The following is a 71455-nucleotide window of genomic DNA, read 5'->3' as shown; positions in this document are numbered from 1 at the left end:
ATGGTTTCCTTAGAGCTGATTGATTTATATTCAAGAAGGTACCTCCATCATTAGTGCGTTCCATGGTTTCCTTCATTGAAAATCAGAATTCGACGAACTAGGTAAATTTGAGAGTGAAACCTAGAGGAATGAAATTCGTGGAGATATTCAAAGAAATAGATTCGTCGAAATCTGTTAATCAACTCCCTAAACATTGAAAGAGCGAAAATGGTGGGATTTGATGAAACTTTCCCAAATCTTACTCAACTAAAAAGATATTTATCTCCTTTTCGATCAGAATATTAATTTCCATATTGATACAAAATAAATTAAACCATTTAATTTCTTAAATCTAGTGCGTTGGATCAAATAGATTGAATGGTATAGATTTGTTCTTAATTCTTAATGTAAGGGGTTCTTTTCTATTGAATTGAATCCTATATATATATATATATATATATATATATATATATAAATCATATATATTTCTTCACACTAGAGAATATGCGATAGAAAAAAAGATAAGACCATTAAAATATACTCCATCGTTCACGAAAAGTATGATAGTTTTGCCATTCTGGGTGTTCACGAAAAGTATGACATTTTCCATTTTAAGACATGACCCCACCACTTTTCCTTATCTTTTATCATTACAAACACCTCTTATTGACAAAAAAAACAACCATTAATTCAATCTCAACTACTCATTTCAAATTTTGGTGGAATCATTTCTCCGCTACATAAAAATCACCACCAATTTTCTTAAAATTTGTGCCCACAAATGTCATACTTTTGGTGGACGGAGGGAGTAATAAAAAAATTTCACCTTTTCTTATTATAAATTTACAATAAAGAGAACGCATCTAAGATTATGTTATTAGCAACCATCCAACCAACTTCAAAATTTCATTCTCAATCCCAATTGCCAAAATCTCATTTCCCCAACGGCAACATTTTCTTTAGTTTTCTATTCTTTCCAAAATCCCAACCCACGTTTCTTCCCATAGCCCCCGCCCCCCCACACCATTTACTTTTACAATTTGGTGGGCCCAATACTACCCTTTAACACTAAAATCATATCTTCCAATTTTTTTATTAAAATTCGTGCCCTCCACTCCACTACACACTCTTTGTAGACGGAGGGAGTATATCAGTATATCTTATGTATATTTCTCAATTAATTTTATTTTCATTATTATTATATATTATTTACATATTTTAGTTATATATTTAATTTAAAATTCTATATTTTTATTATCTAATATACTCCCTCCGTCCCATTTTAACATGACATGTTAAAATGGGACGGAGGGAGTAATAAAATAAAACGACTTTATAATTATAAATAATTAAAATTAAATTATTAAAATAAAATTACATTGCTGAAACTAAAAATTACATTCATTAAAAGTACATAAACATACTAATTCAAATTAATACTCCCTCCGTCCCCAAAATAAGTTTCTCTTTGGGGACGGCACGGGTTTTAAGGAAAAGTGGTAAAGTGTATTGATGGTGGAGAAAAATATGTTATAATTAATATTGAGAGTGGTGAAAATGTGAAAAGGTATTATAATTGGTATTGTGAGTGGTGAAAAAGTGAAAAGTAAGAATAAATAAAATATTATTAGTGGTGGGTTGTTATCCATAAATAGAAAGAAAGAAAGAGAAATTTATTTTGGGGACGTCCAAAAAAAAAAAACTTATTTCAGGGACGGAGGGAGCATTACTTTATTATAAGTATAAGTGACATTGAACTGTGGTAAAAAAGAAGAGAAGAAGAAAGAAAGAAGATGAAAATATTGTAGACAAGTGTCAAAAAAATGTAAAATTAAGTGAATATACATAGAAAATTTTGAAATTAGCCGTTATGAATTAAAATTTAGCCGTTTATTACAAGCAATTGAATCAATTTCATGTACCCAATTGCATACCACAATCATACAAAAGATAAAGAAAAAAAACAATAAAGAAGACTTTTAAAAAAATAAAAAAAAACTCAGATCAACAAAAAAAAAAATAGCAATTGAGCCCCCACGCTCACGAACCGCACGTGCCAACGAGTGCACGTGTCGCACACGCGCCGTAATGAGACATGTGCCAAGCTGGAAGCTTGGGCCACTGCGTCAGGCTTGAAGCTGGGTGCAGCTTGGGAGCTGCTTCTCTCGGTTTCACGCATCGAAACTAGTTTTCAATATCTCCAATAGAGGTTCCAAAGTAATAAACTGCAAATAGTAACCATTGGAGGCACCCTTACAAAATAAATTTGATAAAAGACGAAGGATGAATTTAATTATCTCTTAAACTTGCATGTACACTTACATATAGATTTATTTGACTAAACTTATTTTAAAGAGTTTATAAAATCCAACAACTTATAAAATATGTTAAAAGTTTAAAAATTTATAATACCACAAGAATCTATAAGTTTTAAAAGTATTTGAATGATTGAGTTAGTGAGAAAATTTTGTATTAGCAACAAGAACCCGGCACACCCTACACTGTGAAGCAGTCTTTTAGCAAAATATTTGTTTCTCCCATCCAAAAAAACAAACTAACCCACCTGACTCTGTGATCTGTATTCTCTAGTAAGAGAGGCCTTAGCTTTATTCTAATCCCCCGTTTGGTTGGGTGTTTTTAGAGGTTGAAAAGAGATTCAATTAATTGAATCCATTCCCTTTTCATTCCTCTACTTGAACCAAACAAGCACTAAATATATACTCCCTCTGTCCCCAAAATAAGTTCATCTTTGGGGACGGCACATGTTTTGAGGAAAATTGGTAAAATATATTGATAGTGGAGAAAAATATATTATAATTAGTATTGAGAGTGGTGAAAAAGTGAAAAAGTGTTATTAGTATTGGAAGTGGTGAAAAAGTGAAAAGTAAGAATAAATAAAACATTATTAGTGGTGGAGTAATTGTTCAAAAATGGAAAGAAAGAAAGAGAAACTTATTTGAGGGACGTCTCAAAAAGGAAAAAGAAAAACTTATTTCAGGGACAGAGGAAGTATATACAGACGCCCTAAAATAGACAGGTGTACAGTGAAATAAAAGTGAATGCATCATAATGAGGAATAAGACGTATATATAATGATTCCACAGAAAAACCTTGAAAGACGAATGCAGTGACCAAATAGATTACAGAACATCCTTCAACATAATATGAAGAGATAGTCGAGGCCAACCTTACTTCAACCAAATATTTTGTGCATTTAGCTTCAACCAAATATTTTGTACTTTCTCAGAAACACCATTATAAGTTGAACAAGCTCAGTGATACCAATGGGTCTCTCAGAGTCTCTGGACAACCACCGAGCTCAACAACCCTGCTTCTTCAATTGTCTGGGTGAGATCAGAGAGGACCTTGGGAGGAAATCCAACTGTCTGCAACTGATACGACCTTGTACCCCCAGGCCGAGATGCATCAATGAAAGAACGGATGTCAGCTATTGTATGGTGGTGATTGAAGTGCGCAACCATTCGAGTTCCATCAGCAAGTCTAAGTTGAATCGTAGTGGATGGCAGTGATTTATCTACCACAAGGCCTTCTGAAGGGGTCGGCGCACTAAGGAGGGGAGCAGCAATGGTTGTCTCAGGAGCAGATACCGTTACAGAGCTACTTCCGAGCGTCCTACCAACTCCCTGAAACGGAACGCTACGTACTTCCGGTTCCTGCAAGTCACCCACAAGATACAAGTTAAAACATCTTCCTTGATGCATACCTCCACATGCACAACCATAAATGTTTCTGCACTTGGTATGTAGCAGATGGGAGGGTGTTATTCGACATTCATATGCTTCAACACGCCAAAAGAGGAGGACATGGGAATTATAAGATGAATTCAGAGTGCACTTACAGGGCAGTTTTCATCCCTTCTTATAAGATTGACGTGAACAGAGGATCTCCTGTCTGCTGGCTCCAGCTCTTTCGGGCACTCAGATTTCCTGATGCTCTGCAATAAGAATCATTACCGCAAAGCACATATGGCAAGGTCATTCAAAAATCATGAAATCCTATAACTCAATCATACAATTCTACTTCGAAAATTTGGAAATCAGTTCCAAAGTGGATTCATGTTGTGCATTCAATCTGACATAAGTATAATACCGCCATTTTCAGTGATTACAAGAAACATGTAATAACAGGAGTATTAGTGGATTCATGTTGTGCATTCAATCTGCCAGAAGTATAATAGCACGCCATTTTCAGTGATTACGAGAAACATGCAATAACAATTCCCAACATACACTTTCCAGAGAAGCTTCAGCAAAAAGACCACCCAATTCTAGATGAACCCATATCTTTAACCCTTTCTAATTTTCATATAAGTTGCACTCTTACCTCAAGAAAAGAAGCATTTTCAGGATCATCCAAGCTCCTCAAAGGGCCATCATTTACGGTGAAACCATTTCTCCAGAATACAATATTGTGCACCACTGACTCAGGCTGCTGCGGAGCAGTTGGTACAGTTTCACCTGAAAGCAGCCTTCCTGTCCCTGTGAAGCTTCTTGAGCTCGAAGATGGCTGAAGATTCTCCAAGGGCCCTTGTGTAGCCCCCAGTTGCCGAGCTTGGTCAAAAATTGCATCAACGTCATTACCCTTGGATGGGTCTTGGACAAGCATACCACTGAAAAATAACACATTGAGCGAGATAAAGAGTAACCAACTATACCAAACAGAAGGGTGAATTATTTTTTGTCAAAATCAGGCAAAGCATACAATGAAGAGGTATATTTGAATAGACAAGAACAAGTAGTACAAACTTGAACTTGATCACAAGCTACAAACTAGATCGTGCAACAGCTCACACAATTATACGCACTCCAACATCACATAAACATCAATGGCTAAGCTTCCTAAGGAATCCAACAATGGATCACTTGTTTATGCTTATGAAAAACTATGAGCCATAATTTTACTTGGAAAAAAGGATGGCGAAACACTTGAGATACAATCAATTGACATAGTCAAACGCAGCATAAAATCATAAACCTCAATACCAGATCCCACCACCACCAGAGCTACCAAACATTCTACACAAGAGGGAGAGAGAAACGTCCCTCAAATAAGTTCTTGAGGTGTAACTACCGAAATTCACAAACATTAAGGACTTGAATACAGCGCCCACAAATCCAAAATCAAATAATTTGTAATGAGAAAGCAAGCGTAAACTCGAAGCTAACGCTAATTACAACTCAAGTAGGGAGAATTTCAAATTAGGGCAAACATTGAAATAATAGGAATCACAAAAAGGGACCTTTTCTCCCCGCCGGTATAGTATTCCTGGGGGCCATCGGAGTCACTGTCGGAGTCGTGAGCCGACGGCCTATTCAGGTCGGAGAGAGTCCGGATACGACCGGTCCGACTGGTGGAGGGTTTTGAGGGTTTCTTGTCGCGCGAAGCCATGCTCTTGATTTCGATTGATTTTTCGTTTTAAGGTGTAGGAATTGAATGAGAGAGAGAGAGAGAGAGAGAGAATGACAACGGAAGAAGACGAAAAGAAAAGAAAGAGCCAGAACAATTTCTCTCCTTTATTTATTTATTTATATTTTTATTTTTTATTTATTTATAAGGAGAGTAAGAAAGTCTGGTTTCAAACTTCTCAAAGAAAAGTCCGATTCCAATTTTTTCCCGAAAAGGAAAAAGACAAATCCATAGCTACTTTTTCCCATCAAAATTTCTCTTTCTTCATTTTAGTTTTTTAATTTTAATTCTTTTATAAAAATTATCAACTTTGATTAATAAAAAAATATTCAACATAAATGTTAAATTAAAGATAACGAAAAGATCTTTAATTTGATATAAAAATTATAAAAAATAAATATAAAACGAATAAGTTATTATCAATTAAAGTTACAATTTTTTTTTCTCTCTCATCTTTTATCTCTCATTTCTCTTTTATAATTTCTTTTTATTATCAATGAAAATCAATTAATTGGTAATTGAAAATACAAAATTGAAAATTTATATACTTTTCAATTTGTATTTTTTTTTATTGAAATTATGTCTTGGATAATTTCAATTTTTTATTTAGATTTATATTTACCTTTATTTATATTTAAATTATATATATTTAATATACATATTTATTTATTTAAAATATCGTTTGATTTTCATACAGATCGTGCATCGCACGCAGTGGGCATGTGCTAGTCTTATTTTAATTTAGGCTTTGGTTTTTTATCCCGTGTTTAATTGATATTCTCTCTATCTATTAAGCCGACTTTTAGTTGATTTGGTTTTTTAGTTGCTTTGTTAATTGTCATCTAGCAGAACAATATTTATTCTAATATGATACACAAATTCATTATCTTTTTGGAATCTGTTTTATTTAACTATAATACGTTAAGCAACCACAGAGAATAAACAATAAACAAATACGGTAATACAGCAAATGTTTGTTTGTTGATGTGATAAAATTTAATGTCTAATCATATTATAACATAGAAGTATCGACATTAGACAAAAATAAACATTATGTTTAATTGTTTGTTTACAATATGATTACAAGTTTTGAACACTCTATTTCGCAGGATTAGAAATCAGAGTTGGAATCTTAATTTTTCCAATTTCAAAAATTGATTATAACTTGAAGTAGTAAATAAAATTACAAAAGTGGTATTATCACATGTTGGAGATGAAGTGAGATAATATTGATGGGAACATAAAGCAAGTCAATGATGTATACACCTGTGGCCTTGCAGCCGACCACAAATTTCCAAACTTCACCAAAAGAATAATGAGATTGAGTGCAACACAGCTACAAATGGTAATAATCCATTGTGTTACAATATAATTTATGGAGATGAAGTGAGATAATATTATGTAGCTCCAGCTGGGATACTTGTAGTTTTCCCAACAAAAACAAAATCCAACATGCGTCGATTTCTAGCAGTATTTCTTCGGTCTAGTATTATATTTATATACTTGTTGATTAGTTGGACAAGGAAAGAAGTTAGCTAGGCCATTTCATCCCTTAATTATCATTGATCACCTTCACCAAAGTCTTAAATTTAGTCGAAAATGGTCGAATTGGAATATTGGATTGCAAGTTGGCAAAGGGCATTTAGACGACCAAATGTTGGGTAACTTTTTCTCTTAAGGTGGGTTGGGTGGGCGTGGGCCTCTGCACCTCCCCTTTTAACGGCTTTTAAAGTAGTGCCTACAAAAATAAGCAAAATCCTCTTTTTCCATCTCTACCATGGACAATCCAACTCAAGCAACCAAAACTAGAAATCCCCTCAAATATACTTTCGACGCTCGCTTCTCGCCAGATACTCCTCAGGATGACTCATCGGAATTCTCAAACTCCAGCTTCCAAGTGATAGCCAACAGCATGGCCCGAATGGAGGCCGCCCAGCTCGAGATGATGAAGAAGAGGGAGATGGCCAGGCTGGACACTCAGAGGCGCCAGGCTGAGTTGGACCACGAGATGACTCGGATGATGTTGCAAACGCAAGCGCATATCGCTTCAACCATCTGTCACACCAGGAAGAGGAAGAACAACAGTGATCATCATTCAACCACTACTACTTCTGCACAAAACATGCACAGGTTAAACCCTTTCAATCTCACAGATGGATCCTTGGAAGAAGCAGCAGCTAATCAACTTTTGTCTTCTCTTGTTGAATGCAGTGATGGAGCTCTACTTCTCACTCTGCTCCTCTCCAACATGATTTGATACCCTTCAACTTTCTGCGCAGGTACTACTTTAACTGCTCTACAATGAAGAAATTCCACCGGAAAATGCAGTTGCTCGAATTTATATATATATTATAGATTCCCAAAAGAAGTGGGAGATTACTAGATGAACTTGTATGCATATGTACAAATTCGAATAAATATGGCTAACGGAAAATTGTCAACTGCAATATAGCCTAAATCCTTCATATAAAATCGAACTGAGGCTTTTTGGAAAGCGGGCTAGGATTTCGGATCTGATTAGCCACAGAGAGAATAGCAGTTCGCCGTTTTACAGCACTTTCCATATATTCTCCAAGAGGAGGAAGTGAGCTTTGTTCCACATTTTTCTGTGCTTGTCCCCGGATAATCTATTATCAAACAAACTCATCACTTATTACACAGGAAAGAAAGAGAGAGAATGAATAACAAATTTATCAATTTCATAGTATACCTTGGATGCCCATTGCCTCTCAGCTTGTTGGCATACATCTCTTATGTCACGACCAGACATTCTGCATATACCAATCAAGTAATGACCAGACCATAAAAGAACCACAGAATGAGTTCCTCGTTTCTAATGGAAACAAATCTACACAAATAGCATCATCATTAATGGCATCAAGGTTTATAGGATCTATCAAGCTTACTCTTCGGTGGCTCTGGCAAGCTCAGCAAGTTCAGTTTTTGTCAAGTGCTTAGCATACTGAGTCACAATAGCTTCACGAGTCTGCTGATCAGGTAGGGCAAAAGTGACCATGGAATCAAACCGACTGAAAGGAAATCAACAGGAGAGCATATAAGTCCCTGAATAATTGATAGAGGCTGCCGTTCCAGGTAGAAATGAACACGCAATTCTTTTACCTGAGCAACGCCGGATCAAGGTCTTGTTTTCTATTGGTTGCAGCAATAACCACTACTTTCTTTTCCTGCTCAAATCCATCAATCTGCAAGTGCATATCTTACAATGTTATGACAAACTGCTCCATTTGCAATTGTAAACTGCTACAATGTCAAACACTCTTCTGAAAGTTTACAATTCTAAATTTCTTTCCTGAACTGAGCCATCAGATAAACCAGCTTACCTGTCGCAACAATACAGACAAAAGCCTACGTGTGGCCTCATGTATGTCAGTATCACGAGTGGTAGCAAGTGAATCAACCTGCAATAACTCCATCAAATCAATGATTGATTTGCCAGCAGAAACCATGGCATAACCTCCTGCTATTCTACATTACCTCATCAAGGAAAATGATGGCGCCATCTTGTAGTTCATTAGCCAGTGAAAACACTTTCCCCAACAAACGCTCACTTTCACCATAATATTTAGACATTACAATTTCCAATGGGACATACAACAATGGAACTTGCTGCCAAGGTAGAAATAGAACTTAATTGAATTGACAAATACTGATCAAGATCAAACACACAAATCATGCAGACAGAAATATTACCTAAGGAAACAAAGTAAAAATAATATAATTCACCATTTAGTTGGCTTAGGAATTATATGAATAAGTGATCACGGTATAAGAGTACACAGTGCCATACAAATGAATTATGAAAATTTAGTAACTCAACAGTAAGCTTCAAGATGCAGAAAATGGCATACCGCTTGATTAGCAATCACACGAGCGCAAGATGTTTTCCCTGTACCTGTAATCATAGCCAATCAGTAAGCACTAGACTTGAATTTTTGGCGATTCGTCAAACGCCTACCAATATTCTACAGCAAATGTAACAAACTGGACTTTCATCAGAACCATACTAATTTTTCTACTTTAAACAACGCAAGATCTGGAAACTCATCAGGGTAGACCATAACAACCACCAGAAATGACAAATTCTGGAACATGTGTTTGGCTCAAACAAATTTGACAAGTGCACAAGAAAACTTGCTCCTACTCCCGATTGAAGAATGTTACAAACTTAATACTACTATATGCAGGAATTCGAGTGAGCTAGACACATTGAATATACCAACAAGATGGACCATCACTCTTGATACTCAACTGGTTTACCAGTTCACTTAAGTTGATGCTATGCTCACATTCATTCACCTTATTTCAGGAGAACTGGAGAAGTATCTTAAATAAGATGTGTTCTCAGGAAATACCGATGTGATGCATTGAATATATATGCATGTAGAAAAACTTCTTTTCTTGTAAATCCTAGTATATATATATCTTTCGTAACCTGGTGGGCCTTCAAAAAGCACTGCACGCGGTCTGTTTGTCTCAAACTTACACCGAGTACCACGGGCAATGTCATCATACACTTCTGGACTCTTTAGAGCCAGTAATATAGTATCTTCTATTTCCCTGCAAGATTGAAAACAGAAGTTCAAACACAAAACAACCTTTATGTCATATCACCAAGAAAATCAAATCAGGTAGAATTGAGAAACTCTCCCATGAATGAATGCATTCTGATGATAACAAAGTCTGATAAAGATATGGATCAACTTCTATTTTCTCATGCGAATTGGTGCAAGAAAGAAGTTAAAAAGACCATAATGTTTTTTCATAAAAAGGACTTGAGGATATAACCAATTCAAGTGCAACCACGCATCTCCCAAAACACCAAATGACATTTTTACTCTCTTCCTTTCATGAAAGAATTTGCCTTTGCTGAAGTAACAGACGTAATAAGATGTGCAAACATCTAAACATGTTAAAGGGAAAACCTTCTCTAAAAGTAAATATACCGACCAAAGCCAACTCCATCAGAATTTAAGCCGACAAAAATGTAAATGGAAATGTCTTTTCTTCAAGCAAGTAGAAACTTGTTTTGAGTTTAGAAATTTAAATTTATCCGCAAACCAATTAAAGCACCAAGAAGAATAGCGCTACGTCCCATTCTAGCTACCTCTTTTGATTATCATAGCCAGCAATGTTATCCCAAGATATATCCGCATTTGGGACTTCTAGGTTGGGAGGTTTAAGTCCATAAATTTTGACTCCCATTCCCTCCAGATTAGAGATTGTCTTGTCTACTGTTGGAACCCGTGCAGCACCTCCCCTTGGCCCTAATCCTAAGCTTCTTGGTTGTTCTGCTAACTGTAAGATGGATGCCAAAGCATCAAGTTCCTCAGAAGTAAAACTACCCTGCTTCATGAACTCAATTTCCTGCACATAGGCGACCGATCTGTTACTAAAAACTTTATGCCAATAGATGTGTGATTCATAAGATAATTGGAAGAAAAACATTGAGGCCACACTACAAAATGAAAGCTTCAAACAGATAATGAGTTCGTAGTACGGTTACACGAACTGACAGCTTTATCAGAGCTAATGAGTGGACGAAACACGACGATGCATAACTCTTCATTGTCCACACTTTTGTTGTTTGCATCACCTTGATCTCCAATTGCTTCTTTTGGAGTTGTTGGGCGACTGAGCACTAGTTGCCAGGCAACACCACTGATTAAAAGATTCAAAATATTATCAACAAGTAACATATACTAAATCCATAGGAATCGTAAAGAAGGTTTCAACAATAAACAGAACCATGTGATGGAGCATGGAAGTATTTAGTTTCACACAAACAGAAGGTTGCAGTGAAATCAGAAACTGTGCAACACTTAATAACCTGTCCCAAGCACGCAGTATCATATCTGATCCAGCACCATTGTCTTTGTCCTTGACTCCAAGACGTGAAACAAGGGTTGCAATTAGGAAAGGGATTTCAGCAGAGGGAGGAACTTGGAACTTGATTGCCAACTGCCAATAAGCATGATATTAGGACAAAGAACTAATTCACAGTTCAAAACAAAAATCAACATCAATCAGGAAAAGGTGATATTAAGATGAACCACCACAGAGAACCAAACTAGTATTGATATCTCTGCCACAATTTACACAGCAGAAGAACAGGGAACAGAATGGACACAGGGACTCTCAAATATTTAAAAATCCAACCAACCTTTTGTCCCTTAACAGAAACAGTAAAATGAGGATAAGAACCAGTTCTTCCTCCTTTGCTCTTTAGCAATTCTATTAGTCGAGCTTTCTCTTTCCTCGCAATTTCATCCAGGTTATGCTGACTTGCAGCAGGAGAAGATTCCAGTGGAGGAGGAACTTTAGCAGATTCAGGCAAAGGGGAGCTGCTTTCAGGTGAAGGCGAGCTGCTTTCAGGCAAAGGCGAGCTGCTTACAGGCAAAGGCGAGCTTTTAGCAGCTTTCTGCACTTGCCATATGATTGGCAGAATTAATAAAAGAATACAGTTGCCACTGAATAAAGAGAAACCTAAAACTATGCAGCATGGGTTATTCTAAATATATGGACCTCTTAAGGCTAATATCATTAACGACTAATTAAAATTTTTAAATTACCGCAGAGGATAGGAATGCTCCTTCCTTAGTTTGATTTAGAATATCATGGCGCCAATTTTAACTAAACAGGGTCTCATAAAGAAGAGGACTACTTTAGTGTAATCTCCTTGCACCTCCTATTCATTTTAGAAGTAAATACATCCACAAGGCTTTTCTTTGGTTAGTTGAGAACATACTAACCTCATCACCATCTGCTAAGGCTACATCCAACATTCCAAATCCAAGTAATCCAGCTAAAGCGGTGTGAACAAAAAAATTGGGCAGCACTTCTGGTCTCCAACCATCTGGTCCATATGATTTTTGCTGCTCAAAACTCCCTAATTGTACAAAATTAGTAAAAAGGGTTCATTTTTCCACTGAATGTAGCAAGGAAACTATATGATAAAAAAAACATCAAAAGTACGGCCAAAACTAAAATCATCAGATTATGACGAAGAAACTAACACCTTCCACAAAAGAGGGATGCTTAGAGTAAAAGTGTGGATTAAGCAATTAAACGACAAATTCATGCAATGTAAGTGTAAGGCTTTCACTAAAATGCAGCAACTGATGTTGTGAATCTCAATATGAAGAATATATCTGTGATACAAACAAGTGTCAACTACTCCAGAGCAGGACCTGACATGAATATACAGATATTTCAACTTGATATCAGTTAAAAACAAACACATTGTTATAAATTGATTTTGATGAGGACATGAAACATGTCCGCAGAGTATTCAATTGAATGTAAAATAAGTTATAGCATTATGAATAGATAAATACATGAAGCATTCCACTGTGACAGATGATGTACAATTTTTAGTAGTTCCTCTCAATTTTTATTTTTTTTACACAACTAACGGATCAATAACTAAACAGGTTAAAACTTACTAGCCAGCTTATATGGCAAGCAAAGGCATCATTTTCAGGATGCCAATAATATGCTTTTCAATCCTGATTTATTAGGAATTGAAGATAAACCAAACAATATTTTACATAGAATAAGCAAGCAGACATTTAAGCTATAAGTTAACGTGAGAGACTGCATATTGAAGGGTCTCTGTTTGTTCCATTTTCCCTCTCAGCAAATGTAGCAGCAGAAAGCAAAAAGACTGCGCATAAAGAGATAAACGAGAGTAAAATACTCCCAAATGAGAGTTATCAGAATCGACCGACGTGCGTTATTATCCCAACAACCATTGAGGCCACTGATTCACGGTGTTCATCCAAGAATATGAATCCAAAACAAGCACACAAACAAAACAAAAAAACAGTCATTCTTCACACAACCGAATCTTCAAACATTGATCAATAAATTCCAGAGCAAATTTTCGTAGTTTTGGTGCCAGTTAATAAGCAAACAAAAAAACTCCTTCACAAGGAAAACCAGGAAGTAGGAATGGGGGAAAAGAAAAAGATATTAGAAGAAAAAAGAATCACAAACAACAAGATGTCATGAGGGAACAGGAAAAGTAAATAGAAAGAGCGTACGATTGCAGAGAGGTGCTGCTGAGAGGGAAGGACGAGGGTTTAGGGTTTTGGCAGAGGCGATGGTACGGCGTGAGGTGAGTGCCCGAGCGAGACGCCAAGCAGTCACCATGGCGGCGGATCCGCTGCTTTCCAGCCGGCAGAAGACGTCGGTGTTTCGTGGCGCGCAAGAATGAGCGGAGGAAGTGGTGTACCAACAATCAAAATTCTTTACCCACTTATAAATACCAACTTTTAGTTTGATTTGCAAATAATCGAAAGTACGCGAATCATTACAGTTCTACCTCTACACAATAGTTTCTATTCTTTTTTTCCTAATTTCCTTTCCGGTAGATATTGCATGCTCACTTTTTCTTGTGAAACAATATAGCATGACCATTTTGAAGAAAAAAATATAATATTTGATCATTAATTAAAAAAATACAAATTTTAGTTATTTTTTACGTTTTAAAATTATTTTACCCTTAAATAGGGCGGATCGAATTCAAGTTTGCGCGCGGATTAGGCACATATGGCACTATTAGTACCATATACTAGGTCTTATGTAATGTTGCACGAATGGTACTTATGGCAATATTAGTATCATTAGTACCATATACTTGTGTGATGATGTTATTTAGATGGATACAGTTATATGATCATTTCAAACACTTCCTCATATGGTTTAGATTATCCATTTAGTGTGTTGCACGAATGGTACTTATTGTTATATTAGTGTCATTAGTGTCATATACTCTCTTATGTAGTGTTGCACGAATAATATTTATGGTCATATTAGTGTCATTAGTGTCATATACTTAGATATTTTATTTTATTTTCACTTGGCACATATGACATTAATAGTGCCATATGTATCCGTCCTAATTAAGGGCAAAACAGTCTTTACACGTAATAAATGGCCATAATTTGTACTTTTTCAATTAGTGGCCAAATATTGTGTTTCATTCTTCAAAATGACTATTTTAAAAAGCGCTCTCTAATGACTAGACTTTAAATATATTCAAATTAAAACAATAAAAATAAAAATTACTCCCTCCGTCCCAATATTGTTAGCCACATTTCCTTTTTGGTTTGTTCTACTATTGTTGGTCACTTTCTAAAAATGACAAAGTTTATTTTAATAAAGTCAACAATTACTCACTAATTAAGTTAACAATTGTTGGCCACTCTTTAAAAATGCCAAAATTACTCACTAATTTTGGTTGGCCACACTCAATTAAAACATAACACTCAATTTTTTAATCTCCGTGTCGAAAAAAATGTGGCCAACAATAGCGGGACGGAGGGAGTATTTATTAAGATAATTTTTTTTAAAAATTAGGCATACTTACTATTTATTCTTCACATAAAAAACTTAAAATTATCTTCTAAATTTTTTATTATAAATTCAAATTTTTGGGCTACAATTCATAACCAATAACATCTTTAGTTGTAAATTCAAGTTTTAAAACTAAAATTCACAATTAATAATAGTGTTGGCTGTAGATTTGAATTTTAAAGCTTGATTTCACAATTAACAATATTCACAAATTAAAGCTTTAAAACTCGAATTCACAACTATGATTATTCTAGTTGTAAATTCAAATTTCAAAGCTCGAATTCACAACTAGTAATAGTGTTGATTTTAAACTTGAATTTTAAACCTTAAAATCCACAACTAATATTATTGGTAGTTGTGAATTCAAATTTTAAAACTTAAATTCACAACTAGCAACAATATTGAATATGAATTCGAGTTTTAAAGTTCGAATTCACAATCAACACTAATGATTCAGTTGTGAATTCATCGAATTAATTATGAATTTAAGAACATCAACAACAAAAATTCACCTTAATTGTTGCCCCAATTAAAAGACTGATCACATCTTTAATTTTTATCTAAAAAATTCTCTAAATCAACGATAAAACATGATCATCTTCGTTCCAAAAAAATTCTAACACAATTATCTACCGTTTCCAATCAATTTTCTAAACCATTGAAGAGAGCGACGACTATTTGTTAACCTAACAATAAACAAATGTTGAAATCAATAAATTACAATATTATCACAATACCTTACAATTCACATAAATTTATATAATAATTTTAAGATTTTGATATATTATACAAATAATATAATTGTAGAAGCAGAAGCATATTCATTCACTGTGAGAGAAATATAACAGAGATTTGTTTTATTTTTTTACAAAAGAAATAAGCAACATATATGGCACAAATCCTAATAGTGTTAATAGTGTTTTATGTAGTGTTTTATGTCCCGAACTTTCAGCATTTTTTATAAAATGTTCCAAACTTTTATTTTCTTCTAAAAAGTCCCGAACTTTCAACTTTTTTCATAAAATGTTCCGCTATACAAAATTCGGTGATGGAAATATGACAAAAAATCCCGAACTTTCAACATTTTCCACCAACGGTGGTTCCTAACATGGTTTTTCAACAATAAAGATTTTCAAAATATTTCGTTCCCGCGAGATAAGTTATCTTTCTATCACCAAATTTTGTAGTGCGGGACATTGTGTGAAAAAAGTTGAAAGTTCGGGACTTTTTAGGAGAAAATAAAAGTTCGGGACATTTCATAAAAAATGCCGAAGTTCGGGACATAAAACAGTATTAACCCTAAATTATATAATTAAACATATTAAATCCGTAAAAGCTATATTAGTTACTAGGGGTGTCAATTTAATAATTGGATATCAAACAACGAATTGATAAATGAATCTTAATGAACCTTAGCAGCCGTCAAATTTATAAATGTAGGGAGTTTTACTTCTTCATTGTTTATATTTTTTTGGTTTTTCGCTAACACCACGCCCTTTAGAATCACTAAACATTAGTGCATCCTCATTCCTAACACCACGCCCTTTAGAATCACTAAACATTAGTGCATCCTCTCGCGTTGGTGGACTTGGAGTTGGTTGTGCAAAACCAAACATGATCATGATTTTAAAAAAGATTTGGAGCTGGTGGTGGGGTGTGCAGATTTCTTGTGTTCGTTCTAGGGATGGCAGTGGATCTTAGACCCGGTCCAGATCCGTGGATCCAGATCCATTTTTACGGATCTGGATCTCAATTTTTTGGACCCGACGGATCTGGATCTCAGTTTTGAAAACGGATCTGGATTTGGATCTTGAAATTTTAGATCCGGATCTGGCCCAGATCCGACCAGTGAATCCGTTTTATTATATATATATTTTTTATATTTTATATTTAGTTTACTAATAATATTAACTAAATTAAAAATAATAAATAAATTATATTCAAAAGAATAAAAACTAAAAGTAATTAGATAAAAGTATTTTGTGTTATATTTTTCATGATGGAAATTAGATGTTGTTGATTTTGTGAAATTTTTTTAATTTAATTTAAAAATAGTAGATCCATGGATCTGGACCCGTGGACCCGCGGATCTGACGGATCTGGATCCAAATTTTTCAGATCCACGAATCTGGATCTGGATCTGGTATATGAAAACGGATCTGGATCTGGTATTGGTCAGACCCGGTCCAGATCCGGCCCGTTGCCATCCCTAGTTCGTTCCATGAGGCTCGCCGGACCTTTTTGACGAAAGACAGGCTCCTGCCCAACGTTGGGGATTGCTCTTGGATTCCACCTCCTGCTGGTTTATTCCGGCTGGATACAGATGTTTCCATCCAAGGGAACGGGGAGGCTACAGGGGCTGGTTTTCTTGTTCGCGATCACCGCGGGAAGATCATTGCTGCGGCCGCTCACCGAGTGGGAAGGACAGAAACTGTTCTGATGGGCGAGCTTCACGCGATGTTGCTCGGGATTGGTTTTTGTTTGGAGAACCAGATCGGACCGTTGTTGGTGTTCACCGACTCCCTTCTTGCTGTGCATGTTGTTCACGAAGACTCGGCTGGTTCGGAATCCCTTTGCGACGAACTCTTTGAGGTTTTCTCTCACGCGCGTCATCACATTGTTTTAGATTTTCGCCATGCCCGTAGGGAAGCTAATCGGGCGGCACACTGTTTGGCGAACTTCGCCGCTTCTTCCTCTGGTGTAATGATTTGAAAGTCGAGCTTTCCGGCTTGGCTATCAGATATTGCGTCTCGTGACTTAATATAATTGTGCGTTTTCTCTCAAAAAAAAAAAATGTGAAATCCGTAGTTTGTATGTCATGTTTAACGGCAAGAATATCTGGGCTGGGACAGGCTCCGTAATCGACGGGCACTGCGATAACGAAAATTGAAAGTAGTAGTAATATAGCATTAGCAATAGCAAGATGGTTATTTTATGGTTGGGTTGAGTCGTGTGAGTTGTGCCTTCTCTTCTGCCATCGCATTATTAACTGCACGTTCTCTTCCACCATTGCATCAAATCACTGACACCACTCTTCATTTTCCACATTAATAATGCCCTTTTATTTTTCAACATAATTCTCATATTATGCCCAATAATACTTGCTCAGCGTGTATTCTAGAGGATTAATCATGATAGATAAAAATAATAAAATTAATTATTTATTTATTTTGATGAATTGAAACTTTGAAATATTTCAAGGCTCTTGATTATTTTAATCATTCAAGCTACTTTTGCTTGGGATTGAAGAAATCCTACTCTTAAGAGTGCATTTACTTTGATTGTAAATTTTTCATTAAAAAATATGAGAATTGTTAGAAACTATTTTCACACCCCTACCTTAGGATAATATTATCCAACATTAAAGAGAAAATTAGTGAAAATGAGCTGCCCATGAAAATATTCCATCCAACTCACATAAAATTTTTCATCATAGTAAATATATGAAAATGGTGAAAAATAGGTAAAAATATATATTTTTTTCTCTCATTTTCTATTAAAGTAATGCACTCTAAGAATAAAAATATTTAATCATACATATAATCAATCATGTAACATAAACGCGTCCTTTATTCTATCCTGATCCTAGACACTAACGCCTTTTGAACCAATCACGAACTCACAATCTAAAACTCCACCTGAGTGGAATTAAATTATTCACGTAACTTTTTATATACGATGCGATGCGCCTCAATTCTTAGCGACTATATCGACACACTTTTACTACCTTAGTCCTTAGATATGTGAAGCGATTCTACTTTTAAAAAATCTAGAAGTATTGTACACATATATGTGTTGATATTATTTAATGCACGTATGTTTGGGTACTTCAATGAGGCGAATGAATTTGAAATTGAACTTATTTGAATTTAAACGTGACACCTGAAATAATTAAATAAATGTAGGACCCCAAGTAATTTTGAAATCTATTTCAAAACGGAACGAACCCGAGTCCACTCAATCTAGTTTTCCCGGTCCCCTGGTTTGTTCGATCATTTACTATTTGCGAACATTTACAAATTCCCACTCTCATAAATGACATTAAAAATATATTCATAATTTAATGGATGAAAATTTAAAGCGTCTATTTTCATTAAGTTTATATAAAAGTGTCTACTTTTATAAATACATATATTTTATGTCTAAATTAAAGTAAAGAGACTAAAATGCCCTTAACATGATTAATAAAATACATAATTGAGTGTATTATCTTTAAGAGTTGAATTTCTTCAATCACAACATTTCAATGTGATATGAATCAAGCAAAACTAGTTCAAATAATATAAATATTAAGAACCTTGAGATTTTCTAAATTTTCAATCCATCTAAGTAAACAGGGGATTAATCTTACTATTTTTATCTATCAAAGCTAATCGTTAAAAGTAAATGTCTCCTTAAATGTTGATGGCTTTGCTTGATTTTTTATGAATTATTTTTACACAGATACGCTTATGTAAAAAATGTATATAAAAAAATACATGTGATGGTGGCTAATGTATCAATTCACTGGTAAAATGTTCAATAAATGCAGTAAAACAAATAAAAAATAAGTAACAAAATTGATTTTCAACATTGAAATTTAATTTATGATATGAAAATATATTTAGATGTCCCAAAAGAATCTAGTTGCCTGGTCAAATGATCTCAACCGAGCAAAATTTTGTTCATCCGATCAGTGTTATACTGTTTTCGATCGTCGAGGTGTTCGCTTTTTGCCCTGTTTTCGAATTTTTATCTGTATTTTTGAGTTTTGTACCGTCTTTATCTCATATGCCTATATATAGGTCATTTTGCCGGCCTATCAGACACCATTTGCATTCTCTAACCTTACAATTTATCGCTTTCTCCATTTTTGCGTTTGAATTCAATTTCTGCAAGGGTTAAAAATTCAAGTTGTTCATCTTGAATTTTTTTTTTCTGGTTTTATCAGCTTAATTTATTTAATTACTTTCTTTTTTAATTGTGTCTCATCTTTATTTGATTATGTCTGACTAGTTTTCTTTTCTAATTCTAGAGTTTGCATAGTTAAGTGAATATATGTGATTGATTTGGTTATGTGCCATAGTGACTTCCAATTTCTGATTTACAAATCTTGATGCTTATTTCTCGTGAATTATCTAGGCGATAATTTACTTGTTTAGTTATTCAATTGAGACCCAATAGAGATAATTGTTTAAGCAATTCATAAATGTGTAATATGATTTTAACCTTCAAATCCAACAAATATATGTGAATCATATGGTGCTATTTTTATGTGTCTTTGGGAGTTAGTAGATTTTCTTGAGACCTACCAGAGACTTATCTTGGCACACTTTCTTTTTTGATTTGTCCCATTTATAATGGCATTTTTCCAAAATAGTATATGGTACCTTCTCTACACACATTAAATAAGTGGGCCCTATCCATTTTACACTCTTAATCTTTTTTTCTTAATTTTCGTGTCCAAAGCAAATGTGTCAAGATAAGTGGGACGGAAGGAGTATAATTTATTAGTCAATTGTCATAAATTGCTCTAGCGAGAGTATGTGATTATTTATGTGATCTTATCATGATTTAATTAGCGTAATTACATTCTCTAGAATCAATATTTTTTTTCTTAATTTTTAATCATCTGATTTTTTTCCCATTGCTTTAGTCTAGTTATAGATACTTTAATAATTATTACTGTTGAATTTATTCTCAGTATTTTTGTTTGTCAGTCCATGTGAATATGATACTTGATTTATTGGTTATACTACAATTACATCGAATTAGTTGAAATATTTTTATTGCTAAAAATACTTATTAATTAATGAGTTAATTAATTTTGGAACATTCTAATACAAAAGTGGACATTTTTCCTAGACATGTATTGAAAGCGAGCATTTTTGCCAATTAAGACTAATTTACTGCTGAAATAAGATTTTATTAAAAAGAAAAGAAACAACAACGGAAAACCAAACACCCTTGAAAGCACAAAGCTGCAGACTAAGGGCCGAGCCTCGTTAAAACCTCATAACAGCTGAGGAAAAAGAGTACTCGTCAAGGACCAAGGTTGACAGAGCTGAGTTAGGAGGTCTCAAGGATTCCGGCCGAACCATTACCCTTAGGCCTCCCGGCTTACAACCGATCCAGAACTAAGAGAAAAAAACCAAAAAATCAAGCGAAACGAGTAAAATAGGGAATAGAAACATCCTCTTTGACAAAATCATTTAAACCAGCAATGGCATGAGGCCAAAAACCCTCTTCCGTAGCTTGAGAAGCCAAATAATCCGCCGATCTGTTGCCCTCACGAAAAATGTGAGAAATGCGCCACGTGAAAGTGTGGAGTTTGGAGAGAGCAAGCTTCCACCGAGGCTTGAATCTCCAAGGAACCGTCTCAGAGAGCGACTGAAGAAGCTGAACCACGTAAGAAGAATCCGACTCAAACCAAACTCTCTCCCATTTGGCACGATGCACAGATTCAATCGCAATAATAATAGCTAAAAGCTCTGCTTCGAACGCAACCCCCTGGCCGCCTGAAAAATGATAACAACCAAGAACGTCATTGAAGGCATTCCTAAAGACGCCCCCCGCATGAATCCTCCAATCACGAACCGAACCATCAGTATTAACTTTAATCCAAGACGGAGGGGGAAGGTGCCAAGCAACGTAAATATAGGAGAAAGGCTTCCTGGGTTGTCCAGCGATGGAAAGATTCTTAAGAATGAGAAGATCAGAAATCGAGTTGGCCATAGTGCCAAGGACGAAATTGTTGGCCGCTTCACAAAGAAAAACCCGGACCTGCTTGAGAATCAAGTGGCGTGAAGGTGCTAAATTTTTGTGTATGACGTTGTTGCGGTGAGACCAGAGACTCCAGAGGAGAGAGACCACCCCAACTTTCCATAAATTGCCAACTTGTTTGCTGTTATTCTGGTGGATAGAGAAGCGAATCATGCTGCCCACGTCCAACGGCAAAGGTTGCTCAATCAAAAACCAACGAAAGACATCCGCCCAAATGGAAGCCGAGAAGGAACAGTTCAACAGAACGTGATCCATCGTCTCTTCCGCTGCCGAGCATAAAGTGCAGCGGTTAGGCCCCTGAATACCCAGGAGACGATTCATATCAAAGGTAGGGAGCTTGCCAACAATAGTGCGCCAGACGAAGAGAGATCGCCGAGCTGGGATAAAAGGGGCCCAAATCCAGGAGCCCCAGTCGACCTTAGGGAACTGAGGTCGTATGTGAGCAAAGGCCGAAGTAGCAGTAATGTTCCCGAAACCCGAGTGAATCCAGGATCTGTCGTCAGACAATCCAGGAATGGGGGTAGAAATGATGTCGAGAGCAATGCGCGGGAAAGACTGTATGAAACTAGAAGTGAGGTGCCACTTATTATCAAAGTAGTAGTCTGAAATCTTCTGAGAGAAATAGGGTGTCATGAACATCGGAATATGAAGTTTGTCGATCAGTCTATACCCGAGCCAATTATCTCTCCAAAAATAAATCGAATCTCCAGTGCCAATCGTGCAGAAGGTATCCGAAACAATCTCCCGAATCGTCCTTCTAACACCAGTCCAAATCGACGAACTCGCCCATTGGGAAGCCCAATCCATGGTCTGAGTGAGATATTTCTGACGAAGCAGCCGATAGCCGAAGCTGTTCATGTTCATAATAAACCAACCCAGCCGAAACATGAAACTATTATTGATGTCAGAGAATGATTTGACTCCAATGCCGCCATGTTCCTTCAGAGCACGAGCTCTGATCCAACTCACAGAAAAGGAAGGTTTCTTCAGAGTACTCCCAGTCCAGATGAACGATCTACAAGCTCTGTCGAGAGCATGCAGAAGTTTCGCCGGCCATTTATAAACAAGCATGCTATGTACCGCAGCACTGTTGATAACAGAAGAAACTAAGCAGAGCCTGCCCGCCATAGAGAGTTGAGCACCTTGCCACCTAGGGAAATGGGCAAGAATCCGATCATAGATAGGTCGAAGCTTAGCAGAAGAAGCTCTACCCGAGAAAATAGGCACTCCCAAGTATGTGAAAGGCATGGAGCCAATGTTGAAGTCCAAAATCTGTTGAAGCCGAGAACGTCGCCCAGGAGACACCCCTTTCCCGAAGTAAAGAGTAGACTTATGCTTGTTGCAATATTGACCAGAGACCGTGGCATAGAGCTGAAGAATCGAGTCTATCATAATGCAATTACGCTTGGAGGCCTGACAGAACAGGAGCACATCGTCAGCGTAAAGCAGATGAGAAGGGAAACTCAAAGATCTCGAGAAACGCATGCCGGTGATTAAACCCCGATTAACAGCATCCTGAAAAATACGGCTAAGAACATCTTCCGCCAAGGCAAAAAGAATGGGAGACAAAGGATCTCCTTGTCTTACCCCCCGACCGCATTCGAAATAGCCATAGAGAGCACCACTGAACCGAATAGAGATGCGAGCCGAGCTGAGAATAGTTTTGATCCAAGAGCAGAAAATATTGGGGAAGCCAAACTCTTGAAGCACGAACAGAAGAAAATCCCATCTAAGCGTATCAAAGGCCTTATGAATGTCGACTTTGAGAGCCATGTTTTTGCCGTGTAAAGACCTCTCCATGCAGTTCGCCCCTTCCGAGGCAAGAGTGATACACTCATGAATAGAACGTCCTAAAATAAAACCAAATTGATTGTTGGAGACGATGGTGGCCGCAGCAGCATTCAGCCGGATCGCCAGAATCTTGGCAATAACAATTAAGACTAATTTACATCGAACGGTTTTTACATTTACAAAGTTGAAATGTCTCAAAAGATCTTGCTCATATAATAAAGTTTAGTGTGCTGGTTGTAGAAAAATAAAAACAAATCTTGCTCGTATAATATGTGCTGGTTGTAGAAAATTAAAAACATGACAACCATTTTTCTATACAACGATGTCCAAAAATAAATACTTTATCGTGATTATGCATCCTTTTAATGCTACCATCTTAAAAGATCAAATGCTCGGGGTCGTCCAAACAATGATGATGTGCTTATATTAACAGTGAGATTTTGGTTCAAATTTCATAGATGTCTTTCCCCAGGTAATAAAAATAAAAAATGTAAGATACGTCTTATACTTTGAGAAATTTTAAAAGATTCTTACGAATTTTATTATCCCATCTTGCATTTATTTACCGAAAAGAAATTTCTCTAACCATGGAATCGTCCATTCTCAAGATCAAATTTATTTTCCGAATATTTCATTTAATTTTGACTAGCCGAGTTTTGCCAGAATGATAGAAACATAGCGGAACCAGAAATAATGGTCAGGGCCCAACTAAATACTACTCCATATTTTTAAATAATCGTAAGTGAAATTTTTAAAAATTAAAAGCTTACTTTTCTTGTTTGATTGAATGTTTTTCTGTATTCGAAATTTCGAATGCAATTGATGGTTAACTATGTAGAAACAAAATTCAGAAAATGACTGAATTTCTATATACTAATTTACATAGGACAGGAAAAATAAGCATGGAGAAAATGTAATTGATTAATAAACACCAAACCTAAGTGTAGAGTGTAGTAGTTTTGAAGGCATCAATAGACTTTCTTGGTAAAGAGGCTTCTAATATTAAACAAATTAGTTCCACGTACCCCATCACCGGCGGCCGGTCGGCCAGCGGCGGCGACGACAGCTCCGGCGCTATTCTGATCGCTGCTACAGCTGAAATGCTGGCGGTAGCCCATACACACGGGGACATTCAAACTCAGAACCCTAGCTTTAGAGGCACCGGCAACCGGGACTCTCCGTCGACCCTCATTCTTGACAGCCTTTTCGCGGCGGACCTGCCACACGGGGCTGCTTCTTCCCAAGTGGACTCCGCCTCTGCCGGGGCTGCTGGGCCACTTCCTCGACTTCGATTCGCCCCTCGAGTTACTCCTCGAGCACGGCGCGCTGCTCACCTTCCGAGTCGCCACCGCCGCCGCGCGCGGCCGAGTTCCACTGTTACCGGCAGATCTACTCCTGGCGAAAGGCCATATGTTAATGTTCAGCTCCGCCGAGCTGCCGGCGCCACCAACGCTACCATTCTTCTTCTCTCTTCTCCGCTCTTTAACGCTGCTATCTTTCTCCTTAACGCTTTGATCGTCACCATTTTTCTTGTCATTTTTCCTGAAAATATCTCTCCACCGCTTTGACGAAGTCAACGAGGAATTGGCCGACAATTCAGCCGATTCCGTAGAGGAGGATTCGGGGTCCGGGCCTCGATCTGACCCGGATGCGTCAGCCCCTCGCGGCGGAACCTCATTCGAGAGGTTGAGATTGTGGAGGGGGAGGAGGACGCCATCGGAGAAGAGCTCGTCGGCGGATAGAAGGTTCGGCGGTGGAAAAGAAGGGTTTCTGACCATCCAAAACTCAAATTCCGGCGAGTTCGAATCGCCACAGCTTCTTCTTCCACTGCCGCATGGCGCTAGGATTCGAGGCAGCGGCTGCGGTTCCTCCATTTCTTCAAGCTCAAGAAGCTCTCTCTCTCTCTCTCTCTCTCTCTCTCTCTCCTAGCTTTGCGCAATACTATTTGGAAATAGAAAAGGAGATTGCGACTTTGGTGTTCGTGAAAAAAAAAAGACTAAAAAGGAATAAATAAAGAGAGGGTGGGGGATTATGGGAATGAGGATTATTTATTAGAGCGTTGATGGCAGTAATTAGGAGAAGGGGATTTTGCTGCAATTCTGTAATTTGTGTCCCGCATTAATATCGCCATTAAAAGCACACTCCACCATTATTTATTTCTTTTTTTTAATCATCCAAGAGTTATTTTCATATGATGATACATTTTCTTTTTTCTTTTTTTTTATCATCCAATAATTATTTTCATATGATGATACATTTAATAAATCACGCATGAAAATAGAATTGTTACGCAAACTCTTTTCCACTAAATTTTTGTTCTTATTTTCTTTAAAACAATAATTGTTCTTTTTTTTTTTAATATTTTGATTTTCTTTTAAATCGTTAACTATATAATTCATAAAAGAATACTATTTGATATGGATGCTGAATTAAATATCATGACAAGATCTTTTAAAATTGTATAAATATTACTCCCTCCGTCCCAATAAAAGTGGTCATATTTCCTTTTTGGGTGTCCCATTAAAAGTGGCTACTTTCTAAAAATGGCAAAAGTTTACTTTAATTAAGTCAACAATTACTCACTAATTTGGTCAACAATTGTAGGTCACTTTCTAAAAATGTCAAAATTACTCACTAATTTGGTCAACAATTGTAGGCCACTTTCTAAAAATTACTCACTAATTTTGGTGGGTCACACTCAATTAAAACATAACAATCCCCTTCTTAATCTTCGTGCCCAAAAAAAAGTGGCCACTTTTATTGAGACGGAGGGAGTATTAAAAATAGTTAATTGTCTATAAATCCATAACATTTTTTCGAAATTGGTTTTTGCTCCCAATTTGAAAAGTCGATTTCTAAATCTATAATGTTTTTCTTTTTGTCTCAAATTTATCCGATGATCAGTTTTTTCTTATGCCGGCGCCGAAAATGACACGGTGGTAGCCGAAATTAACATTGTGACAGCGGGAATTGACACCTAGGGATATTTTTTATATGTGAAAATAAAAAAAATAATACAAAAATCCTTATTCTTCCTTCCCCTTTCCCTCCATCCCCAAACCCTAGTTCCCCTAGGGGTGAGCAGTGGGTCGAACCCGGATCGATCCGCCGGGTTTGATGGACCGAAAATTTTAATATTTTGGACCGATTCGGATCGAATTCGAAGAGTGGATCGGTCCCAGGATTGGACCGAACCCGAGCAACGGGTCCGATTCGATCCGAATCTAACTCGCCAACTATGTAATTTTTTTTTCTTCTTATTCTGCACTTAATTTTCAGATTTAAAACATAAGAATTTCCATACTAAGAGAGAGCAGCATTACAAGAAAAACTAATACTATATACTAATATTCTTTACAAACTCGTTAACTAAGACAGAGACATAGAAAAGTAGTGATCAAGAAAAGAACATACACACAAACCCAAACACGGGCAGCAGATAAAATTTCAAACTACAGCAGCTGGAAAATATTAAATACTACTTCAAATAAGAAAGACACGTCATTGTTGGTGAAGTAGTTCGTATAGTTAGATTAAAATTCCATTAATTTGTACATATCAACAGCATACTTGTATGAAATTAAGCAACAACATTCAATAATTCATAACAACAAAAGTATAAATCATTGTTGAGTTTTACACTTTTACGTAACATACCATTAATAATTAAAATTAGATTTTATTAATATTATTATAAATATTAAATGTATAAATTAAATAATTAATTTATAAATGTATGGGTCGGTCCGGATTCGGCAGGTTCGAGCGGATTCAGACCCGGACCGACCCAAAAAAATTTCGGTCCTATAAAATAGACCCGGACCAGACCGCACATGTATACTGGGGTCGGTCCGATCCGGTCCGGTTTGAATTTACTCACCCCTAAGTTCCCCTCTCCCCACCCGCCACCGCCACCACCACCAGCGCCGCCCGCCCCCTGCCGCCACCACCACCCTCTTCCTCCAGACCGAGTCGGCGTTGCCGCTAGGCGCCACTCATTTTCTCCTCGGCTCACAACAGATTTGAAAGGCTCCATGAACAAAGTACAGGAAAAAAACTCACCTATTGATTGTTCTTGAGAAAATCGAGGGATCCAGCACCAGAAATAGTCTTCTGGAGAGTTTCCGATGGACGGTGAGAAACATGAGAAAAATAAGAAATACGAAGCAACACTAGGATGAAGAAGAACCTGAGGAAACAAATTCAACATGGATGAGTTCGGTCTTCCTAAAGCACCAAAGATCTGCCCTCGCTAAGAATTGCTGGAAATCGCACAAAATGCTCAAGCCCGCTGAAATTGATTTCTCTTCCAAGATGCTCTCTGACACTTTCGCCGCCTTCAGAAGATCGGAGAAAGTGTTCACCAAGTTCGACGCCGACGGTGACAACAAGATCTCGACAACTCCGCCGCAAATCCATGGAAAACGGTGTCGTACGAGTGGATTACCCTCCCAGAAGCCGACGCATCCATGTCGGCAGCATCATTGGCGGTTGAGATGATGGATCTCAACGACGATTTGTACCAGTGGCTATGCGTGCGGAAAATCGAGGGTATTGCGCCATGCTACACGCGAATGATGAAGGTTTTCCGATATTCCGGCTACTGCAGCGCCGAAGAAGGTATGAAGAAGATTGAGATTGATATTGAGATTAAGCGAAAGAGTTTAGAGAGGGCAGATCTTTGGTGCTTGAGATTCATAGATCCATGGCTCTTTTCATCTTTGGCGGCGGCAGCCAACGGCGACGGTAACGGCAGGGGCGGCAGCGGGTGGGGGAAGGAGAAATTAGGGTTTGGGAGTGAGGGAGGTTGGGAAAGATGATGTGGGTTTTTTTTTTCTTTTTTCTTTTAATTTTTTTTCCACATGTGATAAATGTACCACCGTATCAATTCCAGCTGCCACCGTATCATTTTCGGCCCCCCGCGTAAGAAAAAATCGGTCACCGGACAAATTTGAGACAAAAACGAAAGGTTATGTATTTGAAAGTACATTTTTAAATTAGGAGCAAAAATCAATTCCGAGAAAACGTTGTGGATTTACACGCAATTAACCTTATACTTAATGGCTTTATAAGTAGTAAGCCATTAAGGTATTCCTTCTAGTTTTTACTAGTTTTACACACGTGCCATGTATGAAGATACTTAATTAAAATAATAAAAGATTAATTTATACTCCCTCCGTTCCATTAGGCTTGTCCTATTTCTTTTAGGCATAGTTATTAAGGAGAGAGTTAAATTAGTGTAGTAAAAGTGTGTACAAGTGTGAGCCCCATATTGTTTGTAGTATAAAATTATTACCAAAAATAGAAACAAGACAAGATCAATGGGACAACCTAAAAAGAAAAGCAGGATAGGATCAATAGGATGTAGGGAGTATTTATTAGGAAAATAAAATTCATGAGTTATTTATGTTATACTATAAAATAGTTATAATTAAGTGTTGATAGGTAAAATTTTCTACTTTGTTAAGTTGTAATTAATAATGTTCAACTTTATAAAAAACTTGATCTTATACCTAAATTATAGTGAACTTCTTAATAAGCCATCGAATATTGATGAGTTATTATTATTTTTTGTGAAAAGTATCACACTTTTCTTATACAAGTACAATTATAAAATGAAAGTGTATAAGAACATGCAATGTATAATTTGTTGATGCCGGTCACGACACATGGATATTTGACAGTTTTTTTCTTTATTCTAATTATTAAACTATAGTTTAAATTCTCGAACTAATCCATTATTTATGAAAAAAATAGTTCGACTGAAAATAAATATGGCTACCACGCATAGGATAGGTAGCCGACCGAAAATTAAATGCAATTATGTAATAGTACACCATTTTGCGGATTTTTTACCTTTAAGATTCATGTGCATGCGTAGTCGTATTACTACAACACATCTAGTATAATAATTTATGACATGGATTTTATAAATAACCACCAACTAATATATTGGAATTCAAATACAATCGGAGACACAAAATCAGCAAACAAGTGCGATCGAGCCACCAGACCACCCCGAACTATCTTCACGAGTCACTTAGCCAAAACTATTGACCCCATAATGCTCCTTGCGATGACGCGCCTGTGCGAAGTGAGCCTCAAAGGGCCAATACATTGGAATTCAAACACAACCGGAGACACAAAATCAGCAAACAAGTTCGATCGAGTTCATTGGACCACCATCGAGCCATCTTCACGAGTCACTTAGCCAAATCTTTTGACTCTTTAATGCTCCTCGTGACGATGCATAAGTACACCTCAAAGTGGCTCCTCAATGCTCCTTGCGACGATGCGGCACATGCACGGATCCAAATGGTGCTACCTCAAAAGCCCTACTATGATACACTATAATTGTCCACACTTGATTATTTTTTTTCTAAAGTGATAACAATTATAAATGGCTTTAGAGATTCCTATTTTTTCAATGTGGGATACTTAATTCCCCCATATTCGCAAGCATTAAATTGTGCATTTAAATACTTTTCAAACATCAAACTTTATGCATTAATTGCTCATTCATTATAACTTATAAATGAATAATCAAATACATTAAATTTATGTGCTGGAGACGTAGATTTCAAATATACAATTAAACATCAACAAATTCCAACGAATTAACCATAATTAAATATGAATTAACCACCATTTAATAAACATTTTTCCAACAATAATACCATATAGTCTGATTAATTATTTTAATCTAAAAAGAAAGTCTAATACAATGTCGAAGACCATTTCGTGTATTAAAAATTTATAGATAATATGTGGTCCATTTTACATAAAAATCATCTCAACATGTGTCCGACCATTTTCTAAGTTACAATCGGCGCAATTCACACCATAAAAATTAGTAATTCCTTTTAGTTCGTATTGCTTGGAATAAATGTAGACAAAGATCCGTCCTCTGCTCTCCTATTCCCTCCAACTTGTCGTCCTTTTCATCAACTTGTGTGACTAACTCAAATTTTATGTACCTTCCAAAAATATAATATAAAAACAAAATTTTATCTTTGTGGAGCTGCACGGTCAAAACACATAAAATATTATAAGTTGAATTTCACTATTCCAGCTATGCCTTTTCACTCAAGACTTGTTAATTTACCTTCGGCGTAAATAAGTATTTGCTGCTACTTCTTTTCTCTCAGTTCTTTTTTTTAACTTTCTCGAAAAGTCAGCTTCTAAATTTTTTAAGAAAGTCAACACGTGAATGTGCATAATAAATACAAGTATATCTAAACATAATATTGTAGTAGTATTATTCTGAACGAAATATTGATTTAATTATCAGCTAATTAATATCTAAAAAGTCATGATGGTGTGTAAGTCAACTACTACCTAATTATTTCTCTGAAATTCAGTGCTGGAGGAATCGATTATTTGGTTGAAGAATTTTAGCAAATGATACATATATTGTCAATATTGAAATGTAAGTAACCAAGTTCCTTGTATAGGGAATACTATATGTCATAATTGTGGTGGGTCATCTTCATTTACCATGTACTTGTGTTCAATAATATTGATCATCTCGTTCCTTAAAAAAAAAAAATGAATTGAATTTTGATCGTTGAGAAAATATATATGTGAGTGTGAGTGATGTCAAGTCATTAATTTGGATTGGTAGTGTAATTGCGTTACGCTTGTGGTGGCCTTCACGTTCGTAATTGTTATCATTAACACAAAAGGCCTATTTGTTAAGAAGAGATTTTGAATCCCTCAATTTTACTATTTGAATACGTCCATTAGTCGTATTAATTGATATATCACATATGCTAATTATTATTGTGAAAACTAAAAATACATGCACAAATATATATAATTGTGAACAATAGATCACCAAAGTAAACAAATAAATGTATCACATGCATAAATATGGTTGTCCGTGTATTGCATTTATTTGTTCAATTTTTTTTCATAGATTTTGTGTCTATACATATATTCCTAGTTATCACTTAAAAAATGAGTATTGTTCTCACCGGATGCTTCTTATTATTATGTACTTCATATGTCAATAAAAAATATGGTCTGTTGTCTTAGTCTGTCCATAATAAATATAGTGTTTTCATTTTGATATATACATACTTATATTTTTAACATCATTCACACTCAATATTTATGAAAAAATTATTTAAAAATTGCATAACCAATCAACTTTGAGGGGTCATCTGCTCCACTTTATATACATCTTCCAACCATTTATTAAAATATGTGTCTCTCAATCACACCACATGACTTTTAGTGGATGAATGGAGTAATACTTATCCATACATTTCTCTAGTTTATTCTACATTATTAGAGGCGATTTTTGAGATGACCATATAAATAGTGAAAATCAATAGTCGTATACAATCATTATTTAACTAAATTTTAGCCAATTTATGGATTTTCGGGTGAAAATGCCCTTGAACCCATTATTTTTGGCAGTTTTCGTAGAACTGTTATAACTTTTTCTACAGAACTCTGATTGAGATGATTCAGGTGACCACGGATATCTCCTTCAAAGATGAAGAGATCGTAATTTAGGGCTTGGAGTAAAAAGTAATTGTTTAAGGCCTCAAAACGGGAATGAATGAGATTATTTTGTACCATATTAGTGTTTGGAAATGAAGAAATTTAGGCATAGGACCACTTATATCATCGCACAAAGCATGATGAGTTCACTTTGAAACGTTGTTCCGCTTTCGAAAATATATTATAATAGAAAATCTGAGCTATGAACCAAAAATTACTTCCGCTTTAAATCCTATCGACGATGACCCTTTTCACGATTTGTAGCCACCAAATAATCAACGTCAAGCTACTCCACATCAACAATACTTGGAACGACTGATACGAATAAGATTCTTCCATACCATTTGTCCCAAGAGATAGTGTATAACACTTGGGATGGCTAACACAAATGAGGTTCTATCGTACCATTCGTCCCAAGAGGTATCAGACAACATTTGGAACGACTAGTATGAACGAGGTTCTTTCGTACCATTCGTACCAAGTGGTATCACACAAACACTTGGAACAATTGGTAGGAATGAGGTTTTTTCGTATCATTTGTCCCACGAACTGGAGCGCAACACTTGATACGAGTGGTATGAATTGGTCCATTCGTACAATAAGCCCCAAAAACTGGCGCGCAACACTTGGTACAAGTCAGGCATGTAGCGTCCTGGCACGCTCGGTATGAATAATTTCCTTTTGTACAGTTGTATGAAGAAACACAAAAATTTAATTGGTTAAACACCAAATATGACCAGAAGAGTGTATTCGGAATCCTAAACGGAAAAAGGAGGTGAAGCTCCAAAGTCACCGAAAAAGTATATGAAGAAAATGACTGAAAAAGTAAACAAGGAGAACGGAACTTTTAGCAAAGTAAACACCTGACAATATGAATGTTGTCACCGGAAAAAAATCACCTACATCGTAAGGAGCTGGGTCTGGAAAAGAGAAATGGAAAGAGATAAAGAAATAACATGAGATATTTTACTTTAATTCTTTTAGCAGAAAATTAGCTAATATTTATTAAAATTATATTTATGAATATCTATAAATTTTCATTAGTTTGGATGGACATTTGACATCGTTAACAGTATTTACCATACCCACTATGTAGGAGTATATTTTTATTCTAACTATGTATGCTATATTCACCCTGTCTGACGTGCACACATTATCTAGTGTGTGTATTTGTGTTTTGATCCAATTCTTCGTTGGTATATATGAGTTAGACTCGATTATCTATTTTTCATATTGATCCAGCCAAATAAAATTGGGCACGACTTACTACATATCAACAACAAATACGAACGAATGTGACTGATATTTTTTCCTTTTTGAAGGAATGTGAATCAAAGCATAATGAAAATAGAGATATTAGTATAAGATAGGAGAGAACGTAAGACGATAAATGAGAATGTCCAAAGATGACAGGTTGTAGAGGGCCCCACCCGTTACAATTTGAATACGTTAATGAATATTAATAAGGTGGTGGCGACTTTTGAGAGCGATGCTTGTCTAATGCTCTTTGTTCGTAACCTATACTTTTTTCTCTACTATACATCCATTATTTACTCTGGCCCCTCGCATACCAACTACCACGTGCCATGTGGCACCTTTTATTTTCTCCAAAATTATATCTCAATGTTAAAATTATTGGAAACTTTAAAGGTTTTGTAATTTTCCATGTTATTTATTTCATTATTTTTCACTATTTAGCAATAGCGCTCCTCCCTAAAAAAAAAAGAAAAAGCAATTGCGCTCCTTTTTACCAATAATACTCTGTTACAATGATTGTTGTATATTATTGTATTATCATTTAATCAGCATATGCTCCGTTTGCTTCCTACACCTTAATTCTTATGCACTTAATATCTTCCATTGTCAAATTATGTGATATTATTGTATTTATGGATTTATATATGTGACAGTATTAAGAGTTTAATTAAGATTATGTAATGTTAGGGTATATATTTTCTTGATTTAAATTATAAGTCTTAAATCTTTTCGTACTGCCACATATCAATCATCCACGAATGTAATAAATAGTGTCACATAATTTGATAATATATATGGAATTCAGAGTAGTTATTAATTATGAACCTTTTTTTTCCTATAAAATGTAATGAATTTATTGAGCCATCGAATTATTAGATAAAAGGGAGTAAGAAATGTGTGCGTGTGTTGGTCAAGCAGTAAGAGGTTAATGTCTCTAAGACCAAAGATCTTGGTTCGAGTCCCATGTGACGCGGCCTTTTAATTTCTCTATTTAATATTATAAATTTATACTCCCTCCGTCCCACGAATCTTGACACGTTTGAATTCGGCACGTGAATTAAGGAGTTGTAGATTAGTGTTTTAAATGTGTAGTTAATAAAATATAAAAGTGATAAAATAGGAGAGAGAGAATAATAAAAGTGATAAAGTATGAGAGAGAAGGTAATAATTATTACCCAAAATAGAAACGTGTCAAGATTCGTGGGACGGATGTAATATATAAAAAAATGGAGTAAGAAATAAGCTACTAAGAGATGTATATCTGATTGCTACAATCACACCAGATAATACATTTGAATATATTTTATGAATATATCAAGAGATAAGAGTATATTTGTGATGTGAGTTGGTCAAAAAATCATATTAAGATATCTGATGAGCTTGGATTGAAGTATTCTGTATTGACTAGTTTACATATAGATGTTAAATGTAACTAGTTCTTAACTCATCGAAATTCGACGGATAATCACTTTATGTTGTAATTTATAAAAAAAATTAGAAAAATAACTTTATATTTGGATAGGATTTTGCTATTTGAAATTGTTGGTCGTGATGAAGGATGATGATGAATCAAAACAATAAGGTTAATATAGTTCACCCATTCATACCCATATAAAACTTTTGTGCTCATTAATTTAGTCTCAAACTTGTATAACAGCTAGTACTCACTAATTACTCAAACCTCTTTGAATATATAAATATAAGGGTAAGTATCATAAAACCCCATGAACTATACCTATTTTATCAAAAATACCCTGAAACTTTCGAAATATTTTCTAAACCCTCAAACTATCAGGTTTTTATCAAATATATCCTGCATCTATTTTTCGATCACCTGAAACGTGATGTGGCTCGCCGGATGCCACAATGTAATTTATATTCTATTATTAAAAAATGATATGACAAAATCGACTTCGTTTCGTACCATATTCTATCGTGTTTATCCCTAATTTTAGGTAATTAGCATGAATTTCAAACACGATAGAAGTTGGTGTTTCACGAAACCAACACCTAAACTACAAAGCTGAAATCGTAGACTATACCTAGTAGAGATGATCGAAAAGAGTAAAATAAACGATCGGAGAACTTGGTGCGAGAGAGAAAATAGCTGTTGTATTAAAAAACAAGAGGTAGCGTAATTACAATGCACGAGTGCGGAGTCTATTTATAAACTACATAGAGGGGCAAAATGGTAAATTCGCCTATAATGCATGCGCCTTGCATGATCGAAGGATAAAATAGTAAATTCGTCTATACGCGGGGGCTCTCCCGCGATTTCTGATGAATTCACTGGCGTAGGTGACATCTCTGGCGAGGGTGGCTTCTCTGATATGGGTGACATCTCTGGTATGGTGACTTCTCTAGTATGGGTGACTTCTCTGACTCTGATGACTTCTCTGGTGAGGATGACTTCTCTGACTCTGATGACTTCTCTGGTGAGGGTGATTCCTCTGGTTCGCATCATTTCCCTACTCTACACATATTACTCCTCATCAGAAGTGAATTTTAATTTTAGAGTGGATTTTTTAAAAAATGATATAGTACAAAACGATGCCATTTTTGCCATTGCATTTAAAAAAAATATAATATAAATTACATTGTGGCATCCGGCGAGCCACATCACGTTTTTGGTGACCGAAAAATAAATGCATGATATATTTGATAAAAACCTGATAGTTTGAGGGTTTAGAGAATATTTTGAAAGTTTCGAGATATTTTTGATAAAAATGGTATACTTCAGGGGTTTTCATGATATTTACCCTAAATATAATTATTACACTAGTTAGTATTCGTTGCAATAACAACACAAATGTTTTTAAGCAAACATTACAATGTAAGCATTAATAATACATAATATAAATACTTGTTAATTACACATAATCATCTCAAGCCCGCTTAATAATCTTGATGATAGTAATTTAAAATAATAATAATAATAATCTCGATGATAGAGAATTCTACTTATGCATATTGATCTATGTTACGATCAATTTATAATTTATATACTCATACATATCTCGCATTCGATTTAAAAAATTGATTTTACAATCTGTTCTCGTCCCGAACTCGTATACTAATACCTGCTAATTACCAAAACTCATTTATACTATATTTATATAACTAAATATAAATTGTGATAATATTGATTATTTGTGTCAATAAAATTCGAACATTATAAACCATTCATAATAAATAAATATAAATACTCACTAATTGATCCTTTTTAGTCTAAAATTTATATATTAGTAGTGGCCGCTAACTTAAATTCGATTATCTTTTCAAAACAAATTAATTGTACAAAATCTATGTGCCGTTTTATAGTGTGTAATCTAATGAAAAGTGGGTGTGTATCATTATATTTAGATTTTCAATTGACGAAATTTATTGAAAATCTGATGTAGTTGTTCAAAATTTATCCCTTTATATAGATTTTGAATTGATTAAGTTTAATAAAAAAATTAATATGAGATTCAAAATAAAATGAATTGAATGAGGTTGTATTTTTCATTATACAAGAATACAATTCCATAAATCAAATAATTACTCGCGTATTTAATATTTCCAAATGCAGTAACAACTATTTTGTAGGTGAGAGAAGAATATTTTATTTTAAAACTTTTGATTTGTATAATTTTTTTTATATTTAAAATTCATTATTTACATCCATATTATATATCAAAATAAAGCTTTTATCACGATATTTAATTTGATATGTGTGTTTTTAAGAAATAAAAAAAAAGGTAAAATTGAGAATGAAAAAGGAAAGATAAAAAAAAAAGAAAATTCAATAATTTATGGAAAATTTCCATTTTGAGAGAGATAATTATTATTAGAAATATAGAAATGAAATACATAAATGATTATTAAAGGAAATAAATGTAGGATTGTAAAAATAAAATAAAATAAAATACATATCTCATGATTACTTGAAATTATGTTTGTGTTTAAAGGTAAATGGAGGAGATGGTGAAGAAGAGTGAGAATGAGATGAAGAAAAGTGAGGTGAATAGTAGAGAGTTGTGTGGAAGCCAAGAATAGGCATCTGATGGATCATATGCAACGGAACCATATATCAATTTATATACAAACAAAACTAATAGGAATAGGTTGGTCCCACTTATTGAGCCATCAACTGTCCAATTTAATTTAATGGATCCACCACCTATTTATTTATCACAACACACACACACACCACACACGTATCCAGAACAGACACACACACATGCGATGCGATGCACACACGCTTGCAATCTGCTATAGAAAGTGAAACTCCCTATGAAATGGAAAAGGAGAGATATGAGTTTTAATTTCCTATCATTTTCACATAAACAACATTTCACTTCCTCACCAATTACCATTAACCCCACTTCATGTTCACTATTTAAATTTTTTTTTAAGATTCACTCAATTTTTTATAATGGATGCAAAAGGAGAAAAGAAGAAGCAGAAGTTGTTAGTCAACTGAATTTAACGTTTAAGTTGGGTGACATATATACGTAGTTAGTCTCAACCATCGTGGTTCTATTCTCGAATTTCAAAATTTCAATCTGCATTACATTTCCTATTTGTATAGTATATAATGGGTGTGTGTTAATTGGAGCATGAATTTATGATTTAGATTGGTGGGTGGGTAGTGATTTTTTTTTTTTTTTTTTTTTTTGACAAAACCGAAGATTCATTTACTATAAATCAGCAAGAGCAATATCTCGAAGCCAAGTTGGGAAACTCGACTTCCAGATCATTACATCGGAAACAGATAAAGCAAAACGAGCTAGCTCGTGAGCAGCTCTATTGGCTTCACGTCTAGCGTGAAAGAAACCAATAACCACGTTCTCCCTCGCTCGTTGAAACGCCTCCCACAACTCGTCACAGAGATCGGAGCCCCGAGATTCTTCTTGGAGCACATGGATTGTATTTAATTCTTCAAGGTTGTATGTTATGCGCTTCTTGGGGTTTGTTACGATGGATGTGACGCATACCCACCCATTTAATATGTATTCTCATCCAATCAACACATGCAAAAACTCTACATATAATTCCACTATAATGCATTACCAGTACGTTTTTCTTAAATTATTACTCAATCGCTAATTGATTGCATATTGAACCAATTTACTGCACATGCAAAATAAAAATTAATTATACGTTTTTATTTTAGTCTAAATATAAAAAAAACATCCATGTACGTGGTTGACACCAATAATAAAAAATAGTTATAACATTATGTTTCGTACAACAAATCGAGCAAATCCTCCTCTCAACTGACGGCCGTCCAAACGCAGTTTATCCACATATATATAACAGACCCGTTTGGTGATAAATATATAGTATGCAAGTAAGTAGATGTTTGATGATTTTACCCACACATACAATGATACAAATATGTGTGTAGCTAAAATCCTTTTTCTACATATAAATAGCGACATGCGTTGACACTTATTTACACTCACACAGAAACATATTTTTGGCCACATATTTATATTATATGTGTAGGTGGAAACTTTAATTTTTTGTATATGTATATATAGTTATACTCTCTCTATCTCCCAATAACCCCCCAATCCAATCATCAAAATTCATATACCAATAAAACGAAGAGTTCTAAACGGAAAGTTTGGCAACAATTCATCATAAAACTCTGAAACTTTGGAGTGTCTCGTACATAGAGAATTGAAGATTTTAAAAAGAGTCATTTACTTTTATAGTAACTACCTGCAGTAATAGAACTATAAATTTCAAGATTAAGAAAATACCCTCAGAAATCAAATAATTGAAATAGTAAACGGAAATATATCTGGTTCGCATGAGGAGAAGGAATGTTGATAAACACTTATTTTGCATGGTTTTTATGGTATATATATTCTATGAATTGTGTCGAAATTATGCCTATATATTGTGTGGTTATTTGGAGCTTGATCCATATTAATTATTTCATGATTTCACTTTTTGGTATAGTTTTTTTGGCCAATTTGATGCAGAAATGAGTGTTTTGGGAGCAAATACTAATGAAGGAATTGTCCAAGGGATGAAAATGATAAATAAAAAATAGGCTCACATATCGAGAAAAGGCGGAAAAATAGAGAAAATACGAGTTGGGGATGAAATCGGCGATCGGAAAAACCTATCGCCAAAATTGCACTAAGGCCGACACCAAAATCGGTGATCAAAACGGCTATCGCTGTTTTTGATCGTCGAACACGCTGACTCAATTCCGCCCCGATTTTGCAAGATCGGCGGTCGCCGATTTTGAACTGCTGACATGAAGGATTTCGGCGACCAGATCGGCGATTGCCGATCCGGTCGCCATTTTTGTCGGGTTTTTCTGTATTCACGTTTTTATTAGTATTTTCGGATTTTAGACTGAGTTTTTCCCTGAGACTATAAATAGGTCTCATTATTGACCTATTTAGGGTTTCAGACTTTTACTTTCAGTGATATAGCTTTAGAATTTCATACGCTTGGATAGGATTGAAGATTCTGCAATTTCTCTATGGTTTTTTAGTTTAATGTCAATTCATTTTATTTTTACTTTTGTTCTTGTTCATATGCCTATGTGTGGCTAGAACGCTTTTATTCTAGGGTTTAGGGAGTAGACAGATTTGGATTCTTGACTTTATTTGATTTGATTTATCAAGACTGAATTACCTTTTTTATGTTCTTGTGCATTGTTTGCTTGATTGACTGACCACCAATTTAGCATAATCTTAGGTATTAATTTGAGATCGGAAGATGATAATTTTTACCTGACCTAAGAACGTAAGACATATTTATTGATATTCAAGAAAGAATTGAAATAAGTGTGAAGACATTAATCCTAAGAACTATTTGGAGTTGCATGTTTTAGAGTGATGCGAGAACGGTAGCCTTGCATGTAATCAACTATTTGTATGCCACATAAGTGGGTATAGACTAGCTTTGAGATTGTCTTAAGAGAATTTGTCTTTGTTTATTGAATTGAATTTGTTGGGATATATGAATCTATTGAAACCTTTACTTGGGATAATTTATTTACATTTGAATTTCTTTTATCAATTTGAATTATTTTCTCTGCAATTTTTATTTACTCTGTTTAAAAACAAACCCATCATTCTTGTTATCTAGATAGAGAATAGCGATTTAGAATAGTAATTAGTTTTAATCAGTCTCTGTGAATTCGACCTTGTTTGTATATACATAATTGCACCCGTACACTTGTGGCGTGTAAAGCTATAAGCGAATGAATGTGTAATTATTCTTATCGTTAGCATATAATTCTCTTAGAAATAGGAACAAGAAAAACACAAAATAGGAGCACGTGAATGTCGGAATCCCTGATGTGAAGTCAATTTAGAAAGATTTTTCAGATTCAAAAGGGAGATAATCAAAATATTTCAGAAACAAAGGTGATAATCAAAAGGCTTCAACTCTCTTTGGATTTCCTCAAAAGAAAAGTCTATTTGGTCCATTTGGATTTGTTTTGATACTATCTTCTTTTTTAAGGCGATTTGTATTGATACTATCACACTGACGTTGTGCAAGTATTATCACATCCATAAACACACACTCTCTCTCTCTCTCTCACACACACATATATATACATTAACACTTTCTTTTCTTTTCTTTTTTTCTTTTTTATCTTTAAGCCTTGCAATATACTCTCACACACACATATATATGTACAAATATTTTTTCATTTTCTTTTAGATAAGGATACCCCACACAACTTACTCAATAAAAATGAGATCCTTATTTCACTCACTCACTCAATTTCTTAAAATATATGGCATTCTCAACTGAGTATGCACTTTAGGAACGAAACCGCATTTTAGGAACGGAGGGAGTATTTAATACATCATTTATCATCTTTCCAACATCAAAGCTTACCTAAATACTTACTCCGTATACAATAAAATTTTCTAAAAATATATCTAGAAAAGAGTGAAATAAATTTTAAGACGAGTTTGTTAAGTGTATTGAAAATGATGAAAATGCGTTATAATTAATAATGTATTGTATTGAGAATGATGAAAAAGTGTTGTAAGTAGTGTTATGTTGTAAATATGATGAAAAAGTAAAGGTAAATATGATGTACTGTATACCCGGGTGTAAATGACACTAAAACTGACATTAAATGACACTAACACTAACAGTATCTTGAAATGACAATAACACTATTTTATTTTACAAATGACACTAACACTATATTAAAATGATACTGTACACCCTGGTATACCGCACACCCGAATGTACAGGAGATTTAGTGATAAAATATTATCAATGGTAAGGTCTAATTCAAAAACAGAATGAATTTTTTTGCAAACATCCCGGAGAGAAAATTTATGAAGTTATATTTGTAGACAGAGGAGGTATAATTTAATCGATTTACAGCATAAACTAACGTTCAATACTTTTTGTGATATAGTTATATTGCCCGTAGAACCAATTTTTAATTTATTTTTCGACCGCCTAAAAGGTAAAATTTTGCCGTTTCTACTTATGTAAGGAAAAACTCAAAAACAAAACCTATTCAAAAATTTATTCGAAAACGTGACACTTTCTTTGTAAACTCCTTTTCCTCGTATAATCTTAAACATTCCCCCTTTTTTTCTGAGGCAATTTTACTTGTATATGCAAAATGCAGGCATGCCAGATAACCCTAAACCCCCAAAACTATTTATAAAATTATTTCTGTGAAACCCATTTTTCGGACATTCAATGTTGAGGACAAATTATTCATGTACTCGTCTCAGAGAAAACGATAAAGAAGAAATACGCGTTACACTTATAACAATTAATCCACCGAGGAGAAGGGAAGAGAAATTCAGGGAGACTAGCAGAGGTTCAGATTATGTGAAAGGGTCACAAAAATTAGAAACTTTGTGAGAAGTCCCACAAAACTCACATTTATATTTGATATCCGAGTTCCAGCAATAAGGTGTGATTCACTTTATCAGCTGTTGGGCCCACAAATTGAATGGGACCTGTGTAATTTAAGGTAACAAATTAATGGAAGCAATTTCATAATAGCAATGTCAACCAGAAACTAACTCAGACAAGCGTACCAGGATTAATGTATAGGTTGTTAAGAGCCCACTCTTCCCTCATAGACACATATTTCTTGAATGGGGCACCTGAAACAATTATGCATGCACTAAACTTCAGACAGGTTCAAAAAACATTCTAGAATTCCAATACAGAAAAAAGAGTGTAAATATTCTGACCTTCCAGCTCAACCATCGCCTTCTTTATCACTGGCTTGAACTTACCTGCAACAGAAATATTGCAGGAAAAAAGTTTTAAATTAATAATTCAAAGTTGATTAAAGTATAAAAAATGGCCAACAGAAAATCCTCTATTGTTATTTGTTAATAGATTTGCTTGGTTACTGTAGCAGAGACTGCCTCTATTGCATGTTTAGGAGGGCAGTCCTTAAAAAAGGCTAAAATGGGGTGACAGAGGCAATGTGTACATGTTGGATTACTTGACTTAGGTTTAAATCTTTTCTCAAGCAAACAAGCATTAGGAGCTATGATAAAATAGAAAATAAAAGGCATACCATGTCTCCTTTCAACATCCATTAAGGAGGTCAGCGCTGTTCCACCAACAGTCCATTCAGCCACAGGGGCGGCCAAGTTCCCAACCTGTAAAAACAGAAATGGAAACATTGGAAGCTGATTCCAAGATAAATCCTCTAAACGTTTTGCTTTGAGAATCCCACTTTAACATATTCATCAATAAGTACAAGTAGAAGCACAAACCGAGGAAATCAATCCAGTTTTCCCACTATGAAGCAGTACACCAGCAGCATAACCCAATGCGTTGCAGTATGTGGCATCAAAATTAGATGGTAAACCACATCTTCCTTCATATCTGGGAAGTCAGAACAAAAAGAGATTTAAGTATCACCGTTTCAGACATCTAATGTAACAATCTAATCATCCAATCCTCATTAACTGAGAGAGATAGTGACAAAACAAAGAGAGGTACCCGAAAAAATGTGACTGCCCTTTAAATTGACCTTTGTATGCAGCAGCTTGCTTCTTCACTCCCAACTCAGTTTCAACCATTTGAATAAGCATCTTCTCAGTTTCGATTTTGGCGACCTGGATATGTAGAAGAAAGTATAACATACATTCCCAACCACTGCTGTAATATGGCACCTTAAGCATTATGTAATAAATGTACCTGGACATTTCCATGTGGATCTCTCTCAAGCATCAATTGCGCCTGGATAGCTGGGGGTAAAAAATCAAAAAGCTCACGAGACTGAGGGGTGAGTTTCTTTTTCCAAATACCAGCTTCATCAACTACGTCATGGGCCAAAATCTCATTCAGTTCTGAAATGAGCTGCTGAACCTGCAAATGAAATATGAATTAGTCAAATCTAAAATTAGCAAAGTGAAAGTAGATCCATATAAAATCAGCATAAAAAAAAAAAATCTTTTAAGGAAATGGTTGGTCCAATAGTGTATATTGTGACGTGAGAGTATAATTGCAAGGTAAAGCAGAAAACTGCAAACAGATTCAAGATAATTTTACCTCTGGAATAAAATCAATAAGTCCTTCGGGGATGAGTATTACACCATAGTTATAACCAAGTTCGGCACGTTTGCAGATCACGTCCGCAATGTAGTCAGTGACATTTTTAAGGGTTTGTTTTTTAGCAGCAACCTGAAGCAAGATAGAATCATGAAGTGGAAACTCATTTGAGTGTATTGAAAGCAATAGGAACTGTAAGATGGTCAATAGTTTTGGAATGCAGTATGCTTAAATCAGGCGGCAAGGTCTCTCTCGTTTGAACCCTTTCCTATACATGTGTGTTTGTGTGTATATATATATATATATATATCACAGCTTTGGGATCCAGTGAGAAAAACTACTTTTTGCAAGAAATGAGAATAACAAATAAGCCAATATAAATCGACAAATAAACTGCTTGTAATGCACAAATAGCCAAATTGACTTTAATGTGGTGAAATTTTCGCCCCTCTAGGATTTTCGCCCTCTACAAGGATTTGAATATCTGACGTTCCAGATTCATTCTCATTTCTCACTGGATCCTTTCTCTATATATCACACTCATATACATGTGTGCAAAGAAACAAAAGACAAGAAACTAACTCCATGCATGTAAAATTTGGAAGAGTCATAGCTTGCTTTAAATCCCCATTATAATCATTTGTTCATTCTATTTTGACTCCAAGATCCTTACTTCCAATGCCCATTAATAGGTTACCAAATATTGGGGAAATGGTAGATCAAAATTTCAGTTGTGCTTCAGACCAATATCATGCACAAGGATGTCAAAACTTGGATTCATAAAAGAGGAAGCAAAGTACTATATGTAGTGAAAAATGCACTACATGAAATATATAATGGGGGACAAGTTAGCTGTAGCATAGTTCACTCATGTTTTAGACTAATTAGCACTTTATGCTTTAAATTTTCACTGGACAAAATTCATGTTTGTCATGTCTCCTTCAACCTTATTTTGAGCTTCTCATACAAAGTAAGTTCCAATGTAGCACTTCATTTGCAAATGTATAAGGTAATAAGGTATGAATCTGGATATAGCAGGAAGATGAGTCCCAATAAGCCTAAATTACCTCTTCACCAACTAGAGTGATATTAGGATGAGTTTGCAAAGCACACTCCAATGTAATGTGAGAAGCAGCACGCCCCATAAGTCGAACAACTGCATAGGAGATTATTCACTTTGCAGTTCAAGAATAAGAGAAACATTACAATGATATCATACTGTCATCGACAAGAGAAACAAGGCTTCAAGCTAACTTTAGCATTACAAATGACAACTTGCACTCCAAGCTTCAATGATCTAATTATTCCATTAGGTGTAGATGCTTAAAGTCTAGTGTAGTGTAATTAATACCTATCATGCCCTACATCGAATATTTTTGCTAGGCAACCTCAAATTATTTGCTCTATATAATTTTTTTTAGGCTTTCTCCAACAATTATGTCATCACATAGCAAGATGAGAGACTAGGGTATCCCAGAAGAGGAAATGGAGAATGAAGAACCATGGATGCAATATAATATCAAGAGGCCAGAGTTTACTTTGAATGAGATATATTCAACCATGTTCTTATGGAAGACTCAAACATAACGAGAAAATATAACAAAAGATCATGAATGGAGATGGTTAAACAATTTCAAAATCTTCTTGAAAAAAGGACAACAAGGAAATTCTTTAGAATATGATAAGATTCAACCTCTAGAATGAGATAAAGGAAACAGAATAAGGTATTCTCCACTACCATATCTACATAGATGCCCAATTAGATTGGAAAGAAACATAGCACACAATATTCTCTTCTGATACAATACAGATCCAATTACTCACAATGATAGTATTTTCCAGTTGAACGAGCATCCACCATGACATTGCCAATCATTTCAGCATAAATCTGCAGAAAGAGTTGAATACCAGAACATTTGGGGTCATTTCTGCAAACACTGAACTAAACAATTGTCATGACGAAAGTGCATTTTACTATTTAGCAAGAAGTCGCTACCACAAGGCATGCAGTAGATATAGAAGAGAACATTATATAAACTATCTTATGAACTATAGATGAATCACAGAACAACATAATAATTTCAGGTGACAAACCACTGGATAAATTAAAAATATATCAAAAATATTTGAGGAAATCAGTTGCTTCTGTTATGTAAAAGATCCCTCATCAGAAAGTTTTGAGAAGATAATGGGATTGTAATCAGATTTACATAAAGAGTTCAACTAAATTGCAGGGAAGATAGTGTCCCGTATGGCAGTCATAACAGTAAAACCCTAAGTCAACTCTAAAGATTTTATAAAGAAAGTGTTGTAGTGAAGACATCCACAGTATGAGAGACATCTCCAGTCAATAATGCAAACTGAACAGCTGGAGACATCCAACAGGGCCTCTAGTGAAGCAAAAGTGCAACCAAAAGCTCAGTCCTTTCAAACTTTTAAGAGTATGTTTTCCCCTAGGGTAGATTAATAGATGGATATACATAAATATAATAATTTTTGGTCTTGTACCAGGATCGTCATAGCTGAAAGAAGGAGAAAACATAATTAGCAAGACAAAACTAGATGCTAGAAGTGTGAAATGATAATCCAAAACACTTAATCATAAGTTCATAACGACACTGAATTCTGTATGCCAGACAGTAGTTGAGCACAATTATGACAACCTGAATGAAAAGGCTAAGTAGAAAGACACAGAAAAATGAGTTCTAGTAGCTTCTTGCTAGTGTCTTTTATTGGAGAAAAATATAAGACTATATATAACCCTACATATAAGAAGAATGTACTGATTTAATTTTGTACATAAATTACCTTGCATGCAGTATCAAACCCAAAACTTGTAGGCACCTCTTTACTTTTTAGATCACCATCTATGGTCTTCGGACATCCAATAACCCTGGTTTTTAAGTTTTTACTCCTGAAAATATACAATAGTATGGAAGGAGGAAAGCACATTAAGTTACTTAGTAATAAAGAGGAAAAATCAGAAACCAAATAACTCTGATATGCAGGAGTCAAGATGTAGTGTACCTAAAATTTTCCGCCAAAAGGCAGGCATTTGTGTTTGAATCATCTCCACCAATTACTACAAGACCATCCAGATCAAGCTTAACTGCTGTATCTGCAGCTTGTTTAAACTGAAATGGGATGATTGAGCTTCCATCAGCTTCAGCCAAAAGGCTTCAGTGTTGCAGTATGCATATGCATCAAATCAAATGGTACCTGTTCTGGAGTCTCAATTTTGTCTCTCCCACTGCAAATCATATCAAATCCACCCTGAATGATATAGTAAGAGACATAGGTCAAGGTTTGGCACAATCGATTGGTGTTAACAACCACATTCATGGGCCAACTTATTTGACTTCAGTACAGATACTGAATGATAAAGTGCCACTGCCTCAACAAGAAAATGTGCCACGGTGTGCCACTCCATTAGCACACAAGTGGCATTTGAATATAACTTAGGTCAGTCATGAAAGCAATCTCAGAAGGTGCAGTGGCTATATCTATCTTGAAAAAATGATAGATAAAAAAAAACTAACACCATTCTAACCGAAAGAAGGGTGCAACAAGGTTTTAAATTCCAGCCTTTTCTTCACATATATGCTTATCAATTTAGACAAGCCAAATGAATAAGGCACTATGACTTAATAATCCAACAATTGTATACACAAGACAGATCTCAGTTGAGAAGTAGAAGTTACCTGGTTTCTGTAAGGATAGATATACTCAGGGGTCAACACTACATACTTGCCCTTCATAATTCCAGCTGGCCCACCACGGAATCCATACAATGTACTGCCTTTGCAACGATCCTGCAGGTAATCTACAATCCATATACATGTATAAATCATACCTATTGACATTAATAGATCTTCATATAGTATTTACCAAACAATTCAACCACTAACCAAAAATTCCAGAGATAACATTGTGCCCTCCGGGGGCTTGTCCACCAGATAAAACTACACCAATCTTCAATGCTTTGGGCAACAGTTCGCCGGTGGAATCTCCTGGTACCAAGTTCACTGATGGTTGTCCAAAAAGACAAGGAAACAATTTCGCAATCTCATCTGCATATCAATCCAACAGCAATTAGAATGACCTACATAGCCAGATTCTTCTAGTTCAATCCGCATTAAGTCAACTTCAAGTCAATAGCCTGATAGTAAAATCAGATAAATCACACCAAAAATCCTAGGAAGCATCAGCTAAATCTTAAAATTTCTCGCCAAGCATCAACTTATCACCCTCCGAAATCCAAAGAAACAAATTCCGGCTTAAGCTCGAGAAACTTACTAAACCAAACAAAAACTAACATAAACTTTACTGGAAAAATCGCCTAAACAAACAATCTAAAGCCTAAAGTAAATCTGAAAATCTGAGGGCACGTTTGCGAAGGTATTCATCGTGGAATTGATAACAGCTCGACTATTAAAACTCGGATAAAGAGTTTCTGGATCCCGATAACACGGATCCAGTTTCCACAATGCAGCAGAAAATAATAGCAACAAGAATCTTCAAATCACGTCACTGAATTCCCCTCAAACAAACCGAAACAACCGAGCATTACATAATAATATTAAAACGTCATTCGAAGCAGTTCCAGCAACCAGATCACAAAAAGTCTTCACAAAATAAACATATTCAACACTCATATCATACTTGCGTACACACCAGCGTGTGTTCGCTCAAATATACATATATACGAGTGCTTACCTGGATTTCCGGCAGCAGAGCTAGGCGGACCGTCGACGACTTTCAAGGAGCTTTTGAGGACGGAAGGCAGGGGGAGGGAGTGATCGAGACGGCTGTTCTGTACTTCGCTGTAACCGGCGGCAAACCGGCCGGTAGACGGAGTTTGAACGGCGGCGTAATCGCCGTTGGCAACAACTGCAGCAGCGGCCATGAGGAGAGGAGAGAGTAAGTGGTTCTTACACAGTTTTACTCGGCAGTGACCAAGCTTCAGATCGATAGCCTATGTTTGTGCTGCCTTGTCTTTATAGGGGTATATGTGTCCTCGGAAGGTCCGCCAGAATCGGATACTTGTTGGGTGGAGGGTGGTTTTGGTATTTCATCATACGCACGTGACAAAGATTTAGTGTGATGACTCTAATTTTTATTTTTATTTTTATTTTTTAGGTGAAATTAGGGTTTAGGTGATGAGGGTGGAGTATCACATCATTTCCATTGTTCAGTAATCATTTATGCGGTTTTCACCTAAACGTACGCGCCTATGCAAATCGTACGTATCGTCATTTCAGTGGCGTTTAATTTTGCTTTATACTTAATTTATGATATCACTACACATAAATTTAAGATTAAAAATATAAGTAACACTTTATGGGTGGCTCATCTTATTTGACAAAATGAAACTTTCTCGATATTGGAATTAAAAATGTGCATAGGCAGCGTTTTAATTTAATTATCTTTTCTCTTTTTGCCTATTTCAATATTATAGTAATTCACTTTATTTGGTAAAGACTAAAGAGTATTATAAAATGTCTTGTCTTAATAAAAAGTGTGAAGTCTATATATACATTAAAGTGTGATTTTGTTCTTCAATCACATTAACACAATATCTTTCAATTTTACACATCTTAAGATAGTGGTGCTATTTATCCATATGAGGTATATTCATGCGTATCTATAAGATTGAGTAAAAGGTATTACCTGAACCACAGGTAAACGGGAAAAAGAGAGAAGAATATGTATATAATTAGGTTGATTTTTAATGACATTTTTATTCAATCTGGGACCTCTGTTGTTGTGGTAGGTGGATAAAAAGATGGAAAAAGTATATTCGAGCATCAAATTCTTTCTTCCATCTGACTACCTGAGTGTGATCATTGGTTTTGGCTGGCCGTAGCCCGTATGAGTTGGGCCTCAATCCCACGGGATATTGCTTTTAGGGAAAAGAGATCTTCAAGCCCATTAAAATCGAAGGATATAAATTCGCGATCCAAGCCCACCGGAGAAACAATTTTGCGTTCAGCTACGTTGCGGCCTCTCTTTTTTTTTTCTTTTTTTTTAATGGTTTCATTTAAACTGCGACTTCGAGTCGACCGACAGATCTCATACTTTATCACTTTTATATTTTATTAACTACACACTTAAAATACTAATCTACAATTCCTTAATTCGCGTGCTGAAATCAAACGTGTCAAGATTCGTGGGATGGAGAGAGTATATGACATAAATATTATAATAAATTGTTCTTTCCTAATTAATTTGTATACCTATGCTTCGTTTATGGTTAATTGTTATTATATCGTTTATGTTCAGAATTTTGAATCCGGTTACAAAATTGCATGAAAACTTTCCGTTCGAATTATACCTAGAAAAAAAATATTAAAAGATTATAACTTTCATACTTGGTAACCACTTGCAAGTTAGTAGTTACAGTTAGTCTTCTTCAATAATGAGCAAGCTTAATGTTTGGGATTTTCTAATTTATGTTTTTGCAATGTTTAAAAAAATTGTAACTTTGTTTTATTATGATTAACCGGTATATAATCAGTTAATACATCTGATTTTTAGGTTAACCGATATAATGGCTATTTTTTTAGACTTTGTTTTCTTTAATTGATAAATTTATCATGGAAAAATGAGAGATAATAAAAAAATCCTCCTTTAAATTCCTTCTTTCTTTTTCTCCATTTTCTACGGAAGAGAATTTCATCATTTCTCATTCCGTTTTCTTAGTTCAAGGAATGATAATATTATCACACTAAAAATAGAGGGATAATATTATCTCTTCTTGAAGTGGAAAGAATGAATGAAAAATTGTGAATTTTTTTTTGTAGAAAATGAAGTAAAAAAAAATGAATATTTTAAAAAATAAATTTTTGTTATCTCTTATTTTCTCATAATAAATTTATTAACAAAAAATAACAGGTTCTCAATGGTTAACTGGATCGATAAAAAATTATATGATCGATTATTTTGTATGACAAGTAGCTTCCCATGGACATAGCAACCTGCTAAGAAATAATTTCCCAACCACAAAATCATAAAAATATTATTTGCACCAAGACTTTGGACCAAGTTCATTGAGTTTTATCATAATACTTTGATCAAGTGTACTTTAATACCGGGACCTCTGTATTAAGCCTCCATTCAATTATATTAGAATATTTAAAAGTCCTTTCCCAATTATGATCAAGGGATTGGTTGATTAGGCCTAATCGTTAGCCCAAAACATTCTAAAGATTCTTCTTTCTTTCTCTCTTCTTTTTTTCACATTACATTAACATAATGAAACATGTGTTTCTTTAAACTTGAGCCACAACTGGGAAAGCAAGCCACCTAATACATTACTGTAAAAGAAACTAAAGTTATATTTATGCAATAAACAACATGATCCTCCCTTCCTAAATCAGATTCAATCCTCCAAATCCAGACAGGCCGCAACTTTTCTACACACATTCCTGCACTCTAATCTCAAGACACAATCATGATTAGCGAGATCCCAATGTCTAATTACATAAATCAAATCTTATTTTAGAGTTGGCATATTACTTGAAATTGATGTGTGAGAATGCAAAGAAGCCGAGACAAGAAGCAGAAGAAGTTCCAAAGCAGTTGCTCACAGGCATTCTGCGGCACTTGCAGGCTCAGCGTGTCTTCTTCTTCCCCCGAAGAAGCCGAAGCCGAAGCCGCAACGGATGAAGCTCAGACAGTTTCCAGCATAGCACACGCCATGGTACAAGTGAGGCTTGATCAGATGATCAGAGAGAGACGTAGACGGGCAGCAACACACGAGCAAGAGACGAAGCTCGTTGTGATAGTGGCGATGGAGAAGTCCTCTTATGATCCTAGAGAGGATTTCAGAGACTCCATGGAGCAGATAATTGTGGCAAACAGGATTCATGAAACAAAGGATCTGCGTAGGCTCTTGAATTATTACGTGTCCATGAACTCGGAGGAGTTTAGAGGGACTATACTCGAGGTGTTTCATCAAGTCTGCACTGATTTATTTGTACATTTTTAAATGTAATTTTCAATGAAATTAAATGAGTGTAATGTTTACTGTTTCATGTTCATCAAAAGTAGATCCGACAGTAATCTGCAAGTAGTGAAGTGAAAGCATGAAATAAGTCGATTATACATATATAAATCCACAAAGGAAAGTTGATGTTGTTGTTTTGTGGGGTGAAGCTTATAGCATTGGAATTTGACAGAATTGATGAACGAGCATGACTGAAAATGAAGCATTCGTCTAGGATTTAGTGAGAAGGGGGCTGGCCTCCTTGATGAGCACAAATATGCTGCCACCATCTCCTCTCGAAACGCGAAGCTCGTGGTCTAGGTAGGTGGTGAGCAGCCACGAGTCGGCGCTGCTACTGGAGATGGAGAATTTGAAGGGCGGTTGGCTGGAAATGGACCTTGCGACAGAGGATGCAGTGTCCCGTAGAGAAGTGAGCAAGCCTTTGAACGGCGCCAGATCGATATTCTGTCCCAAAAACTCTATGTTCTCCGGCAACACCACGGAGTCCGTCAACTGGGGTGTCCCAATAACGCCTTGCTCCAACTTAATCTGCATTACAACATCAACATCAACATCAACATCAACATCAACAAATTATAGTAGAATACATTTTCACTCCTCAAATTAAGAAACCTGCACACGCTTGGGACTTCGAACTTCAAACTTGGCATTAGTGGTAAGTGAAGTTGTTGCGAGGGGGCCGGAGAAGACGATGGAGTTCTGGACAGTGAAGTTGTCGGAGTCGAAAGTCTGCGATATCTCCTCAACCTTCACCAGCGGGAAAGCTCCTTCCCTTGATAACAGAGGATAGAACTCCAGAAACGATGTGTAGCTGCACACAATCATCCTCCATTACAACATTGGCTTTGCATTCCACACATAATCAATACTTAACCGATCTTCGAATCAAGATTCATATGGTTGGAGATTTATTAAATTAGAGGATATAACACCATAACATGCCAGCTAGTAACAGTTCCTCAATATACATAAACCGTGTTGTTACTAGTCAACTATTCAAATTTTCATTGGATTTGACAGCCGTAAACACATTAAATACATTTTTTTTTTCTCGCCAAAAATGCACACATGGTTTCAACAATGACAAAACGTGATTAAAACAATAGAGAAACGATTTTTCCAAAAAAAAAAAGATAGAAAAAGAAATATTAGAGTGTTACGCGAGAATCCATTTGCCGTTGAGCAGGGTGAGAGCCTGAGTGGGAGCCGGGTTAGGGTTTTTGGCCTCAAGGTGAGTGATTAACTCGACGATTTCCGCCCTGGTTTCGCTACTGGCGCTCAAACCCATGTTAGCTCCACAGAACGACTCCAAAACTTGTTTCTTCAGTACCTCAATTTCCGTCTCCTCCTCCAGAATTGACACTCCTCGAACCGGTGGCTCATCATTTGCGATCGCCGCCCTCACCCTGAAATTCCGCTTCGTCTTCATCGTTTTTCTGATCGGGAGGGCGGAAAAACTGGTTCGTTTAGTAGGAGATGATGCATTTTTAACGAGGTTTTCAGAGGAATGTGGGAGGGTTTTACATGAGAAGAAGTTGTTTACACAAGGCATGGAAGCTGCCATTTTCGGAAGAAACTGTTAATGCCGACTCCTTATATTGAATTTCATGTTTCATTCATTTACGTATGTGTATGTATTACTCCCTCAGTCCCCTACTCCTAGGGGTGTAATTGAACCGAGCCGAACCGAATAGTGGTGTGCTCAAGTTTGGTTTGTTAAGTATCGAATCGAATCCCGAACTTTACTTACCGAATACTTTGAGGCTCACGAGCCTAATCGAGTCTATACGAACTTTCTAAATTTATATTTATATTCAAAATATTGATTATTTTATTTTAAAAATAAATTATTTTATTTAAAATAATAAATATATTAATTATTTTCTTATACTAACAAACAAAATTAACTAGATATTTAATACAATTATTATTAATTTTAGTGGATAAATATAAGTTATGTCTACTAATAATTTATATTTTTCAAGCTGAATCACTTGACGAACATGTTCACGAGCTAATGAGCCGAATACTACTAAGCTCAAGTTTGGTTTGTTTATTTTACGAGCTTCTCTAAACGAACTTGAACGAGCTTTTTTCGAGCCGAGCTCCGAATAGTTCGCGAGCGGTTTGGTTTGTTTACGGCCCTACTCCAATAGAAATTACACGAATTTTAATAAAAAAATATGATAATTATATTTAAATGAAGAATAAATTTTACACATTTTTGTAAATGGTGATTGGAGAAGTTTGTGGGCTGATTTCTAAATAACGAAAGATTACAATTTTCAGGGACATTTCGATATGATATGGTCATAAATTTTTAGGGACAGAGGAAGTATAATCATAGAGTTGCGGTCCCTTCGAGGACATCCGATAATAATATTGTTGCACGTTATAAAGAGTGAAAATTTAAAATATCTTATTCCTTAAGTTTTATAGTAAAAATGCCCTCTTTTATAAACATAAGCATTCTATGTCCTATTCTTTAATATCCTTTGATTTGATGGGTTTGCTTGATTTTCTGTGAAAGACTTATATATTTGACCGATTTGACAGCTATCAGTCATAAAAGTCAACGATTTGACAGCTATCAGTCAAGAATACATATGATCGGTGGGTGGCTAGATCATGTATCCGCCCGGGAGGACACATAATTTCACAGGGCGGACATATGATTTTATCGGCCGGACACATGATCTGGGTGGGTAGATCATGTGTCCGTCCGGTTTCATTGGACGGACACATGATCTAGTCACTCACCGGTCATATGTACTCTTTATTGATAGCTGTCAAATCGTTGACTTTTATGACTGATGGCTGTCAAATCGGTCAAATGTGTAAGACTTTCACAAAAAACCAAGCAAACCCATCAACATCAAAGGGTAAAATAGGTACTTCACATAATTAGGGCATAAAATGCTTTATTTTATAACTTAGGACATTTTTACTATCAAACTTAAGGACATGGGCATTTTTGCCTATTAACACCGTTATAAATGTGTTTTAATGAAAAAATATGATAGGATTTCAATATGGATCAAGGTAAATAAATTAATCAAACTCCTTTGGGAGCAATTACTTTGAATGGTTAATAAGATGCATGACTGAATATTTTTATCCTTCATATTTGCACTGTTTCAGTCCCACCCTTTCAATTGAGATATGAATCAAGTAAAATTAACTCAAATGAAAGAAGTTATCAAAAACCTTGATAAATATGATTGATAAAATTTATATGATTAGAGGAGTGATTAAATAATTCATCCAACTTTAGAGTGATAAATAATCACTCAATTAGATGATTAGTTACGGGTCAGATTATCAATTATGGGCTCAATCATGCAAACCAAACACTTGATTAAGTTGGATTATTTTATCAATCATGCTTTATTATTCAAACAAAATACATCCTATTTTTTATTTTTAATAAGTAAATAAGAAATTAACGTTACTAATTTTATCTTTTAAAACTAATCTTTCAAAATAAACACCCTCGTAAAGGTTATCTATTAGTCAAGAGAATTAAATATAACTAATTCGAATGAGACCAATATCCTCATTATATTAATTTATACATTGTTGCGTGCAACTAAGAAAAAAGAAGATATTTTATTGACATCTCATAAAAAGGTAAAGTATATGATATAAGGTTGAGATTTCATCACTTTATAGATATCAGATTTATTCAAATGAAATATTATGAATTCACTATCTGATATTATAATTTTATTGTGAAAATTAATGATAAATCGAAGTAAAATAAAATTTTCATCACCTATAAAACTTGAATGTTAGACCATAAATTCATTTAATATAAAGGGTTAATTTCCTGTAAATTTAAAAGGTTTTGTGTTTTTCGCGACTATTCCACAATCTTTCAATTTGACGTAGTAATTCATAAACTGTAAATTTTTTCTTAATAATGCTCCCAAAATTAAAAAATTCCCCCAATTTTAAGTTGACATGAACACCGAAATGTCCAACGCGGCGATGTCGGCCGGCTAGAGGAACAACGCTATTTTGTTTTAACATATACGACGTCATTTTGATTTCAAACTACAATTAAAAAAAAATCCAGGGTTGGGGGAGAGGGCGGAGAAGGCAGAGTTAGGGGAGAGGGTGAAGGGCTGTTCTGAACGCCGCCGCTGTTTTGACAAGGAAAGCGACGATTCTCGAGCTATCTCGCTGCCTTTGTAGAGGAGCACGAGTCCGTCGCGCCCCTTCCTCAGCCACCGAGGCTCCTTCTCGCCTGATTCTCGAGCTCAAGCCATTGTTAGCTAGGGGGCAGTCCGAGCTCATGGAAATGGTGAGGCACATGCCAGAATCGTCGTACGAGCTCATGGAAATGAGAGGAGGGAGACGGTCCTAGGGTTTCGATTGGGGGTGGGATGAAGGAGGCGGCCCTAGGGTTTGATTTAAGGGTAGGAGGAGAGAGGAAAGCGGCCCTAGGGTTTCGATTTGGGCTGCAGCGTTATTTCAGGGTGTTTGGGGAAGGCGGTGGGTGGAGGAGGCGCCAGGGGTTTGGGGAAGGTGGTGGGTGGGCAGCAATAGAAAGCCACCCACTGTCGCTCCACGCGTCTCTCCTCATTGTCGCCGTACCCTAGGCCCCAAATTGCGGCCTCCCTCGTTTTCCGGCAATGGCGGAGCCGCCACTGCACCGTCTCCCTCTTTCTTCCCTCTACAAGTCAGACACACATACAACCTACTGCTCACTCCTTCTTCCAACGATGGTGGTTCAGGGTGTAGGTGTTTTTTATTTTTTTGTAAATTAATTTATTAACAAATAAAAGTATTAAAAAAAATAAAATAATGACATGTCATAGTTTATTGCCATGTCATAAGTGTTTGCCATGTAATGTGACCGTATTCTATTAAGAAAAATTTTACAGTTTATGGATTCCTATGTCAAATTGAAAGGTCGTGGAAAAGTCGTGAAAAACACGAAACCTTTTGAATTTAAAGGCAATTAACCATAATATAAAATACTCTATCCGTCCATAAAAATTGTATGTGCAATAAAGAACACGAGTTTTAATAATATAATTGAGAGATGTATTTTTTTAAGGTAAAAGATGTCTTACAAAGATTAGTTATTCTTGTCTTTTAGTGGAGTTGGGCCGGATACACCAAAATGAAAAAGTAAGGGGTGAGTTTTTTTTGTTAATATTAAGTGTGAATGATGTTTAAAATTTAAAAGATAATTTTATAAAAATGAAATAATATAATTTTCGTGGACAAACAAAAGTAGTAATAAAACTACAATATTTGTGAATGGATTGAATAATAAAAACTCAGCCATGTACATATTACCTTGGATACTTGGAAGAAGCTGAAAAAAAAATTCTATTTACATCTAATAAAAAGGCAAGGTATATATGGTATATGGTTGAAATTTTATTATTAATCTCAAATTCATTTAATAAAGTAATAAAATCGTCTCCGTATTAAAATAAAGTGATTAGATACTTGGTTCATTAATTTTTCACCAATTCAAAAGATCAAAAAAGAGATTAGATTGCTTCTCGATCTCGTCGGCTAGGTACTTATTCTCTTCATTACATATCTATTGAAGTTGGTCTCACATTACATGTCAATTCATCAAGAAAAACACCTTGATGACTAGTTTCGACTTCAATATTACACCCTAAGGGCATCTTATTTTTCTCAGGAGATGATGAAGTAGAAGGCAAATGAATCACAAGACATCTCACACCATCAATACATGTTCCAAAGATATGGGCCACAGTTTATATATGCCAATTGTGTTATGGAAACATCACTGAAGCCGTCAACGTCAAAGTTCGGTGCCGACATCAGGGATAGGGTGATGAAGGAGCGTGACAACGCCCCTTTCGTGGTGGAGTTCTTTAATTTTGAGGAAACTTATAAAAAGTTACCACATTTTAAAAGTGATATGTTTTTTAGCTCCTCTTTAGAAACAATTTTTTTGTATACCAAAATGAATTAAAAGACTAAAATATCCTTACGGTCTCCACCACTTTAATTTCCGCGCAACATTACACGTGCCCATGATCATGATCACGATGGTGGACACGATCATGCCCACGATCATGATGATGGACATGATCGTGCCCACGATCATGATCACGATGGTGAACACGATCGTGCCCACGGTCGTGTCCACAACAGGCACGATCGTGTCCACAATCGTGGGCACGATGGTGTTCATCGTGTCCACCATCGTGGGCACGTGTCATGTTGCACGGAAATCAATGTTACAAAAGAGTTGTTTTTAAAGAGGAACTAAAAAACATATTATTTTTAAAAGATGGTATTTAAAATCTTGAACCCCTTTAATTTTTAGGGAGAAAGACATATGTAACCAAAAGCATATAGTTTGAGACTTATATAGCCACCACTTTTAAACAATGACTTTGGGGGTCAAAATGAAATGAAAAGACAAGCATGCCCTTACTAATTAGTGAATAAAAATAAAACAAAATTTAAATCAAATTTTGACTTGAAAAATTTGTAATAAAACACAATAAAGATTTTCGGACACTGCATGAAAAATCGGTTTTTTTAAAGTTTTTTGATTGAGCCGATTTTTTGCTAATTTATGGTTTTACTAAAATATCCCTTCCTTATATTTTTCAACTACTTTTAATCTTACTCAAAATATATTTTATTTAAATTTTTATTTTATGTAAATTTCATTTTTTTTGCCATTTTTTTTTCAAAAAATATATTTTATTTTTAAATTGTTTTTTTTTATTTTTTTATCGTTTTATTATTTTTCTTTTAAAATATTCTTTCCTTAAATTTCTCAACTACTTTTAATCTTTTCCTAAATATATTTTATTTACATTTTTATTTTACCTAAATTTCGTTTTTTTTTTGCCAATTTTTTTCCGAAAATTATATTTTATTTTTCAATTGTTTATTATTTTTTTTCGTTTTTTTATTTGTCTCTTAAAATATTCTTTTCTTAAATTTATCAACTACTTATAAAATTTATATTTTTTTCGAAATTAATATTTTGGTTGTTTTAAGAGTAAGATTTTATTTTTTTCCAAAATTATGTTTTATTAATTTGTTTCCAGAATTTTATTATAATTATTTATTTTTCGAAATTAAATATTTTTTTCGAAATTTATTTTTTTCCGAAATTAATATTTTAGTTGTTTTAAGAGTAAATTATTTTTTTTTCCAAAATTATGTTTTATTAATTTGTTTTCAGATATTTAGGGATTCTCTTAAAAATAATAATAGATTTGTTTCCAGATATTTTATTATTATTATTATTATTTTTATTATTATTATTATTATTATTATTATTATTATTATTATTATTTTTAAATTAAACATTTTTCTCGAAATTAATATTTTAGTTGTTTTAAGTATAAATTATTTTTTTTCCAAAATTATGTTTTATTAATTTGTTTCCAGATATTTTTTTTAATTTTAAAAATTATTTTTCGAAATTTATTTTTTTTTTGAAATTAATATTTTAGTTGTTTTTAAGAGTAAATTAATTTTTTTTCCAAAATTATGTTTTATTAATTTGTTTCCGGATATTTTTATTATTATTATTATTTATTTTTCGAAATTAATTTTTTTTTTAATTTATTTTTTTCCGAAATTTATATTTTAGTTGTTTTAAGAGTAAATTATTTTTTTTTCCAAAATTATGTTTTATTAATTTGTTTCCAAATATTTAGGGATTCTCTTAAAAATAATCATAGATTTGTTTCCAGATATTTTTATTATTATTAATATTTATTTTTCGAAATTACATTTGTTTTTCGATTTTTTTTTGAAATTAATATTTTAGTTGTGTTAAGAGTAAATTGTTTTTTTTTTTTTCAAAATTATGTTTTATTAATTTGTTTCCACATATTTAGAGATTATACTAAAATAAGCCTAGATTTGATTCCACTAATTTAGAGATTTTCATTCTCCAAAGATTAATCCTATATTTGATTCCAGTAATTTAGATATTCTCCTAAAATAATCCTAGATTTATGTTAATTTTTTTATTTTTACTAATTTAGAGATTCCTTTCAAAATAATTCTAGATTTGTTTTCATTTATATATTTTATTCGAATATTTTTTAAAAAATAACATATTGAAGATGATTTTTAAAAAAAAAAACGAAATACAATAACAAAAAAATAAAATTGGAAGAAGTTTTTTTTTTTTAAAAAAACAATGTTCAATTCCATTACCCCCTCAAACACATCGGACATATATCGCATGAGAGTTAAGTATACTAAGAGTACGTGTTAGAGTGCACATAATAGCATCGTAGTAATTGAGACGTATTTGATTAAAAACAAGTATTCGATTTGATGTGTTAACCCTTGAATTTAACATAAGAGATTAAAAATCCAAATTTCCGATGCCCGAAGTCCTTCAAATCGGGAAAATAGTAAGAGTACTACGGTGCACAATGACAGTGCACAACTACGTACACAGTGAATCGGGGAATACACAGTCAACCACAAACGGGGCATGTTTTAGTAATTCATATGCAATTAAGTGAAATTAAGTATGCAATTTCAATTAATAGACATTATATTCAATAAAAATGAGTCAATAGTGTTCAATTCCATTACCCCCTCAAACACATTGGACATATATCGCATGAGAGTTAAGTATACTAAAAGTACGTGTTAGAGTGCACATAATAACATCGTAGTAATTGAGACGTGTTTGATTAAAAACAAGTATTCGATTTGATGTGTTAACCCTTGAATTTAACATAGGAGATTAAAAATCCAAATTTTCGATGCCCGAAGTCCTTCAAATCGGGAAAATAGTAAGAGTTCTACGGTGCACAATGACAGTGCACAACTACGTACACAGTGAATCGGGGAATACACAGTCAACCACAAACGGGGCATGTTTTAGTAATTCATATGCAATTAAGTGAAATTAAGTATGCAATTTCAATTAATAGACATTATATTCAATAAAAATGAGTCAATAGTGTTCAATTCCATTACCCCCTCAAACACATTGGACATATATCGCATGAGAGTTAAGTATACTAAGAGTACGTGTTAGAGTGCACATAATAGCATCGTAGTAATTGAGACGTATTTGATTAAAAACAAGTATTCAATTTGATGTGTTAACCCTTGAATTTAACATAGGAGATTAAAAATCTAAATTTCCGATGCCCGAAGTCCTTCAAATCGGGAAAATAGTAAGAGTTCTACGGTGCACAATGACAGTGCACAACTACGTACACAGTGAATCGGGGAATAGACAGTCAACCACAAACGGGGCATGTTTTAGTAATTCATATGCTATTAAGTGAAATTAATGATGCAATTTCAATTAATAGACATTATATTCAATAAAAATGAGTCAATAGTGTTCAATTTCATTACCCCCTCAAACACATTGGACATATATCGCATGGGAGTTAAGTACACTAAGAGTACGTGTTAGAGTGTATATAATAGCATCGTAGTAATTGAGACGTGTTTGATTAAAAACAAGTATTCGATTTGATGTGTTAACCCTTGAATTTAACATAGGAGATTAAAAATCCAAATTTCCGATGCCCGAAGTCCTTCAAATCGGGAAAATAGTAAGAGTTCTACGGTGCACAACTACGTACACAGTGAATCGGGGAATACACAGTCAACCACAAACGGGGCATGTTTTAGTAATTCATATGTTATTAAGTAAAATTAATGATGCAATTTCAATTAATAGACATTATATTCAATAAAAATGAGTCAATAGTGTTCAATTTCATTACCCCCTCAAACACATTGGACATATATCGCATGGGAGTTAAGTACACTAAGAGTACGTGTTAGAGTGCATATAATAGCATCGTAGTAATTGAGACGTGTTTGATTAAAAACAAGTATTCGATTTGATGTGTTAACCCTTGAATTTAACATAGGAGATTAAAAATCCAAATTTCCGATGCCCGAAGTCCTTCAAATCGGGAAAATAGTAAGAGTTCTACGGTGCACAATAACAGTGCACAACTACGTACACAGTGAATTGGGAAATACACAGTCAACCACAAACGGGGCATGTTTTAGTAATTCATATGCAATTAAGTGAAATTAAGTATGCAATTTCAATTAATAGACATTATATTCAATAAAAAATGAGTCAATAGTGTTCAAATCATTGGACATATATCGCATGAGAATTTAATAAAAAAATATGTAACTTAATTTATAAAAAAATAATTAATATACTTAGTTAGTCACTTAATTAACTAGCTAATTTAACAAAATTAAATATATTAATTTTTAATAATAAATTTTTAAGATTTTTACGAGTATCCAATCATTGGACATATATCGCATGAGACATTAAGATTTTTAAAAACAAGTACCCAATTTGATGTTAAATTGCTTAATTTCTATTGCCCAAATATCTTAAAATCGTGCTAAAGTAATAGTTCTACGGTGCACAATGATAGTACACAACTAGAGTACACAGTTGAGCATACACTATTAATTGTGAACAAACTACCATTTATTCGGCATAATTAATTAAGATTTTTATGAGTTTGAGCTTCAACTCATTAGTTAATAAATATATTAATAAATTCAATAATAATTAATTAAATTAGTATATAAATGATAATTAAGCTAATTCATAAATATTTAAAAATAATAAATAATATGTAACTTAATTTGGAGACCTTATCGAAGTTAGTGAGCACATCAGATTCAGTATCCTCCCCAAAGAGTAAATAGCCAGCTATAGCAGTAGAAGCATACACAACAACACAAATTGCAGCTGTGATCCTTCCCACCCGGTACATTTTACTCGGTGAGCGCCCTTCAAGCTCGTTATAAATTGGTTGCACATTAAAGTGGCACACATAAGCATTTGACATGATGGGAATCACCACAAGCAGATCAAGAATCGCCTTCTTGGATCCAAAATCAGGCATCATCCTAGGGGGTTCAATTTTCCCCTCAACAAGCTTGATAAGAGCCACAATAAACACGACAACAACGAAAACAATTGCAAGCGCTACAGAAGCTGCTGAAGTCGTGCTCAAGGAATCAATCTTATCCAAGGTACACAACGGTGCAAGAAAAAGCACTAGAACTATTAGAATCACTATCTTCCTGTGATCCCAAAAACCATGACCCCACCATTGGTCAAAAACTCCCATGTGATGAAGGGATCCAGACATCACATCCCCAATGATGATCAAATACACAACCAAAACACCGGCATTGTTAACGATTATGCAAATTTCGGACAAAGTCCTAGCAGTCCTACCCAATGCAGTCCTACCCGATTTCAGATAAGGATCCTTCTTCGACCCAAGGACAAATAGACACAAGAAAGAGGTTTGCATTTCTTTGCGATTCAACTCAGCGTGGCCCGAAAATCCGACCCAGAATCGGTAGTTGGTGCAGAGCACGCAGCAGATCTGCTTGACGCAGAATTTGGAGACGGCCTCGGAGACTCCGAAGCGGGCGGAGATCTCGCAGTGATCGGAGCCGGTGGTGAGGCGGAACAGGCCGATTCCGAGGCGGGTCTCGGCGGGCAGATCTAGCGGGGGGCCGACGGGGTCGCGGCAATCAAGGAGCAGCTCGAGGAGGCCGCAGAGCCACTCGAAGGTGGCGGTTTTCATGTTGAAGAACCACTTGAAGGAATTGGGTTTCCGGGGGACGGCGGCGCCGTTGTCTGCGTCGGAGAGTGAGTGCTTGCGTTTTCTGGAGAGAGAGAGAAACCGATTTTAGAGAAAAATTTTGATTCAAATCTGTTCTATTTTTCTTTTAATTAACCTTTCTAATTTTTCTTTTATTTTTTATTCTTTAAGTCAAATAATTTTCTTTTCAATTTTGCTTTATTTTTATTCAGTAATTAGTAAGGGCATGTTTGTCTTTTCAATGCATTTTGACCCCAAAAGTCATTCTTTAAAAATGGTGGCTATCAAAGTCATAAACTATATTCTTTTGGCTAAAGATGTCTATTGTCACTAATTTTTATATGTAATCCATCGTCACAGTCACTATTTAAAAATGTTGGAAACTTTTATTAGGTCAGGTGGGTCTCGAGATTTAAAGACATTTTGGTGGATATCTATATTGAGAAAAGTTCCAATTATACTTTTAGTGTGCTGTGTGCTTGTGCAATCAGAAATGTGAATGGCTTATTAATTTTGAACGTGGATGTCAGCGTGTTTGGCAGAGATAGGTCCCCACTAAAATGCAAGGCATCTCCAATGTTTTTTTTTTTTTTTTTATCGGGCAAAGTCATGTTAGATGTTAATAATTAGTTCCACATCCACTCCAAGAACCACCTTATCTCTCCATTCACCAAAATCTACCTTATATCTCCTCAAACTCCAATTCGCTCCCAAGAGGGATCGAACCCGGGTCACTTCACTTAAGTGAGGACCCGGTGGCCAGTGCAAGGCATCTCCAATGTTATGCACTATAAATAGAGCTTCGAAAAAAATTATGGTTCACAAACTATATTATATTTTGATACTTCCTTCGTTCGCAATATTGTTTTCACATTTGTCATTTCGGTCCATCTGTGGTATCATTTTCACTTGCATGTATAGAAATATGATTCACAAACTTCCATTCACAACAATAATGAGACTCAAACTTCACTCACTACAATATACACTATTATCTACTACTTACTATCCACCACACTTTTTAAAACCCGCATCGTCCACAATGTGGAAACGATATCGCAGACGGAGGGAGTATTAAAATAATATAAAATTTTAATTTTTGTCTTCAACTATCTGCTTTATTATATAATAAAAAAGTATTTTAAAAACTTATTTTTTTAATTAATCTATTCATAATTAATAAGTAAAATTTATTATAGTTAATAAAAAACAAATGTTACGAATAATTTTAATATTAATATTAATATTAATATTAATGTATAGAATAAAAAAAATAGTGCGATGAACACTATCGCTTTATTAATAGCACAAGATCGTCCATCTCAATAAAATAGCCTGGTGAAATAGAATAGGATTAGAGTAAAATGTTATATCAGTATATAGCTCAACGCCGATTTAAAGCATTGTTGGAGATGGTTGCTTATTAATTTGAAGCACATATATTCCGTCTGAAATAAGTTTTGTTTTATTCTAGTAGAGATTGGAAGATATATATTTTTATTTCAAAACAAGCTTTTGGGATAATATTAGTATAATACACAATGAAGTATTATAATATCATAATAATTCATGAATGTAATTGTTAGCAATTGGCCATGTATTGAATTAGCCCCAGTTTATATAACCGAATAAACTTCAACCACTTCTCTCTCTCTCTATTAAAAAAAAAAACCTCCAACCACCGACTTAATTCGTGCTACTCTAATTCATGCAAATTATGCAATTACGGCTCTTCCACCCAAACCCAATAGCGGTAAGTTCCTCTCCCCAATGTTATTAAATTATTACAATAAAATAAATCTTATTGAGCATTTATTTCTAAAAGTTAATGTTTAAAAAATTATACATCCTAATTATTAAATAATCGATACAGATTATCAATTATTAATTTAAGTTTTTTAACATTCTCAGTTTGTGGTGTTATTTACTTGTATAGTTTTATGGTCAACATAAATTGAAATTTGGGCCAGAGAAAACTGTACACTTTGATATACGGCCGAAGTTTAACAAGTTTCTTATGGGCTTGGGCTCAGTAACCTATGGAGTTTCTTTTGTCAATAGTAACCTATTAAAATTTTAATTACAATACTGCTAGTCTCAATTTAATTTTATCTAGTTCAAATATTAATATTTTTGTCAAATCTCAATTAGCGTTTTTCTAAGCATAATTTTTTTGGTTAGTTTATGAACTAAAACAAATTTGGCAGTTTATTAATTATTTATATAGATTTGTAATATTAAATTTATTTTGTGTATATATTGACGACCCTTACAAATAAATATATTTATGACACTCTGGATTTAATGAATCAAGCAAAAATGACAACAAAAAAATTCAGAAGGCAAAATATGAACACCTACAAAGAGGGAGAAAATCGCCTCTTGTTTTGGACTCTGTTGCATGAATAAGAATCCCATTTTTGCTAGATTTAATATATCAAAATATCCATCTACTGTCAAAACAAAAATAGTCCAAAAGATTAAAACAAATATACTAGTTGTTATTTGCCTTTAATTCACATGAATTAACCTTAATTCACAATTAAGATGTTTCGTAGTTGTAAATTGTAGGCAAAGTAAAGTCGATCATGACTAAAGAGTTGTGAATTTTTTAAAAATAAATAAAAACGTCATAATTGTGAATTATCACAATAATAAGAATAACACTGTCAAAAATACTATTTTTAATCCTTTTTTTAATGACTTTTTATTTTTACTATAGCAAATAAATATCTTATTAAATCACTCTTATTACAATTAATTTTTTTAATAGATGAATTATATCAGTTAATTGTACATGTAAATGTTGAAGTCGAAAGAAATATTCAAGCACTTACACAATATAATACGTTGTAGTGCATCACGAACATGCCGACGTGTAGATCAATGATTGATCACATTGGGCCCAAAATATAGAATATTGGATTCAGTTATGGGACATAACATATTTGTAAAATTCAATTATTTGTTGAAGATTGGTTAACAGCTTATATAAAATTCAAAACCACAAAATGGAAATAAATTATTGGAGTTAGGGATCATGAATGGATTATCCGCTCTTTTCGTGTGAATGACATGATTATAAGTTTAAATAATAATTTATTTATGGTAACTTGTAACAAATTGTATATGATTCAATTATTATGGTCCTGTATGATATTTTTAGTATAATTTCACTTTCAAGTATGCCATTAACCAAGTTCAAGAAGTTACATAAAAGTCAAATCATAATACATTTCTTTTATAGCTAATTGTGTTTATGAGCTCATTTGACATTCTCGTAAGCTATATGTTAATAGAAACCCCTTTATATTTTAACATATTACCTCCGTCCCGAAAAAAATATGCTTATTTTATTCGATACAAATTTTAATTAATAAATATTAAATAAATGTATTGTGAATAGAAAAATAAATTTATTTTTCTAAATGGAGTGAATAAATATTGATGTGTTATAGTGATAAGATCGCATCTAAAAATGAGTTACGTATGCTCGTGTGAAACGAACTAAAAAAATAAATAAATAAATATACTATTATGAAACAGAGAGGTAGTATTATAACCTACTGTATCCGGTTGATTCCAGTTCATTTTGTAATTGTCGTAACCCTCAAATATTTGAACTATATGGCGTCATCAATTTTGATTTTAATGGACACCCATATTTTTTTTTTTAAGTTTTCTGGTGTTGTTTTTAAGTCTTTCCACCCAATTAAGTTGATCAAATTTCTTTTCGCAATGATATTTAAAAAAATTATTATTTTAAGTATATTTAGTAATAAAGTGAATAAGTGATTAAATGTTTATTTACTTATATTTATTCCATATAAAGGATGCGATCAACTTAAGAAAGTATGTATGGATTGGAACTCTCTTTTTGTAAGCATGGGAGAGGGAGTAGAGTAGATGGTTGCTCCCATTTTTAGTTCATGAAAAAATAAAGTTATTATCTTTAACGTGCATGGGTGAATTCATGTTTATATACAATAACTTATAACTAATGCTATAAAATAAATAAATTACATTTAAAAAATTAGGATAGGTACAACAAATTAAAACCTATAATAATATTAGTGAAATTTAAATCTATGACATTTCATGACTTATAAAAAATACACCCTATATATATATAGGGGAGCGCTCCAATAAGACCCCCTATTTTTAGTGAGATCTCGTGTGGTTATTTTATCAATTCTATGGCTTATATTGTATCTAGAGGGCAAATTTTTTTCTCACGTTCGAATCCTGAAGGGAGCGAAATATTTTAAATTTCATTATTCATCGGTTTATACTGTATTGTTCAGTATATATTGCATTGTTCATCAGTATATATGTCTTATTCATTGAAAAATAAAGGTCTCAATGTCTCACAAAAATTAAGCTATATATATATATATATAATAGACAGTTCCACCGGTGAGCTTAGAGATGCTAGCTAGCTAGCTCAATAGTCAATTTTTTTTCGAAAGATAATAAATTAATAATATTAAAATAATAGACGAGACATTAATCCGAAAGAAAAACCGGCTACTCAATTATTTACACGCCTAAAAAACATTTGCTTTCAGACATCCCCAACTAAACAGAATAAAATATATCAACATTCACAGTTTCTGAATTATTCAACTTAAAAAAATAATACTCCTATATGATGTTTGTTTTAGCACAATATATAATATATGATATGATGTTTGAACACATTATAACATCTGACAAGTGAAACATACCGAAGAAACTGAGAAATGGAATCTGGTGTGAGTGCAGCCAAGTAGGGAGAAAGTGAGTATTTATTCAGAGTTTTGGTTGTATTTGCTTAATTGTGAATGCCACATGGGGAAAGCTAACCTCGACGGAAGCGCCTGCTTCATATGGCTTTTGACTTAGTTATGGCCGGCGACATTTTCAAGAACTACAATTTAATTTTCATTCATTAAATAAACCCACCAATATATTAATTCCCAAAGGACCTCACTATTTTATAGTGTGTGTTGTTCTACTATGAAGTAATCAAGGAATTATCAAAACTTTATACTTTATATTCATACAACTAATTAAAGTCTTTGTCCTAATCACCCCACAAAAATTGTTATCTCTCTCTCTCTTTCTATCTTTCCACTTGTTCTATTTTGTCTTTTGTTCCTTCTTCATATCTCCAACAACGAAAATATTCCCTCTCTCGCTGGCAAACGCTCCTTTTTATTGACTTTCAAATCCTGATCGGACCACCGCGCGCCGCCGTTGCTGTATTGATCATTTAATTTTCTTTATCTATATTTCGAATCACAGAGGTGGTGGTGTTCCATTCCTCAAATATTGATGTAATTCACGTGAGCTCATACGTACGTTTCCTCTTCACCACCTTCTTTTGTTTGCATTCATTACTGTTAATTAATTTGATATGTGATTGTGTATCAGTGTATGTATATAATTTTGGGATGTGAGTGTGTGTTTGGGGTGTGCAAAATGGGTGAAATCTTGGGGTTGCAGTTGCAGGTGAGGATAGAGCTAGGGAGAGGAGCGAGAACGCTGCTGGACTTCCTTGGGGAGAGAATGGACGGCGTGGATCGGGCGGTGAGAAGGCCGAGTCTCAAGGAACGGCTGGGATTGAAGGGGCTGGGCTGCTGCGGGCCGACGTGGGGCCTGGGCCCCACCACCATGAGCGTGCGGGATGATGAAGAAGAAGAAGAAGATGGGCCTGGAGCAGAAACCGAGACCGTCAACGCGGCCCACAATCCAATCCAAAGCGGGCCGATGATTCCGCCGTGCGTGGCCCAGTCTCCCGGGATGAACCTGGCGGCGGCGCTGGCCGCGGAGAGGCAGCTGAGGGCGGCGCTGGAGTTTGACATCGGCGGAGGTGGTCTAAGCCCGAGGGCGAGGGCGAGCCCGGGAAATGCAAGGAGGGTGTCGTTGATGAGACTGTTGGAGGAGACGGACGGGTGTGGCGATGGGAGGAAAGAAGGAGAAAGTGATTGGGTGTGCTGCGTGTGCATGGGAAGGAAGAAAGGCGCGGCCTTCATACCATGTGGCCACACTTTTTGCAGGGTGTGTTCGAGGGAGCTGTGGTTGAACCGAGGCTCTTGTCCCCTCTGCAACCGCTCCATTCTTGAGATTCTCGACATATACTAACCATCATCATCATTCAACAACAACACATTTCTTCTCATATCTATTCTTCTGCAACTTTGCTTCAACTATGCATCACATACCTTGTAATTTTCCTAAACTTTTACATAATACAAAAAAGATATTCTCACCAAGAAATTGTACAGCTATATACTCATAATATGCTCTCTCTTGCTAGTTTTCCACTGTTAAAGTTGCGAGATTTAGTGTTCATGGTATAAAAATACATTAAACTAACTAGTTTTTATAGGGGTAATATTAATAAAGGTTTAAGAGCTCTCCTAAGATTCTTTTTCATCAACGAAAAATAGTTATGTTTAAGAGTGAACACTTTTATTTGGGAATGCTAGTTTTTATAAATGAGATATATATGTGAAAACTAGCTCCATCAACGAAAAATAGTTATGTTTAAGAGTGAACAGTTTTAATAAAGTTATTGTAAATAGAATAAATATACAATTTATAGGGGTAATATTAATATAAAAAATACAATATTAATAAAAAATAGAATAAAAGTACAATTTATAATTAAATATAAAAGAGAAGATATTATGTGATGGTTCAAATAGTGAAATAAGATTCTTTTTGTGGACAAAAAAATGGATAAGTAGGACTATTTTTTGTGAATTGAGAGGGTAGATGTTAGAATGGAAAATCAAAATAAATCTGTTGAGACATACGATTAAGCTTTGGATTAATTGTGTGAAAGCAAATTGAAAGTTTCCCCCCATGTGAATTTGAAAGGCATGCGATGAGAAATGTGTAGCCTCCTCCTTTTCTTTTCCGTCTTATTAATTATTATTGTGATGAAAAAGAATCTTAGGAGAGCTCTTAAACCTTTATTGAATTCTGATTTGGCTTTTGTCTTTGTGAGACAACTCGCAACTCAGAGAGATCCCCATCAAGGCCTCACTTTTGAAGAATCAATACCGCCAGATTAATTTGTGTACCAATACAATTTAGGTTAATGACAGAATAATTCATAACTTTTAGCCATTTTTACAATCTACTCACATCTTGTAATTTGTGTATCAAATTTTCGATGGCTTGTAATTTGATGCTCGACTTTAAATCTAATTGACTATAAGGGCATGTTTGTTTGCCAGGAAAGTAATGTGAATTGGGATTGTTATTCCTAGGAAAATGATTCCGTGGAAAATGAATCCTAATAGATTCATTTTTCAGTGTTTGGAAATACGAAAAATATTTATTAGTATTCTGGATTTGTATCATTAAATAAATATAATTAATCAATATATATAAGAATTAAATTGTAATTTAATCTTTATAATAAATTTCTCTATAATTTTTTTAGTAACAACAAAGTACATTATTAAGGTTAATTATATGATTTATAATTCTAAAATTAAATTCAAATTTTCTTACATAATAATAATAATAATAATATTATTATTATTATTATTATTAATATTAATAATAATAATAATAATAATAAAGTGTGATTCATAGCTCTAAAATTTAATCAAGATTTGTTTATAATAATAATAATAATAATAATAATAAAGTATGATTTTTGTAGTTTTAAAAAATTAAATTAAGATTTTCTTAATAAAGTATGATCATAGTTCTAAGAATTAAATTATAATTTGCTTAAAATATTATTATTATTATTATTATTATTATTATTATTATTATTATTATTATTATTATTATTAATTTGATTCATAGTTATGAGAATTAAATTATTATTTTCTTAAAATAAATTATGAACTAATTAATCAATTAAATGATGATGATGATGATAAAAATAATAATAATAACAACAACAACAACAACAACAACAACAACAACAACAACAACAACAACAATAATAATAATAATAATAGAAACATTAAATTCCAACTAAATAAAAATTATAATTTATATTTTATTATAAAATAATACAAATAAATAAGAATCCTGAGAATGAGGAAAAAGAATACCTAAGAAAAGCTAGGGAATAAGAATCCTGGAAAGTTGCACTACTTTCCTTGTTTTCAGGATTCTTATTACTTTCCTTGACTCATAAAAATTTAACCAAACACAGGAATTTAATATTTTGGAATCAGATTACTTTCCCAGGCCA

The 71455-nt window shown here is 34.4% G+C and overlaps 9 protein-coding genes across 10 annotated transcripts; 3 read left to right on the top strand and 6 right to left on the bottom strand.

Annotated features, from left to right (window-relative positions):
• Window positions 1-3049: 3049 nt before the first annotated feature.
• Window positions 3050-5577, bottom strand: LOC130985836 (plant UBX domain-containing protein 4). Its single transcript, XM_057908986.1, has 4 exons — window positions 5240-5577; window positions 4324-4609; window positions 3839-3934; window positions 3050-3653 (listed from the first exon to the last, which is right to left on the bottom strand). Exons 1-4 carry the CDS (start codon window positions 5386-5388, stop codon window positions 3273-3275), a joined length of 912 nt encoding a protein of 303 aa, XP_057764969.1. The 5' UTR covers window positions 5389-5577; the 3' UTR covers window positions 3050-3272.
• Window positions 5578-7183: 1606 nt separating this feature from the next.
• On the top strand, window positions 7184-7853 carry LOC130985835 (uncharacterized). Its single transcript, XM_057908985.1, has 2 exons — window positions 7184-7536; window positions 7618-7853. Exons 1-2 carry the CDS (start codon window positions 7184-7186, stop codon window positions 7661-7663), a joined length of 399 nt encoding a protein of 132 aa, XP_057764968.1. The 3' UTR covers window positions 7664-7853.
• Window positions 7735-13799, bottom strand: LOC130985834 (uncharacterized). Its single transcript, XM_057908984.1, has 14 exons — window positions 13470-13799; window positions 12177-12313; window positions 11588-11845; window positions 11255-11385; window positions 10941-11085; window positions 10532-10791; window positions 9860-9984; window positions 9276-9319; window positions 8902-9033; window positions 8748-8825; window positions 8527-8609; window positions 8313-8435; window positions 8117-8177; window positions 7735-8033 (listed from the first exon to the last, which is right to left on the bottom strand). Exons 1-14 carry the CDS (start codon window positions 13576-13578, stop codon window positions 7869-7871), a joined length of 1851 nt encoding a protein of 616 aa, XP_057764967.1. The 5' UTR covers window positions 13579-13799; the 3' UTR covers window positions 7735-7868.
• A 10386-nt stretch (window positions 13800-24185) lies between these two features.
• Window positions 24186-25799, bottom strand: LOC130985833 (uncharacterized). Its single transcript, XM_057908983.1, has one exon. It carries the CDS (start codon window positions 25209-25211, stop codon window positions 24306-24308), a length of 906 nt encoding a protein of 301 aa, XP_057764966.1. The 5' UTR covers window positions 25212-25799; the 3' UTR covers window positions 24186-24305.
• Window positions 25800-41735: 15936 nt separating this feature from the next.
• On the bottom strand, window positions 41736-48795 carry LOC130985832 (pyrophosphate--fructose 6-phosphate 1-phosphotransferase subunit beta). Its single transcript, XM_057908982.1, has 16 exons — window positions 48340-48795; window positions 47532-47693; window positions 47325-47446; window positions 46843-46896; window positions 46651-46757; window positions 46432-46537; window positions 45448-45511; window positions 44691-44779; window positions 43624-43755; window positions 43270-43440; window positions 43072-43187; window positions 42843-42954; window positions 42641-42725; window positions 42306-42350; window positions 42147-42215; window positions 41736-42065 (listed from the first exon to the last, which is right to left on the bottom strand). The coding sequence occupies exons 1-16, from the start codon at window positions 48527-48529 to the stop codon at window positions 41989-41991; spliced, it is 1701 nt and encodes a 566-aa protein (XP_057764965.1). The 5' UTR covers window positions 48530-48795; the 3' UTR covers window positions 41736-41988.
• Window positions 48796-51160: 2365 nt separating this feature from the next.
• LOC131025493 (probable transcription repressor OFP9) lies at window positions 51161-51613 on the top strand. The gene has a single exon (XM_057955288.1). It carries the CDS (start codon window positions 51161-51163, stop codon window positions 51611-51613), a length of 453 nt encoding a protein of 150 aa, XP_057811271.1.
• An 85-nt stretch (window positions 51614-51698) lies between these two features.
• Window positions 51699-53235, bottom strand: LOC130985831 (light-induced protein, chloroplastic-like). Its single transcript, XM_057908981.1, has 3 exons — window positions 52792-53235; window positions 52244-52442; window positions 51699-52159 (listed from the first exon to the last, which is right to left on the bottom strand). Exons 1-3 carry the CDS (start codon window positions 53193-53195, stop codon window positions 51842-51844), a joined length of 921 nt encoding a protein of 306 aa, XP_057764964.1. The 5' UTR covers window positions 53196-53235; the 3' UTR covers window positions 51699-51841.
• An 8944-nt stretch (window positions 53236-62179) lies between these two features.
• Window positions 62180-63547, bottom strand: LOC130985830 (amino acid transporter AVT6E-like). The gene has a single exon (XM_057908980.1). It carries the CDS (start codon window positions 63226-63228, stop codon window positions 62230-62232), a length of 999 nt encoding a protein of 332 aa, XP_057764963.1. The 5' UTR covers window positions 63229-63547; the 3' UTR covers window positions 62180-62229.
• Window positions 63548-68237: 4690 nt separating this feature from the next.
• Window positions 68238-69507, top strand: LOC130985829 (uncharacterized). Of its 2 annotated transcripts, none has more exons than XM_057908978.1 (2): window positions 68238-68585; window positions 68740-69507. In XM_057908978.1, exon 2 carries the CDS (start codon window positions 68797-68799, stop codon window positions 69370-69372), a length of 576 nt encoding a protein of 191 aa, XP_057764961.1. In that variant the 5' UTR covers window positions 68238-68585; window positions 68740-68796; the 3' UTR covers window positions 69373-69507. The 2 variants fall into 2 exon arrangements, with proteins under 2 accessions (XP_057764961.1, XP_057764960.1); XM_057908977.1 differs by having other exon boundaries at window positions 68240-68585; window positions 68734-69507.
• Window positions 69508-71455: the final 1948 nt, after the last annotated feature.

The sequence above is a fragment of the Salvia miltiorrhiza genome, chromosome 5 (assembly GCF_028751815.1).
Source record: "Salvia miltiorrhiza cultivar Shanhuang (shh) chromosome 5, IMPLAD_Smil_shh, whole genome shotgun sequence".
Lineage (NCBI taxonomy): Eukaryota > Viridiplantae > Streptophyta > Magnoliopsida > Lamiales > Lamiaceae > Salvia > Salvia miltiorrhiza.
The sequence above is the reverse complement of the archived record's forward strand: the minus strand, read 5'-3'. Positions and strand labels throughout refer to the sequence as shown.

Coding starts and splice junctions, on each gene's coding strand:
- LOC130985832 (XM_057908982.1), bottom strand. CDS start 48,529: ATGGCCGCTGCTGCAGTTGTTGCCAACGGCGATTACGCCGCCGTTCAA. Junction 46,897..47,324: donor TCTATCCTTACAGAAACCAG/GTAACTTCTACT, acceptor TATATCATTCAG/GGTGGATTTGATATGATTTG. Junction 43,756..44,690: donor TCACTCTAGTTGGTGAAGAG/GTAATTTAGGCT, acceptor ATCTTGCTTCAG/GTTGCTGCTAAAAAACAAAC.
- LOC130985834 (XM_057908984.1), bottom strand. CDS start 13,578: ATGGTGACTGCTTGGCGTCTCGCTCGGGCACTCACCTCACGCCGTACC. Junction 11,846..12,176: donor CCTTAGCAGATGGTGATGAG/GTTAGTATGTTC, acceptor TGGCAAGTGCAG/AAAGCTGCTAAAAGCTCGCC. Junction 9,320..9,859: donor GCTTTTTGAAGGCCCACCAG/GTTACGAAAGAT, acceptor CTATGATTACAG/GTACAGGGAAAACATCTTGC.
- LOC130985830 (XM_057908980.1), bottom strand. CDS start 63,228: ATGAAAACCGCCACCTTCGAGTGGCTCTGCGGCCTCCTCGAGCTGCTC.
- LOC131025493 (XM_057955288.1), top strand. CDS start 51,161: ATGCAAAGAAGCCGAGACAAGAAGCAGAAGAAGTTCCAAAGCAGTTGC.
- LOC130985835 (XM_057908985.1), top strand. CDS start 7,184: ATGGACAATCCAACTCAAGCAACCAAAACTAGAAATCCCCTCAAATAT. Junction 7,537..7,617: donor TCTGCACAAAACATGCACAG/GTTAAACCCTTT, acceptor TGTTGAATGCAG/TGATGGAGCTCTACTTCTCA.
- LOC130985829 (XM_057908978.1), top strand. CDS start 68,797: ATGGACGGCGTGGATCGGGCGGTGAGAAGGCCGAGTCTCAAGGAACGG.
- LOC130985833 (XM_057908983.1), bottom strand. CDS start 25,211: ATGGAGGAACCGCAGCCGCTGCCTCGAATCCTAGCGCCATGCGGCAGT.
- LOC130985836 (XM_057908986.1), bottom strand. CDS start 5,388: ATGGCTTCGCGCGACAAGAAACCCTCAAAACCCTCCACCAGTCGGACC. Junction 4,610..5,239: donor TATACCGGCGGGGAGAAAAG/GTCCCTTTTTGT, acceptor GTTATTTTTCAG/TGGTATGCTTGTCCAAGACC. Junction 3,654..3,838: donor GAAGGGATGAAAACTGCCCT/GTAAGTGCACTC, acceptor GGTGACTTGCAG/GAACCGGAAGTACGTAGCGT.
- LOC130985831 (XM_057908981.1), bottom strand. CDS start 53,195: ATGGCAGCTTCCATGCCTTGTGTAAACAACTTCTTCTCATGTAAAACC. Junction 52,443..52,791: donor AACGGCAAATGGATTCTCGC/GTAACACTCTAA, acceptor GATTGTGTGCAG/CTACACATCGTTTCTGGAGT. Junction 52,160..52,243: donor GAAGTCCCAAGCGTGTGCAG/GTTTCTTAATTT, acceptor GTTGTAATGCAG/ATTAAGTTGGAGCAAGGCGT.